The sequence below is a fragment of the Zingiber officinale genome, chromosome 2A (genome assembly GCF_018446385.1).
Source record: "Zingiber officinale cultivar Zhangliang chromosome 2A, Zo_v1.1, whole genome shotgun sequence".
NCBI classification, from domain to species: domain Eukaryota; kingdom Viridiplantae; phylum Streptophyta; class Magnoliopsida; order Zingiberales; family Zingiberaceae; genus Zingiber; species Zingiber officinale.
This window is the reverse complement of record NC_055988.1, coordinates 67,987,294-68,059,382: the sequence shown is the minus strand read 5'-3', so window position 1 is coordinate 68,059,382 and position 72,089 is coordinate 67,987,294. Positions and strand designations below refer to the sequence as shown.

At 37.6% G+C, this 72,089-nt stretch overlaps 1 protein-coding gene across 3 annotated transcripts; it reads left to right on the top strand.

Moving 5' to 3' along the window:
- The first annotated feature begins 33,932 nt into the window (after nt 1-33,932).
- Nucleotides 33,933-38,228, top strand: LOC122041161 (protein phosphatase 1 regulatory inhibitor subunit PPP1R7 homolog). Of its 3 annotated transcripts, none has more exons than XM_042600763.1 (7): nt 33,933-34,307; nt 35,178-35,408; nt 36,368-36,496; nt 36,567-36,709; nt 36,783-36,897; nt 37,637-37,760; nt 37,854-38,228. In XM_042600763.1, the coding sequence occupies exons 1-6, from the start codon at nt 33,987-33,989 to the stop codon at nt 37,715-37,717; spliced, it is 1,020 nt and encodes a 339-aa protein (XP_042456697.1). In that variant the 5' UTR covers nt 33,933-33,986; the 3' UTR covers nt 37,718-37,760; nt 37,854-38,228. The 3 variants fall into 3 exon arrangements, with proteins under 3 accessions (XP_042456697.1, XP_042456696.1, XP_042456698.1); XM_042600762.1 differs by having other exon boundaries at nt 36,350-36,496; XM_042600764.1 differs by lacking the exon at nt 36,368-36,496.
- Nucleotides 38,229-72,089: the final 33,861 nt, after the last annotated feature.

Sequence of the window (72,089 nt, the reverse complement as noted above, 5' to 3'; positions counted from 1 at the left end):
TTTGTTAAGTATATAGGCTGCAGTTAATAATGCATCTCCCCAATAGGAGATTGGCAAATTAGCTTGCGCCATCATAGACCTAACCATTTCAAGAAGAGTCCTATTTCTTCTTTCAGCTACCCCATTTTGCTGTGGAGTTCCAGGGATTGTCAGTTGTCTAATAATCCCTCTATCATTACATATTGTCTTGAACATATCAGACAAATACTCCCCACCACGGTCAGTGCGTAAAGTCTTAACTTTACGTTCCGTTTGATTCTCAACTTCGTTCATATAACGAATGAAGCAATCTAATGCTTCAGATTTGTGAGAAATCAAATACACATGACCGAACCTAGAGAAATCATCAATAAATGTAATGAAATAGGAAGCTCCATGTCTAGCCTTCACATTCATTGGACCACAAATATCCGAATGAATTAACTGCAATGTTGATTCAGATCTAATAGCCTTACCAAATGGTTTCCTAGTTGCTTTTCCAGCAAGACAATGCTCACATATAGACAATTGAATCTTAGCTCGAGTGCCCAATAAACCCTCTTTAGCTAATCGATTCATACGTTCTTGTCCTATGTGTCCTAATCTAGCATGCAAAACCTCATCAGTTATATCTGCATCACTAGTTAAAGCAATGTTTGAAAAACAACCATCAATAGCATAATTGACATCTGGTTCTACATCAAGAACCATAAAACCATTTGTTAAAAAACCATATCCGATTGACACTGAGTCAATCTTAAGTTCAACAGACCGACTGTAAAAATTAATACAATACCCTAAATCAAGAAGACACGTAACGGAAACAAGATTCCGTCGAATTTCAGGAGCATACAGGACATCATGTAGAAATAAAACTCTACCACCACGTAGGTTGAGTTTGCAAGTGCCGACTCCTTTGACTTCAACTCTTGCATTATTTCCCACATAGATCCACTTGTTGCCAGCTGGTACCCGACGGTACTCAACAAATGTAACTCGTTCCCGAGCTACATGGTTGGTTGCTCCCGAATCTATAATCCACAAAGGATAAGAATCAGCTAACAACACTGAACTAGCAACAAAATGCTCTTGAAAAGAAGACACACTTGGATTTACCTTTTTCGGCTCAGTGCACTCCCGAGCAAAGTGGCCCTTTTTGCCACAGTTAAAACAAGTCAACTTGTTTTTAGGTTTCTTTCCAGTCTTCTTGACTATCTTCTTGATTGGGCCCTGTCCCACACCAGCAGCTTCCTTCTTCTTTCCCTTCCCTTTCTTGAACCATTTCTTTTTCTTGGATCCATATGATCCAGCAGAACTTACAGCCACATAGGCTTGTCCAGAAATCCTTGCGGATTCAACTCTCTCCGCCTCCAATTCTACATGGCGTGATACATCAGTGAAAGTCTTGATACTCTCACTGTGAGTTAAGGTCTGCTTCATGGTTTCCCAAGAATCTAGAAGTGAACGTATAACTGCTTGAACCTGTTGTCCATCAGTCAACTCATGACCAGCAGTTTTAAGCTCCCGAATCATGTTCGACATCTCCCTGAGGTGTTGAACCATTGACATATTCGGACGCTTTTTGTAGCTGTCAAATTTAATTGTCAGCTGTCGAAGCTTGCTTAGACTTACTCCATTGTATTTTTCTTTAAGGGCAACCCAGACTTCATGAGCCGTAAGATATGACTCATATTCAAAAGCTAGGTCGTCTACCATTGAACTAATCAATATACCCTTTGCAGTGGAGTCCTTTTTCTTCCATGCCTTATAGGCATCAAGATCTCGTCTGTGTTGTGCAGTGGGACCATCTACAGGTACTTCCATAACCTGATTTACAGCCTCTAGAACTTCTTGTTCCTCAAGTACATATTGTATCTTGAGGTGCCAGATCTTGTAGTTATCCCCATTAAGTTTTTCACCTTTGTTGAGTTCAGCTATTATGTTTTTGGTTGCCATAATCTATCACAAATAAACACATTATTTAGTATTCAGTGTAAATCATATGTATGCAATTTATGATTGACTTAATATTACTTTGAGTTAGTTTACAAAATCAAGTGACAACTGTGTTTTCACTCATCATCCGTATGACCAATCAAATTAATATTAATCAATTCTATTACATACATCCCAACAAATGAACTAATCATTTATAATATCATGAATTCATTAATTAAATGAACTAATCATTTAACATATCATGTATTTTTTTTTAAATTAAATGAACTAATCATTTAATACATCATGAACTAATCATGCATCATGTTAAGCAAACAGCATAAATAAATGAACATATCATTAATATAAAATTATGCTGCAAATTGTTAACATATAACCAACTGACATGAATGAAATGGACTAACTATTGTTCATACAAAACGACAATAAAAATAACAGAACTCTAATCAACTAGATAGGCAACTACCACTCCCACTAGGACAGACACTAGTGCAGTGGCTAATATAATCCCTCTCAGCCTGGACTCATTTGGGGTAATTACAGGCAGGACAGCTTCAAGGCTCTCTATTGGATCCACAATTGGATCCTTTTCTGGTTCCTCCTCGATCATTTCCGGGTCCTCTTCGAACTCTTCCGGATCCTCTTCAGTCATCTGATAAAGCAGTTCCTCACATAATACAGAATATGTGACGCGTCCTTGATGACGCCCCCAAATATAGTCTGCTATCATCCTAGGATTTGTTGGCAATGAACGCATCAAAGCCCAAATCCTATAACTGTCCAGGACTGGAAACTCTTCTCGCTCAAGTTTCCAAAACAGATCATCAAGCCGTCCAATGTGTCCGTCGATTCCATAAGTAGAGTTATACTCTATCTCCTGAATCTGCTCCCTGAGCTGATTTCGTCGCACTTCGCGACGAGTCAATGTGGTAATCGTCTGTGCCATCTAAAAAATTGAAAATAAATAAGTCAGTACAAAACCGACTAACCAGTACAAAACCGGCTTATTTCAATTTATACAGGCATAGTACCAACAACATAATCAATCAAGAAAAACAAATCTTCTCGATTTTCAGGAGTTAAATCGACAATTAGAACTAATCTAATTGGTCAAACCCATCGGATCGGTTGATTAGGGATCCAGATCCTAAGCTTGGTCCATTGTCCTTAATTAGAACTAATCTAATTGGACAGGGATTTTTGTACCTATGTTCTGTTAATTTTCCTCTAAGTCCATTTCAACCAATTTCAGACTTATTGATCAAACTCAGATCCATTTGATCAAACCAATGCCCATTGGTTTAAGTCCGACCAATTAGAACAAATCTAATTGTTTTGATCAAATCTGAATTTTGATCATATTTGGTCTAAGTCCAATTAATTAACCCAAATTGATTTTGGGTTTGGATCAAATTGATTCGATTAAACCAACTAATGATTTAAACCTGAACCGGATCTAAATGGACCAAAATTTATTTTGATCATTTATCATTAATGATGAAATTAATTGAACTTATTTTCAATTAATTACTGTATGCACCCAAATTGAAATTAATGCTACGGTAGGCATGCATCCAAATTAAAAAAAATGCTACAGTAGGCATACATTAGCATGAAACAATAAGCATGCATTAGCATATTTCAACGATGCATCATATGGCAAACAAAAAATTATACTTTAATTAAAAAACATAAGCATATTATGTTTCTTAATTTCATATGCATGCAGTATTTTCGTTCACGGTTTTTTTTTTTTAATTATTATTTGATTTTTCAAAATCAAACTTTATCTCACACGAAGCACTGTGTTTCGTTATTCTGCCGATTTCTTCGCAACTGCCCACGTTGCACAGGCCGCTCAAGCCACGCACGCCGCTCACAGCGACGAACGCTGTACAGAAATTTCAAAGGCAGCCTCGAGTACGCCGTTGGCCAACACACAGAGACAAACTCCATGAGTGTTCATTCGAGACCTTTCAACAGACGTTGATTACGGCTGCTTTTGATGCCGACGACTGTAGCAGATTGCAACATGAACGCAATATGCTTGGCTACGGCAAAACTAGACGGAAGACGGACTCCGTTCACGGCAGCAATTTTAAACAGGAGATCGCACATACATTTAGAACAAATAACTTGGCTCTGATACCAATGTTGAAAATATTTTCTAAATGCATGATAGATGAATTAATTAAATGCGGTAAAAACTTACAGCGATCTCCCACAGATCTGCAATCGGCAATGACGAAACTTGCTATCGGAAGAGCGATCACAGGATCGGAAAGCCCTTCGCAATTCCACAAACCAAATCCCACCGCCTTGGATGTTCTCCTCTTACTCTCGTTGCACACTCGCAATTTCACGCCCCCTGAGCCTTGGACGGACCCCCTTTATATAGGGAAATACACTAGGGGCATAATGGACTTTTCCATTATGTGTAGTGGGGAACATGGGCCACGTTCCCCACTATCCCCATTTCCAACAAAAACAACCTTGGGGTTCCAACAATCTCCCCCTTTTTAGTGTGAGCAACCCAAGTTAAGCTAAGGTGAATAGACATAAAATAAACTTAACTAAATTTTGCAATTAAGTGCAAAAATAAAACAAGTAAAAATTTTGGTTTACCTCCCCCTAAACTTATACTTTTCCTTCTCCCCCTTTGATCACATAAAAAATGGGGTTGAAAAAAAGATCTAAGGGTAAAAATTTAGAAAATTTTGAGATCCTTAAAAAAATTTTACAATATTAAACAGTCTTAGAAAAAAAATTAAGTAAAATTTTAAGAAAATTTTCTAAGTGAAATTATAAGAAAAAATTATAACTTAGATAGCTTTTTTAAAAAAAACTTAAGCAGAAATTTTCAGTTTCAGAATAGCTTTTAGGCAAAAAAAAAATCTCTTCTGGTTTTTTTTTAAGTATAAAGGAGAATTTTTCTAAGAGAAAAATACTCAAAAAAAATTTCTAAGTAAAAAATATTTTTGAAAGCAAATTTAAGTCTTTGCAAAAAAAATTATTTTTGAAAAAAATCCTAACTTAAGATTTTTCTAAGTATAAAAATATTTTGAAAAAAATGTTTGAAAAACTTTAAAAGCACTAACTAATTCTAATTTTAATGCTTTGTCCGAAAGTTAATTAAACATTTATTTCAATATTTTGTCTTCCAGGTCGTGGCGAGGCACTAGGCCTTCTTGGTTATTGGAGCAACAACCACTTCCTTAGACAAAGCCTCATAGAGAAATTCACTGTTTAATTTTCTCACTGAAAGCATTAATTTCATTTAAGATTTAGACTAAACAAGATTTAGGAACCCAATATAAGTTCCAGCCTACTAGATTAATTAAATATTTCTTAGGTACATATTTTCTTGAAATATTCCTAATTTGTCCCTGGTGATATCTATAATACCAATTTACATTTTTAAATTTTCTAAAATTAGATGAGCATGCATGGTTCTTCAAATTATCTACTTGAATTTTCATATCTTTATTTTCTGATTTCAATTTCTTATTTTCTAATTTTGATTTGTCTAATTCTTCTAAGGGACAAGATTTAGCCAAAATTATTTTTAAGTTTTTAATCTTCTTTTCTAATTTGCAACAGTCTTTTGTTAATAGTTTAACAAACTTAAAGAGTTTATCAGGAGGAAGTGATCGTACCTCACTTACCTTGTCGATCTCGTTGTCCGTTTCTCCCCCTGAACTGCTGCTTTCTTCCGACATGGTTCCCCCTTCATCGATGCTCTCGATGCTCATTTCAGAAGAGCTTGACTCGCAATCATCGTCTTGATGACTTGCCATTAGAGCAAGTCCGGAGAATGCCTCGACTTCCGACTCCGACGATGTATCATCCCACGTCGCCTTTAGGGCCTTTCGCTTTTGAATAGGCTTCTTACCCTTCTCCTTGTCCTTGTTCTTCAGCTTGGGGCAGTTGTCCATGATGTGCCCTTCTTCGTCGCAGTGGTAGCAGCGGATCGTCCTTTTCTTTCTACCCTGTGGATGGTTAGTTTTTATAGAATTGCATAACTTCTTAAATCGCCTTACCATCATTACCATTTCCTCGTCGTCGAGAGAAGACTCCGACTTAGGTTCATCTCTCGATGCTTTGAGGGAGACATTGTTCTTGGGCTCCTTCATTCCTGCACATCTTGACTCATGCACTTCAAATGTAGAAAAGAATTCTTCTGACGAAATCTTTTCTAAATCTTTAGAAATGTAAAATGCATCTACTAATGATGCCCATTTGGTATTTTTAGGAAAGGAATTTAAAGCGTACCTTAGCGAATCTCGGTTACTTACCTTTTCTCCGAGATTCAAGAGTTCGGTGATGATCTCCTTGATTCTTGAGTGCAGGTGTGCAACTGTCTCGTCTTCCCCAAGTCGCATGCTGGTGAGCTGATTGCGAAGTAGATCTCTTCTGGCGAGCTTGGCTTCGGACGTCCCTTCGTGCAACTCGAGGAACTTCTCCTAAAGTTCCTTTGCCGAGTCGTAGTTCCAGGTCCTGTTGACTTCTTGAGGTGGAAGAATGATTAGCAGATGGTATTCTGCTTTGCCGTTCGCCAGGAAGTCGACCTGCTCCTTTTTCGTCCAATTGGATTTCTCCTTACCTTCTAGTGTTGTAAAACCAAATTCCATTGTAACCATTAATTCAAAATCGGTGGTAAAGAATACCTGCATCAGCTTTTTCCAAGAGGTGAAATCCCCTTCGAATTTCGGTGGGTGGATGCTTGGTCCAGCCATCTCGTTGCTTCGTTCGGTGGATAGTCCTCCTGAAGCGCCTCGGCTCTGATACCAATTGTTTGACCATTGCGGCCGGCTAAAAGGTGGGTTGAATAACCCTACAAAACAAAAACAAAAACACCCTTCTCGAACTCTTAAACTAACACTTGTAAATTAAAGTAAGCAGAAAGTAAATCAGAGAAACGAGGCACCGGATTTGACTTGGTTACACCAAGGAGGTTGTTAATTCAAGGAATGTCGCACTAGTATCTCCTTCTGGCAGAGAAGCCTCTTACAACAGTGAAAGCGCAAAATAAAGAAGCTAAACTAAAACTGAAGCATACAAGCGTTGGAAATGAATTGCTCTTGTAGGATCGAAAAGAATTTAGATATATCCACAATAGCATGATATTGTCCACTTTGGACCTAAGCCCTCATGGTTTTGCTCTTGGGCTCTCCCCAAAAGGCCTCATGCCAATGGAGATATCTTTTCTCTTATAAACCTCATGTGTTTCCAATATGGGACTATGTTTGCAACCTTGCAACCCCAATAATCCCCCCTCAAACAAAGGACTATAGGCTTCCCACGTCCAATCCTCGACCCACCAGGTCTTCCTGCCCCTCAGTCCACCCGACCTACTAGGACTTCCTTGCCTAGTCGCAACTAGGACTTCCTGCCTGGTGTCTGGTCCTCTTGATCCGAGCATAGGAGCCCCCATTTCCTTTGTTCGAGGTCAATATTGTACCCACATGGCTCAATCAGACCATAGCTCTTGTGCACAGTCGGCGGTTAAACCTTCTGGCAGTCCGGCCTCTGATACCAATTGTAGGATCGAAAAGAATTTAGATATCTCCATAATAGCATAATATTGTCCACTTTGGGCCTAGACCCTCATAGCTTTGCTCTTGGGCTCTCCCCAAAAGGCCTCATGCCAATGGAGATATCTTTTTTTATAAACCCATGATCTTTTCCATGTGTTTTCAATATGGGACTATGTTTGTAACCTTGCAACCCCAACAATCCCCCCCCCTCAAACAAAGGACCATGGGCTTCCCACGTCCAATCCTCGACCCACCAGGTCTTCCTGCCCCTCAGTCCACCCGAGCTACTAGGACTTCCTTGCCTAGTCGCAACTAGGACTTCCTGCCTGGTGTCTGGTCCTCTTGATCCGAACATAGGAGCCCCCATTTCCTTTGTTCCAGGTCAATATTGTACCCACATGGCTCAATCAGACCATAGCTCTTGTGCACAGTCGGAAGTTAAACCTTCTGGCAGTCCGGGCTCTGATACCAATTGTTGGATCGAGACCGCGCTAGAGGGGGGGTGAATAGCGCTCGCGGCTATTTTGTTCGTATCGGAATCGTAAAAACTATCGGATAAGAGTTAATGCAGCGGAATAAAAATCAACACACAAAGACGCAAGAGATTTTTACTTCGTTCGGAGCCTAAGACAACTCCTACTCGAAGGCCCGCGATCCTTGATCGCTTCCGGTGGGCAACAACTATAAGCTCGATTATTACAAACTAAGTATTACAAGAAATGCGATAAAAGAAATCTATACCGACGACGAAAAGAGAAATCTTGGAGCTCTGGGTCGTCGGAGACTTGTAGCAGCACTTCCGGGAGTCTTTCGGAGCAGCACGTTGAAGAGAGAAGACTTGGAAATCGTTGGTTTGAGCTGCTGGTCGAACCCCCTTTATAAACAGTGTCCAAGGCGCCTTAAACGAGAGTTTTATCCCGATCTGCTCGCTGTGATAACCCTTTGACTGCCGCGACCTGAAGGCGCCTTCAAGCCCTTCAAGGCGCCTCCAAGCTGTCTAAGGCGCCTTAAACCCATCCAAGGCGCCTTAAGCCTGCTCCTCGCGCCAGCTCAAGATTTTGAACCCGAGGCGCCTCCAAGCCTCATGGAGGCGCCTCGGACACTGTTCATCCGAGGCAAATCTTCGTTATTTTGTACCTGCAAGACATGTTAGTCCCAAACAACATCTTGCAACATAAGGTTAGCATAAAATAACAGTATGGATAATAAAGAATGTTTAAGACAGTCTCCGGACTGTCCGGGTCTGACTTTGGATTTCCGACCGGAAACCCTAGGTCGACCCGACGCCTACTGTTCCCTCTACGGGGAACGCGTCCTCACTTACTCCACTCAGGAGATTTACCTGTTGCCAGTGCAATCCTCCAGATCGACTGGACTTTTGCTCAGCACTCGATACTTCCGGACTTTCTGCTGGACATCTGCTTCCCGGCTAGTCCAGTCTTTCACCTGGTTCGCGACACCAGGACTTTCCACCTAGGGTTACCACCCCCTAGGACTTTTTGCCTGAAGTCATCGACCTGCCAAGACTTTCCGCATAGGGTTACCACCCCCTATGACCTAGGGTTACCACCCCCTAGGGTTTATCCCTTTGTATAACCGCAGCTAAGACTTTCCTGAAATCCTCAAGTAGACTTGTTAGAATACAAAACATCTTAACTTTGAATTCTTTGCCATTATCAAAACACGAGTTCGATCGTCGGATGCTTCCCGCACCAACAGCTCTGAGTTGTATTAAAGCTTCTAGACCAAGGCTATATTTATAGTCTTGGTCGGGGTGCCCTGAGGGTTCCAGGTGCCCTGGGGGGATAAAATTTTATCCCCCAACGTTTAGATCACGTAAAAGGTGATCCTGTCAAATATTGACTTCCGGGCGCCCAGAGTGGTTCTGGACGCCCGGACGTCCAAACGCCCAGAATGAATTCGGGCGCTCAGACCCCTACGTCAACTCCAGTTAACTTTTGGTCCAGGCCCTCTGCTCCAGTTCAGCTTGCCTCGGTCCGGGTCCTTCTGCTCCGGCTCCGCTCGCTTGGGTGAACTCGACCATCCGAAAAAGGGCTCACCCGAACCCAACTTCCGGTCTTCTCTAGTGAGCTTCTGCTCCGGCTTCTCGTCCCTCAGAATCACCGCGTGTTTCCTTCTCGTCTGCCGGTGTACTCATCCGTCGTCTTCGTCCCTCGGACACACCGCATGTCGTCCTTCTCGCTAGATGCGCTCTTGCTCCTCGAGCAGTCTTCCGCTCCGGCTTTCGTCCCTCGGAACCACCGCATGCTTCCTCATCTCTCGGACGCACCGCGTGCCGTCCTTCTCGCTAGCTGCATCTTCCACTCGACTACCTATGCTCTTATGCTCCTGCACACTTAGACACAAGGTTAGAAACACACAGGATCTAACTTAACTTGTTGATGACACCAAAATAACTTTGGGGTTCCAATAAAACTCTCTTTTAATTCCTTGTGGTCGACCCCTTGGTTGGGCACCAAGCAAGGCTTGGCCGACCACCCTTTGGGCTCCAAGCAAAGCTTAGCCGGCCCCTTGCTTGGCCACCAAGCAAGGATGTGGCAAGCCCATTACTTGGGTAAGAAGTGGGGCTTGGGTGGATGTAAGGCTTTGTACATAGAGGCTACAACAGGGATCTAGAGGAGGAATTGATTTTTGGTCTCCTGATGAGCTTGAGCTTCCTGTGTTCGACCCGAACACCCAACTCAAGTTCATCAATAATAACTCATACCACTAAAGAGTTATTATTGAACTACCACACCAATCGCATATTACATTATGAGCTCCTTCTTATCATGAGTGCATTAATCTCCCTGTGTTTAAGATATCAAATGTTCATTAATTAAATGAGTTACTGACAACTCACTTAATTAACATCTAGCTTCAAGAGTAGTACCACTTAACTTCATTATCATGTCGGAACTAAATTCACCTACAGGATTTACATGACAATCCTTATGAGATCCTCAAGGGGGCATCATCATCCTAATAAATAGGACGCAATTTCCTTCTATAATCAACAACACACCATATAAATAATATTATTTCCCAACTTATCATCCCTATTGATTTAACGAATAAATCTCACCCTTTGATAAATTAAAGAAATAAATACTAAGTATATGTGCTTGTTATTATATCAGGATTAAGAGTACGCACATCCATAATAACAGAGGTTCTATTCTTTTATGCAGTCAGTATAAAAGGAACAACCTCAAATGGTCATGCTCAATACACACATAGTGTACTAGTATAATTTTATAGTCAAGATAAACTAGTACCAAATTACACTACAACTATTCCAATGATTTGTCCCAATCCATTTTGGTTGTGAGTTTCTATTTATAATCTATAAGGAACTGATAACATGATCTTCTGTGTGACACCACTCACCATGTTATCTACAATATAAATTAAATGGGCAACTGCATTTAACTAAATGCAGACATTTGACCAATGTGATTCTCATTTCAAAATAAATATTTATACAAAAAGCTAGGCTTTTAGTATACATTTTAATAAAGGTAAGTAAACACATTGAGCGCAAGTGCCACCTGTTACGAGACATCGTAAAGCGAGGAGAAGTTGTTGTCGTGAAGATTGCATCAGAAGATAACCTGGCAGATCCTTTCACTAAGGCCCTTCCGGCGAGAGCTTTTGATGGGCATATTGAGGGGATGGGGATCAGATGTATGGCAGCATAGTCTTTTAGTATAAGTGAGAGATTGTTAGAATGTATACTAAAAGCCTAGCATTTTGTATAAACATTTATTTTAAAATGAGAATCACATTGGTCAAATGTCTGCATTTAGTTAAATGTAGTTGCCCATTTAATTTATATTGTAGATAACATGGTGTGTGATGTCACACAGAAGATCATGTTATCAATTCCTTATAAATAATAATTAGAAGCTCACAACCAAGATGGATTGGGGTAAACCATTGGAATGATTGGAGTGTAATTTGGTACTAGTTTATCTTGACTATAAAATTACACTAGTACATTATGTGTATATAGAGCAGGACCATTTGAGGTTGTTCCTTTTATACTGACTGCATAAAAGAATAGAACATCTATTATTATGGATGTGTATACTCTTAATCCCGATATAATAACAAACACATGTACTTAGTATTTATTTCTTTAATTTATCAAAGGGTGAGATTTATTCATTAAATCAATATACCCGATAAATTGGGAAATAATATTATTTATATGGTATGTTGCTGATTATAGAAGGAAATTGTGTCATATTTATTAGGATGATGTGCCCCCTTGAGGAACTCATAAGGATTGTCATGTAAACTCTGCGGGTGGACTTAGTTCCGACATGACAATGAAGTTGAGTGGTACTACTCTTGGAGTTAGATGTTAATTAAGTGAGTTGTCAGTAACTCATTTAATTAATGGATATTTGATATCTTAAACATAGGGTGATTAACGCACTCATGATAAGAAGGAGCCCATAATGTAATATAGGATTGGTGCGGTAGTTCAATAATAACTCTTTAGTGGTATTAGTTATTATTGATGAACTTGAGTTGGGTGTTCGGGTCGAACACAGGAAGCTCAAGCTCATCAGGAGGCCAAAACTAATTCCTCCTCTAGGTCCCTGTTGTAGCCTCTATGTATAAAGTCTCGCATCCACCCAAGTCATCCTTATGGTCGGCCACATCCTTGCTTGATGCCCAAGTAAGGGGTCGGGCACCCCTTGCTTGGTGCCCAAGCAAGGGGCCGACGAAGATGGGTTTAAAAGTGGGTTTTTAATTTTTAAATTTTTTTTTGGTAGCTATCTACAATGTTTTAAAAGAGAGATTTTAAATTTAAAAAAAAATTCTTTTTTGAAGCCATCCGCATGGTTTTAAAAGAGAGTTTTAAATTTAAAAACTCTTTTCTTTTGTAGCTATCTACTATGGTTTAAAAGAGAGATTTATTTTGTTAAAACTTTTCTTTTTTGTAACCATGATTTAAAAGAAAGGTTTTAATTTGAAAAATCTTTCCTTTTTTGTAGCCATCTACAATGTTTAAAAAGGGGATTTTTAATTTTAAAACTTTTCTTTTGTAACCATCCGCAATAGAAAATTTAAAAGAGAGATTTTAATTTTTGTTAAAATCTTTCCTTTTTAGCCATTACCAAGGATTATAAAAGAGGATAAATGGTGTCTTAGAGGAAATAATCATCTACACTATTTCTATTCCTCTTCTATTCTCCTTGTGGCCGACCCCCTCATATTCTTATTCTCCCTTTGCTTTCTCACCTAAGGCTGGCGGCATCAAGAGGCTTCAACCATCTTGTGGCCGATGGGTTGCAAGGAAGAAAAAAGAACAAGAGATGGTGTTCCTAGCTTTGATCCCTTGGTGGCTGAAAGTCTTGGAAGAAAGAAGGACTTGGGTGGTTTTTGCGTCTTGGTAGATTGTCGCTCACACGACGTCCAAGAGGAGGAGAGGAATACAGCAGAAGATCAAGAGGTCTTTAAGCTACAAAGAAAGGTATAACTAGTTAATTGTTTCCGCTGTGTACTAGTTTATTTTTCCTTTGTATGGATCCTGAAGTACCAACACAAAAGGCTAGCGATCTTGTGCTTTGATTTAGGTCTCTATAGTTTAACCTAGGGTTTACTGTAAGGAGTTTAAATATTCAATTTCTTTGAAAGGCTTTGACTAGGAAGTGGTGGATGATCTCATACCCAAGAAGGTCGAGTGCCTCGCCAACGACCTGGAAGTCAATCCTTGAAATAAATATTTAATCAACTTCTGTATTATGGTTTAACTTCTGATGAACATATGGGTTGAACTTGGATTAATAATGTTAAGTTTCTTTGCAATCTAAGTTTAACTTCTGAAAAGCACATGGGTTGCTAGGAAAAGTTCTCCGCTTGTACAAATTTTTGTATAGGGAAAATAGAAAGGAATTTCGAGTAGCACCAACAACACCAATTTAGTTTCAATGAAATTCTTTCTAAATATTTGTCGCACTACTAGTTTAGGGGTTAAAGCTTTGGCCGATGAGGGCAAAATGATAATTATGCAATATATTTTCTCTTTCTCCACCCGTGCATGATAATATATATTAGGATTAGAGACAATTACAACTTATATTGAAATGACTTACCATAGAATGGTTTGTGACAATTAATATTCCAAGTAGCTGCTACACCATTGTAATAGTTAACATTCCAAGTAGCTGCTACAATGCTGTAGCAGTTAGTTGTCGAAGTAGCTACTACACCATTGTAACAGTTAACATTTCAAGTAGCTACTACAACATTATAATAGCTAGACATCAAAATAGTTGCTACACCATTGTAGTAGTTAACATCCCAAGTAGTTACTACAATGTTGTAGTAGCTAGCCGTCATAGTAATTGCTACACCATTGTATCAATTAATATTCCAAGTATTTGCTACAACGTGTAGCAGCTAGCCGTCGAAGTGGTTTCTACACCGTTATAGTAGTTAACATTCCAAGTAGCTGCTACAATGTTGTAGTAACTAGTTGTCGAAGTAGCTGCTATACAGTTGTAGCAATTTACATTCCAAGTAGTTGCTACAATGTTATAGCAGCTAACATTCCATGTAGCTGTTGCAACGTTGTAGCAGCTATACGTCCAATAAAGACAACATATGTTTTCCCTATGTTAATTAAAAATCATTTAGAAGTACATATAAACAGTATATATTATGAATAGAGAGAATTACAACTTAAAATGAAATAACTTACCAAATAACTACTACTTTGACGACTAACTGCTATATATTATAGCAGCTACTTCGACATTTAGCTGCTACAAGGTGTAGCAGCAAACCATCAAAGTAGTTGCTACAACGTGTAGCAGCTAACTGTCCAAGTGTCTGCAGGTGTCGGCCTTGTTCATTGTAGTAATCCTTTCTTCTAATATATATTAGGATCACTGTTGGTAATTACAATTTAAAATGAAATGAATTACCATTGGTTATGAATTGATGTTTGGAAAGTTCTCTGTAAATTCTATAAGTAAAAACTAGTAAGAAAGCAGCTAGGACTTGTGCGTTGTAGGATATATCAGAGCTAAAAAATATTGTACAGAGCTGAAAAATAGATAGTGGAGTGGAAAGACTTATGATCGAGAATGGAGAGGGTTCTAAGGAAACTAACATAGGCTATGTGCTTGGTGGCAGTTTCTCGAGCTTCCAACCAGCTCGAGAACAAGCAAGTGACTGTAAGTTGTCCAAATAGCTTGCAGAGCCTTTGCTTTTGCTTGCCTAGCAGAAGTGCGCTACGACAGAAGACAACGACAAAGGAAGAGGTGAGAGGGAGAGAGAGATCGAGGGAAATTTAGATTTGGGAAAATACTTTCGCTTGCCATTTTGAATAGAGGGCAGAAGGGGAGAGAGAATAAAATGTATATCTTTTTACAAGAAATTGAGCTGGCAAGACCACGTCTATAGGTCGCTCACCATCGCACATGAAGTGTTACCTAACACACACACACACACACATATATATATATATATATACTTCAACTCCCAAATGTGTTGGGTATTTCGGGCCGCGAAAACCGCGTTTTCGCATCGCGGAAACCCCGAAAGCCCTAAAGCCAACGGATCCGTGCAAAGAAAAATTTCTAAAACTACGAATACGAGTTTCACACTCTAGATCTACAGTAGATAAGAGTTATACCTTGAAGCGTGCCCTCGCAAATCCCGCTCGTCCAACGGTACGCCGGATCTCGAAGTTGTCAACGTAGACAACTCTCAAGTGATATCCACACGAACAAGAAATGTTCTCTAACACTCAAGGATGGAGAAGAGAGCACCCAAGTGTGCTAGCACTTTCTAGGGCTCTCGGGTAGGATTTAAAAAGGGGAGAAAGGAGAGAAAGAAAAGGGATCTCACATAATCCACTAGGTACCCTCCTTTGTGACCTTCACTTCACCCTTTTTCTTGGAACACAACTCACACACCTTCTCCCTTTCTTGAAAGCTCATGGCAACAGCAAGAGAAAGGAGGAAGAGAGCTAGGAGGAAGGAGAAGCATTCAACACCACTTGAATGACACAAAATGAAACCTCTTACACCATTAGTGTGGCCGGCCACACACATGTAACCTCCCCATTTAATGTGGCCGGCCACATTAAATGGAATGGGAGGTGTAACCTCCATGAGGTGGAGATGATGTGGCTGCCATGTAGGATGAGTCATCCTCCATGAAGTCGCAATTCATCAAGTCAAACTTGATGTTTCAACTTCCCATTTTGGTCAAGTCAAAATTGACCAAATCTCTTCCATATTGAGTTGAATTCATTCTTTGACCCAAGCCAATTTCAATCTAATGAATCTCAATTCATTAATATAAATTGACTTAATGAATCAAATTTAAATTAGACTTATTCAACAATTGAATCTAATTGAGTCTAACACAATAAGTCTAATTTCTGAATCCAATCCTTGGCGCATCATATGAACCTAATCCAATTGGTTCATCCTATGAACCTAATCTCCATCCACTTGTTCTTTGTGTGTGACCCAATAGGTTCTTGTAACATTGGAAATGTTTCTAAACTCCTTTAAAACATAAGCAATGAGCGGCATCTAGCAATACATCATTGCTACCCAAGTTACAAGAAATATTGAGATCCAACATCACCTTGTGACTACTAATTGTGACTTCTCACAATATATGACAAGTGTCCTTCTATCCTAGACATCTAGATTGATCAATATGAGGCATAGACCGTGTCATCCTCTAATCAATCTAAATCTTGAACTCCAAGTAGACACACTAAATCAAATGAGCTCAATATCCTATATTGACTCATTTGGGCATGACCATGCACTTCGTGGTCTCACTCTATCAAGAATACCGATGTCACTCCCGTCATATAGGAGGGATAGATCCCATCTACATCACTCACATCCCTCCGCATAATTTGTTACATACCCAGTAATCGCCTTTATAGTCCACCCAGTTACGGGTGACGTTTGACGAAACTAAAGTACATAACTCCTTATGTAGGGAACCATGGTGACTTCAGGTCTAAGGACTAGTAGTTATACTAATAGCCACATGAGAAAGTATATGACACTCATATAACAATCTATGATACTTTCTCATGGCGGGTCATTCAGTATACATTCTCTAATGCATACCCATGTGTCAACTTGATATCTCTATATCCATGACTTGTGAGATCAAGTCATCGAGTTGACCTACATGCTAGTCTTATTGCATTAACATTGTCCCTGAACGTTAATACTCGACTAGGAATGATTTAGAGTAGTGTTTCCTATATCATCTCACTATCGATTCAACCAATCGATTGATATAGGTAAGAACCTTCAACTCTAGGACGTTATTATACTTAGTTTATTTGGCACCAATACAAGTATAATAACCAAAAACCAAATGCCTTTATTTATATAAAATATGATACAACAAGTCCAAAATGCAATCATCAAATGATTGGCTCTTGGGCTCTAGCTAACAATCTCCCACTAGCACTAGTGCCAATCAGTGTAGGCTCTAAGCCCAAATGACCTAGTGTGACCATCATGCTTCCTCTGTGCCGAAGCCTTGGTCAAGGGATCTGCGATATTAGCCTCTGTAGGTACTCTGCAAATCTTCACATCTCCTCTCTCGATGATCTCTCGAATGAGATAGTATGTGTTTGGTCCACTGGTGTGAGCGAGGTTCCTTCGCCTGCGCTATAGCTCCATTGTTGTCACAATAGAGCTCAATGGGTCAGAATGCTAGGAACCACCCCAAGTTCGATGATGAACTTGCGGATCCAAATCGCTCCTTTCACGCCTCGATGCAAAGAATGTACTGTAGAATCACCATCGTGTCCTACTTGAACTCTTCCAACTCAACACCACCATTAATGCAAAACACGAACCCCGACTACGATCTATAGTCATCCTGGTCGGTCTGGAAGCTAGCATCACTGTAACCCTTTACAGCTAGCTCATCATTGCCTCCATATATCAAGAAATATTCTTTAGTGCTTCTTAAGTACTTAAGAATATTCTTGACCGCTATCCAGTGACTTTCACCTGATGGTATCTGCTCGTCATGCTCAAAGCATACGAGACATCAGGTCGAGTACATAGCATGGCATACATGATAGATCCTATGGCTGAGGCATAAGGGATCTGATCCATGCAGTCTCTCGCCTCTCTAGAAGAGGGACCTTGAGTCTTCGAAAGACTCACACCATGTGACATCGGCAGAAATCCCTTCTTGGAGTTCTGCATGGCAAACCGAAGGAGTACCTTGTCAATGTATGTACTCTGACTTAGGCCAAGCAATCTCTTAGATCTATCTCTATAGATCTATATCCCTAGAATGCGGGATGCCTCACCTAAGTCCTTCATTGAGAAGCAACTCCCTAGCCATGTCTTGACAGACCGAAGCATGGGGATGTCCTTCCCAATGAGCAGTATGTCATCCACATACAATATGAGGAAGACAACTATGTCCCCTTTAACCTTCTTGTAGACACAAGGTTCATCTTCGTTCTTGATGAAACCAAACTGTTTGATTGCATCATCGAATCGAAGATTCCAGCTCCGAGAAGCTTGCTTTAGTCCATAAATGGACCTATGCAGCTTGCATACTCTGCTAGTATGCTGTGGATCTACAAAACCCTCAGGTTGTGTCATGTACACATCCTCGAGTAGGTTTCCATTCAGAAACACGGTTTTGACGTCCATCTGCCAGATCTCGTAATCATGGTAAGCTGCAATAGCAAGCATGATCTGAATGGACTTAAACATCACTACTGGAGAAAAGGTCTCATCATAGTCAATACCATGAATCTGCTTGAAACCTTTAGCTACCAAGCGACCCTTATAGATAAGTCCATCCATGTCATTCTTTCTCTTAAAGACCCACTTACACCCTATGGGTTTTACCCCTTCAGGTGGATCAACCAAAGTCCAAACTTGGTTGGTGTACATGGATTCCATTTCGGATCTCATGGCCTCTAGCCATTTCTCGGAATCTGGTCTCATCACAACTTCCTAATAGGTGGTAGGCTCATCCTCTATGAGCATAACGTCATCATGGTCAGACAAGAGAAATGAGTATCACTCAGGCTGACGACGTATCCTATCAGACCTGCAAAGAGGTATGTCTACTTGAACTGGTTTTTGTTCCTCAACTCCTTGTGGAACAACATCATCCACAACACTTTGTGGTTCCAGTTCAATTTCCATCAAAGCATCAGTGCTATTGTTCGCATCTTGAACTTCTTCAAGATCGAGCGCGCTCCCACTAGTCTTTCTAGAAACAAAGTCCCTTTCTAGAAAGACCCCAGTCTTTGCCACAACTACCTTGTGCTGATTGGGAATGTAGAAGTAATATCCCTTAGTTTCCTTGGGATATCCAATAAAATAGCACTTGTCGAATTTGGGTCCTAACTTGTCTGAGACTTGACGTCTAACGTAAGTCTCACAACCCCAAATCCTCATGAATGACACCTGGGCATCTCTCCCAGTCCATATCCTATATGGTGTCTTTATCACGGCCTTGGATGGAACTCGATTGAGTATAAAAGTTGCCGTGTCTAGAGCATAGCCCCAAAGGTATGTCGGAAGATCTGTGTGATTCATCATAGATCGTACCATATCTAATAGGGTACGATTCCTCCTTTCGGATACACCATTCCACTGTGGTGTTCCAGGAGGAGTGAGTTGGGATAGAATCTCACACTCAGCTAGATAGTCACGGAACTCATGGCTAAGGTATTCTCCACCTCGATCTGATCGAAGTATCTTAATACTCTTGCCAAGCTGGTTCTGTACTTCATTCTTGAATTCTTTAAACTTTTCAAAGGATTCAGACTTATGTGTCATCAAGTACACATAACCATATCTACTGAAGTCATCAGTAAATGTGATGAAGTATCTATAACCGCCTCTAGCATCGACATTGAAAGGGCCACATATATCACTATGTATGAGTCCTAACAAATCAGTTGCTCTCTCGCTGTGCCCACTAAAGGGAGTCTTGGTCATCTTGCCTCGTAGGCATGACTCGCAAATCTCATATGATTAAAAATCAAATGAGTCCAACAAACCATCCTTATGGAGCTGGGATAAGCGCTTGTCATTTATATGACCTAAGCGACAGTGCCAGAGGTAGGTTTGGTTCATGTCATTTGACTTGAACCTCTTGGTATTCACGTTATAGATAGGGCTTTCAAGGTCTAGAATATAGAGTCCGTTTATCATAGGTGCACTACAATAGAACATATCGTTTAAATAGACGGAACACCATTTGTTCTTTATTATAAACGAAAATCCTTTCTTGTCCAAATAAGAAACTGAAATTATGTTCTTAGTCAAGGCAGGCACATAACAACAATCATCTAATTCTAGTACAAGTCCAGAGGGTAGAGATAGATGGTAAGTTCCTACAGCAATAGCAGCAACCCGTGCTTCATTGCCTACTCGTAGGTCTATCTCACCCTTCGTCAATGCCTTGCTATTTCTCAGCGCTTGTACATTAGTACAAATGTGCGAAGCACATCCGGTATCTAATACCCACGATGAAGAAATAGAGAGGTTGACTTCTATAACATGTATACCTGAAGTAGAAATCTTATTTCTCTTCTTCTTAAGATCTTCCAGGTATTCTTTGGAGTTCCTCTTCCAATGCCTTGCTTGTCCTTGATATAGGTGACAAAGATGTTCAACCATATCATAAGCACCCATCGACTCATGTTGCTTCTGAAGCTCAGAGTTCATGGTCACGAGCATAAGACAGGACACATCTAATGTGTCATCTTGATGCTTCTTGTAAGCATCTCGGTCTGCTCGCGTGGCAGTGGCAGGAGGAACCTCCGGAATGGGCTGCTCCAGAATGTACAGTTTATGTTCCTGAGTGAGAACTATTCTCAGATTCCTATACCAGTCTAAGAAATTTGCTCCGTTGAGCTTGTCCTTCTTAAGGACAGAACGCAGAGAGAAGATGTTCGTGTTCGACGTCATGGAAATTCTCCAACAGAAATAAATGCAGAAATAAGTATCATATTTTTAATCATTTAATTAGACCTTTAACTAAATGATGCTCCCACTGAATTCTATAATTCATGTGGGACAAGATCCACATCATACTAACCCTTGAGTTAGTTTTGGCTAATACGCCCAAGACTTAGTATGATCGGTAGGTAACGATTACCAATTACATCTCTATGCAACTCTTGTTTATAGGTTCAATATCCGCATTTATATTAAAACTCGAGTTAGCTTTGGCTAATACGCCCGAGAGTTAATATATATGTGATTTTGACCTATCTTTCCAACCGTTGGAAGAATGCCTATAGTTATACTCGATCCAACCGAGTTAACTAGGAATATTCAATCTAATTGAGTTGTACTCACCCATGCGTTGATAGGCGGGACCAAGATTGTCCCTCCGTACCCTACCAAGATAGTATGTGTTGCTCTACTTTGGCAGATTCAACAACAACATGCGATCGAGTTGTGGTAGGTATCACGGCATGGTAGGCACTACGAGTTGACGTGATTTAGATCTAATCTAAACGATGATGCGTATCATATACTCGATAGATCTAATCTAATCGAAGGGTGCATCATGTGCATGACTTAGATCTAATCTAATCGTAAGGCACTAATTAATTACTTAATTAACTAGCATGCATCACATACACACAAAACAATTAATTAAATAATTAATCAAATAATTTTGTGATTATGTCATGGCCCTACTACGATCTTCTCAAGCCAATGAGAAGATTGGATGGTCAACCTAAGGTCAATTGCTTCTCAAGCTCCTTCCTTTGACCACCTCGTGTTGCTCGCGCCCTCCTCGTAACTCCGTCTCGAGTGGACCTTCCACCGCTTCAAAATTTACATTACATTTTGAAACTCGAGTTACATTCGAGTCTAAATCTAATTTACAACAAGAACAAAAGAGAAAGGCACGATGCGCAGGTCGCGAAAAATAAAAACATACAACACACACATCACATCACGACACGCAGGCCGTATTATGAATTACAACACGAATTATCCAATCAAATTGGGTCTTTGGGCCATGACTATCACAAAAATAATATATAATTCAAAATTATATATTTCTATAATTTTCTGTAATTTTCTATAATTTTTATAATTTTTACGAGTACAATTTCCCGGCGGTTCCGTTTAGCGGTTTTCGGGCGCAATCGCGGAACGAATCCCCATGCGGGGCCAGGGGCAGCGCCCCTACCCGTGATCTAACCATCGCGAGGGTTCCATTGCGATCTAACAGCGCCTTAGCCCGCTGTCCCAAAAAGTTTTGGGGCGAAACTTGGCCGTTTTGGAAAAATCTTCCCGGTAGCGGAAGCCTACAAGTGCCGAAACACTGTGCTTCGCTTCTACGAGAAAATTGTTAGGATGTATACTAAAAGCCTAGCTTTTGGTATAAATATTTATTTAGAAATAAGAATCACATTGTCAAATGTCTACATTTATAATAAATGTAGTTGCTCAATTAATTTATATTGTAGATAACATGGTGTGTGGTGTCACACACAGAAGATCATGTTATCGGTTCCTTATAAATTATAAACAGTAGCTCACGACCAAGATGGAAAGGAACAAACCATTGGAAGGTCGTAGTGTAATTAGGTAGTAGTTTATCTTAACTATATAATTACACTAGTACACTTAGAGTGTATTGAGTAGGACCATTAGAGGCCGTTTCTTTTATACTGACTTTATAAAGGAACAAATACCTAAGTTATTATGGAAGTGTGTGCTCTTAATCCTAATATAATAACAAGCACATATATTTGATATTTATTTCTTTAATTTATCAATGGGTGAGATTTAGTTCGATAAATCAATAAGCCCGATAAGTTGGGAAATGATATCACTTATAGTGTGTGTTGTTGATTATAGAAGGAAACTGTGTCCTAGTGATCTAGGTTGAGAATGTCCCCAAGAGGAGCTCATAAGGATTGTCATGTTAAACCCTGCAGGTGGACTTTGTCCGACATGACGATGAAGTTGAGTGGTACTACTCTTGGAGCTAGATATTAATTAAGTGAGTTGTCAGTAACTTACTTAATTAGTGGACATTTGTTATCTTAAACACAGGGAGACTAACACACTCATAATAAGAAGGAGCCAAAAATGTAATTTGGGATTGGTGCAGTAGGTCAATAATAGTTCTCTAGTGGAATGAATTATTATTGATAAAATTAAGTTGTGTGTTCGGGGCGAACACGGGATGCTTAATTTTATCGGGAGACCAAAACCAATTCCTTCTCTCGGTCCCTATCGTAGCCTCTTATTTATAGAGTACTATACCCACCTATACCCACCTTCTTTACCCACCTAAAAGGGGTCGGCCAAGCTAGCTTGGGAATCAAGCTAGGGCCGGCCTAAGCATGGTTTATGGGTGGCCGGCCCTAGCTTGAACCCAAGCTAGAAGGGGCCAGCCGTAATGAAATAAAAAAGAATTTTAATTTTAATTTTTTCTTATGTGGAAGATATAATTTATTGGAGAGAATTAAAATTAAAATATCTCTTCTACAAAAGATTAAAGAAAGAGATTAGATCACTTTCCTTATTTGTAAATTGGAAAGATATTTTATTTTTCTTCTTTATAAATTATTCACATGTTGAAAAATTAAAAATTTCTTTTTATCAACCATGAAGGGATTTTTGAAGAGAAATTTTATTTTAAAATTTCCGGAAATAAATTAGGAAGTTTTAATTTGTTGATTGAAACTAATTTGCCCCTTTTGATGTGGGCGGCCAAGACATGGAGTTTTAAGAAATTTTGTTTAATTTTTCTTAATTAATTCATGTCAAGGAAAATTAAGGAAATTTTGTTGTAATTAAATTTCCTAATTTACCAAGGCTAAGGAATATAAAAGAGGGGGTTGGGGCCTTCATGATGACAACCTCTATTATTTTTCTCCCTCTCTTATTCCTTGGTGTGGCCGGCCATCCTCTCTTCCCCTCTTCCTCTTTGTGGTGGCCGAAACTCTCCTTGGCTTGGAGCTCTTGAGGTGGCCGGATACTACTTGGAGAAGAAGAAGAAGAAGAAAAAGGAGAGAAAGCTTACATCCCTTGGAGCTTGGTTGGTATTTTTTTTCTTCATCCTTGGTGAAGCTCTTTTGTTTTGGCCGAACCTAGCTAGGAGGAGAAGAAGGTGCATTGGTGGTTTCTCATCTCGAAAGATCGTTGCCCACACAACGTCCGAGGTTAGAAGAGGAATATGGTAGAAGATCAAGAGGTCTTTCTAGAAGGTATAACTAGTAATTTTTCCCTTCTGCATCATACTAGTTATTTTTGAAAATAATACCAAATACAAGAGGCTTACGATTCTAGTATTTCGAATTTATTTTTGATGTAGTGTTCTTATGTTTTCTTCTTTTCCTTGTGATTTGATTGTTCCTTTTGGTTAACCTAAAGTTATTTTAGGAAATTAAATATTAGCTTTCCTTAAAAGGTTTTGTCTAGTCGATGGTGGTTGCTCCCATATCCAAGAAGGTCATGTGCCTCGCCACGTCAGTACTGGAAACCAATTTTGAAAATTAATATTTAATGGAATTAATAACCTAGGTGATTTGGATCGAACGTGTTAAGTTCCGCAGGAGATCCAAGTCAAAACCTAAAAGAACAAATAAATTAAACTTTGGATCAAACGTGTTAAGTTCCGCAGGCGATCCAAGTTTTAATTTAAAAGAACACATGGTAGCTAGGAAAAGGTTCAGACCTTTGTACAAAATTTTTGTACAATAGAACCATTAGGTTTTCCAAGTATCAACCAACAATTGGTATCAGAGCTAGGGGTTTGCCTCTGTGTATTTGGTATTAGTTTAATTATGCACATGTCATACATAATTTAGGCAGGTTAATAGTAGGATGTGCTAACTTTGTAGATGCAGAATCCAACTATTATGGCTTATAGTTATTATGTGTGTGATTGGACCCTTGGACATGTCAAGGGCATTTTATTGTGTGTGCATGATTGTATTATAAAATATAGCAGGAGCTGTATTTAGTTTTATTAGGATTTTATTTTTTTTATCTAGTTACATGTACATTCCTTTTATGGAATAGAGGATCGATGGATGTAAATTTTATTTTATGTTCGATCTAGTTTACATGAACATTCCTCTGAGGAATATAGGATCAAAAAATGTAAAATTCTATTTATGTCTCGGATCGAATCTTGCAAGGCGTGGAACCTTTTGAGGACCAGAGGCACAGCGGAACAAGGAGCAAGATGGATGCGACAACTAGACCCGATGGCGGTGGCCAAAGATGGCAGCATCTATGGTTGGCGACACACGGAGGACAGCAATAGATAAAAGACATAATAGTTAAAAATTAGATTTTCTATTTATTGCTTTTTATGCTGTGTTGTGTGTGCTTGTTAGTATGCATGTTAAGTAAGCTAGCATAGTCAAAATTCCTCACTTTAAATAACTAAGTGGGAGAGGAATTTATTTTTAAATAAATTCCACGATCTCCATTACTGGTTTATAAGTGATGCAATAAGCTTGCGCGTTGGCTCTGAGTGTCTTCCTCCATATCGGATGAGATTGTTTGCGGATCACTAGATTAAACTTCCATTTTGGATGACTATAGGAAGTTAATTAAGAGCGTGTGATCTTCCCCATCGGAAGGGGCATAATCTTATTAATGGACTAAGTGTCAAGTAATGGTATACACTTAGGCACGTCTAATAGTATCCTCCCCATCGGAGTCACTGCTATTATTTGTGTGACCGAAGAAAACCAACTATTAATTTGTCAAAAAGATAAGTTGACAGAATAATAAAATTAAAACCCTCTCTTACAAATGTTGAGTTTTTGTATACGTCCACACTATCATGACATACAAAAATTCACGGCGTATGAGGTAATTTTATTTGTCATAAAGATTTATTGACAAGATAATTAATGGGTAAACCCCTCCTCTTACAAATGTTTAATTTTATATACGTCCGCATTATCGTGGCATGTAAAATTCACGGTGTTTGAAGTGTTGGTGAATTTAAATAATATTGTTTGAGGAATCAATGTTATTTAAAATTCAAAAGTTTTGACCAGATATTTGATCAACGACAGATCAACTATTAATTTTATTCGTCATAAAGTAAAGTTGACGAGATAATAAAATTAATGGATAAAATCTCCTTTTTGATTTTTTATACGACCACACTATCGTGGCATACAAAATTTATAGGGATTTTAAAGAATTGATCTTGACCAAATATTTTTGTGATTCTTAGGATTTAAAATGTTTGTCAATCCCCTAGTTGTTATATTATAGAAAAGACTTAGTAGTCCCAATTGTAATGATTGGAAATAGGACTTGGACATTAAGGTAGACTGTTTTCTTAGAACTAAGAACAATTTAGGTGTATTTAATTCATTAGTTGAAACATGTCTAGTGGTGTTATCTACTAGAACCTGGAGTGTAGATACAAATGTCATTAATCATGTCTGCAATTCATTGCAGGGTTCCAGGAAACCCGACAACTAAATGAAAATAAAAAACACCGTCCACATGGGCACTACTGCAAAAGTAGCAGCTGTTGCAGTGGGAGAGGTTTATTCTCTAATAGGAATAAAATTTGGATTATTAGAAATTATCTTTACATACTAAGTTTAGAAAGAACCTGATTTCAGTTTCTAAACTATTATAGAATAGATATCGTGTCTATTTTGATAACAAAGTTGTTATCAAGAAAAATAGGGAAGTTATCTATTCTGGTATGTTGGTTGACAATTTATAATTCAATAACTCCCACGATGCAACAAATGGAAATTAGTAACACATCTTCTAACTTTAAGAGAAAGCAACCTTCGGAAATGAACCAATTATATCTTTGACATCTAAGGCTAGGTTATATTAACTTAAGTAGGATTCATTGGTAGCTGATGAACTTTTGGGTTCATTAGTAGTGGAAATCTTTCCAATCTGCGAGTCTTACTTGGAAGGAAAATAACCAAGACGCTTTTAAGTCTAAGGGGTATGTAGCCAAAGATATATAGGAATTGGTTCATTCTGATTTGTGTCATCCTATGACTATCCAAACAAGAGGTATTTTCAAATATTTCGTCTATTTTATGGACAACTATTTGAGATACGGATACATTTACTTGATGTACCGCAAGTCTAAGTGCTTTGATTAGTTCAAAGAGTACGACGCTGATGTGGAGAAATGTCAAAGTAAAAGTATCACGGCACTACGGTGAGATCGTAATGGCAAGTACCTTTTTGGGAGAATTTAGGAATCACTTATCAGAAGTAGGGATTCAATCCCAACTAACTACACCTGGTATACCCCAACAGAATGGTGTAGAAAAAGGAAGGTATAAGACTCTTATGGAAATAAGTAGATTGATGATGAGTTATTTAGAAAATTACCAAATTCATTTTAAGGATATACTCTGGAAACGGAAGTGAACATAGTACCTTCCAAAGTCAGAACTCTCTACTCATATAGAATTGCTGAATAGGCGTAAGCCTATTTTGAAGCATATTCGGATTCGGGTAGTCCAGCACATATGCTGAAGAGAGACAATGATAAGTTGGACAGGAATTTACTTGTTTGTGGGTTATCCTAGAGAAATGAAAGTAGGTTTATAGTCTTAAAAATCAGAAGGTCATTGTTAGCATCAATGACTGATTTTTAGAAAAGGACTATGTAATAAACCACGTGCCCATAAGTAAATTTGTTCTTAAGGAAATAATAAAGGACATGTCTAATCTAGTACCAACTGTACAAGATGAAATATCACAAGGAAACTGCAACATGTATCACAAATGATACACAATTGCAGAAAGTGCCTCGTCATAGTGGGAGGGTTGTTAGGCAACCTAAAAAGGATTCATGTTTTGGGAGAGTTTTTGGACTCGATCCCTGGAGGACATGAACCTGATCTCCGGACATATGACGAAGCACTCCAAGATAAAGATGCAACATCTTAGCAAAGAGTAATGAATAATAGAATTAGAATATATGTATTCTAATAAAATCTGGAAGCTTGTAGAACCACCAAATGATGTAAAAGCCTTTGGGTGTAAAAAGGTCTATAATAGGAAAAGAGGGATAGACATGAAGGTAGAAACTTTCAAAGCAAGCCTTGATGAAAAAGGAAACTTTTTCACTGGTAGTCATGCTTAAGTCTATCCGGATTCTTTTATCTATTTGGCAAGTGGATGTCAAGACAGCATTCCTTAATGGAAGTCTTAAAGAAAGCATCCATATAAAATAACCAGAAGGGTTCATTGCAAAGAGCTAACAGCATCTTGCGTGCAAGCTCAATCAGTCTATGGACTGAGGCAAAGCTTCAAGGTCTTGGAACATCCGGTTTATCAAAGTAATCCAGACCTATGGATTTATTTAGTAACCGGATAACTCTTGTATATACAAAAGGTGTGATGGAAACGTGGTGGTATTTCTTGTACTATACGTAGATAACATTTTTGGTAGTTGGGAACAATATCAAAATGTTGTCAGAAGTAAGGGTATGGTTGTCCAAACAATTCGATATAAAGGACTTGGGAGAATGTATATATTCTTGAGATCAAAGTAATAAGGGATCGCAAAAAAAAGAATATTTTACTTATCCCAAACTTCATACATCAGAAAAATTCTTGCTCGTTTTAAGCATGCAAAACTCCAAGAAAGGTTTCTTACCTTTTTAGCATGGAATAACTTTATCTAAAAATATGTCTCCGTAGACATCAAAGGAGATAAAGGAAATAAAGGCAGTTCTTTATGCTTCAGCTGTCAGAAGCCTAATGTATGCTATGCACGAGATCAGAAATCTGTTTTGCCAAGGGCATAGTTAGCAGATATCAAAGTAACCCTAGACAAGGACAGTGAACTGCAGTAAAACATATATTGAAGTACCTTAGAGGCACTAGAGATTATATGTTAGCTTACAAGGCAGTTAATTTGGTCCCTGTGGGTTGCACGAATTTTGACTTCCAATCGGATAGGGACAATAATAAGTCAGCCTCGGGGTTTTGTGTTTACTTTAGGAGGTAAAGTCATAACTATGGAAGAGTGATAAGCATAGGTATTTTTCTGGACTCCACCATAGAAGCTTAGTATATGGCAAGCCTCTGAGGTAGTCATAAAAGCTGAATGACTCAATAACCTCAAGATAGACTTAGATATGATTTCTGGTTTGTCCAAAGATTATTACAATTTATTGATGCAGTAGCAAACTCGAAGAAACCATGAGTCTATAAGGCAAGTAAACACAATAGAGCGCAAGTACCACCCAATACGAGAAATCGTATAAACGAGGAGAAGTTGTTGCTGCCTAGATTACATCAGATGATGACCTATAGATCTTTTCACTAAGGTCCTTAAGGCGAGAGCTTTTGAAGGGCATGTTGAAGGGTTGGGAATCAGATGTATGGCAGCAGATATGGCAGCTTAGTCTTTTAGTATAAGTGGGAGATTGTTAGGATGTATACTAAAAGCCTAGCTTTTGGTATAAACATTTATTTAGAAATAAGAATCACATTGTCAAATGTCTACATTTATGATAAATGTAGTTGCTCAATTAATTTATATTGTAGATAACATGGTGTGTGGTGTCACACACAGAAGATCATGTTATCGGTTCTTTATAAATTATAAACAGTAGCTCACGACCAAGATGGAAAGGAACAAATCATTGGAAGGTCGTAGTGTAATTAGGTAGTAGTTTATCTTAACTATATAATTACACTAGTACACTTAGAGTGTATTGAGTAGGACCATTAGAGGTCGTTTCTTTTATACTGACTTTATAAAGGAACAAATACCTCAGTTATTATGGAAGTGTGTGCTCTTAATCCTAATATAATAACAAGCACATATATTTGATATTTATTTCTTTAATTTATCAATGGGTGAGATTTAGTTCGATAAATCAATAAGCCCGATAAGTTGGGAAATGATATCACTTATAATGTGTGTTGTTGATTATAGAAGGAAACTGTGTCCTAGTGATATAGGTTGAGAATGTCCCCAAGAGGAGCTCATAAGGATTGTCATGTTAAACCCTGCAGGTGGACTTTGTCCGACATGACGATGAAGTTGAGTGGTACTACTCTTGGAACTAGATATTAATTAAGTGAGTTGTCAGTAACTTACTTAATTAGTGGACATTTGTTATCTTAAACACAGGGAGACTAACACACTCATAATAAGAAGGAGCCCAAAATGTAACTTGGGATTGGTGCGGTAGTTCAATAATAGTTCTCTAGTGGAATGAATTATTATTGATAAAATTAAGTTGTGTGTTCAGGGCGAACATGGGATGCTTAATTTTATCGGGAGACCAAAACCAATTCCTTCTCTCGGTCCCTATCGTAGCCTCTTATTTATAGAGTACTATACCCACCTAAAGGGGGCCGGCCAAGCTAGCTTGGGAATCAAGCTAGGGCCGGCCTAAGCATGGTTTATGGGTGGCCGGCCCTAGCTTGAACCCAAGCTAGAAGGGGCCAGCCCTAATGAAATAAAAAAGAATTTTAATTTTAATTTTTTCTTATGTGGAAGATATAATTTATTGGAGAGAATTAAAATTAAAATATCTCTTCTACAAAAGATTAAAGAAAGAGATTAGATCACTTTCCTTATTTGTAGATTGGAAAGATATTTTATTTTTCTTCTTTATAAATTATTCACATGTTGAAAAATTAAAATTATAGAAATTTCTTTTTATCAACCATGAAGAGATTTTTGAAGAGAAATTTTATTTTAAAATTTCCGGAAACAAATTAGGAAGTTTTAATTTGTTGATTGAAACTCACCTAATTTGCCCCTTTTGATGTGGCCGGCCAAGACATGGAGTTTTAAGAAATTTTGTTTAATTTTTCTTAATTAATTCATGTCAAGGAAAATTAAGGAAATTTTATTGTAATTAAATTTCCTAATTTACCAAGGCTAAGGAATATAAAAGAGGGGGTTGGGGAGCCTTCATGAAGACAACCTCTATTATTTTTCTCCCTCTCTTATTCCTTGGTGTGGTCGGCCATCCTCTCTTTCCCTCTTCCTCTTTGTGGTGGCCGAAACTCTCCTTGGCTTGGAGCTCTTGTGGTGGCCGGATACTATTTGGAGAAGAAGAAGAAGAAGGAGAGAAAGCTTGCATCCCTTGGAGCTTGGTTGGTGGTTTTTTCTTCATCCTTGGTGAAGCTCTTTTGTTTTGGCCGAACCTAGCTAGGAGGAGAAGAAGGTGCATTGGTGGTTTCTCATCTCGAAAGATCGTTGCCCACACAACGTCCGAGGTTAGAAGAGGAATACGGTAGAAGATCAAGAGGTCTTTCTAGAAGGTATAACTAGTAATTTTTCCCTTCCGCATCATACTAGTTATTTTTGGAAATAATACCAAATACAAGAGGCTTACGATTCTAGTATTTCGAATTTATTTTCGATGTAGTGTTCTTATGTTTTCTTCTTTTCCTTGTGATTTGATTGTTACTTTTGGTTAACCTAAAGTTATTTTAGGAAATTAAATATTAGCTTTCCTTAAAAGGTTTTGTCTAGTCGGTGGTGGTTGTTCCCATATCCAAGAAGGCCATGTACCTCGCCACGTCAGTACTGGAAACCAATTTTGGAAATTAATATTTAATGGAATTAATAACCTAGGTGATTTGGATCGAACGTGTTAAGTTCCGCAGGAGATCCAAGTCAAAACCTAAAAGAACAAATAAATTAAACTTTGGATCAAACGTGTTAAGTTCCGCAGGCGATCCAAGTTTTAATTTAAAAGAACACATGGTAGCTCGGAAAAGTTTCAGACCTTTGTACAAAATTTTTGTACGGTGGAACCATTAGGTTTTCCGAGTAGCAACCAACAAAAATTACCCATAAAAAAACTATAAAAAACCTAAATTTACAGAATATTACAGAACTGAAAAGTTTTCATAAAACACAAAATAAACTCGTATTCGTCTTTGCACGTGGCTCTGATACCATCGCGTTTTCGCGTCGCGGAAACCCCGAAAGCCCCAAAGCCAACGGATCCGTGTAAAGAAAAATTTCTAAAACTACGAATACGAGTTTCACACTCCAGATCTACAGTAGATAAGAGTTATACCTTGAAGCGTGCCCTCGCAAATCCCGCTCGTCCAACAGTACGCCGGTTCTCGAAGTTGTCAACGTAGACAACTCTCTAGTGATATCCACACGAACAAGAAATGTTCTCTAACACTCAAGGATGGAGAAGAGAGCACCCAAGTGTGCTAGCACTTTCTAGGGCTCTCGGGTAGGATTTAAAAAGGGGAGAAAGGAGAGAAAGAAAAGGGATCTCACATAATCCATTAGGTACCCTCCTTTGTGACCTTCACTTCACCCTTTTTCTTGGAACACAACTCACACACCTTCTCCCTTTCTTGAAAGCTCACGGCAACAGCAAGAGAAAGGAGGAAGAGAGCTAGGAGGAAGGAGAAGCATTCAACACCACTTGAATGACACAAAATGAAACCTCCTACACCATTAGTGTGGCTGGCCACACACATGTAACCTCCCCATTTAATGTGGCCGGCCACATTAAATGGAATGGGAGGTGTAACCTCCATGAGGTGGCACACCTCATGAGGTGGAGATGATGTGGTTGCCATGTAGGATGAGTCATCCTCCATGAAGTGGCAATTCATCAAGTCAAACTTGATGTTTCAACTTCCCATTTTGGTCAAGTCAAAATTGACCAAATCTCTTCCATGTTGAGTTGAATTCATTCTTTGATCCAAGCCAATTTCAATCTAATGAATCTCAATTCATTAATATAAATTGACTTAATGAATCAAATTTAAATTAGACTTATTCAACAATTGAATCTAATTGAGTCTAACTCAATAAGTCTAATTTTCGAATCCAATCCTTGGCGCATCATATGAACCTAATCCAATTGGTTCATCCTATGAACCTAATCTCCATCCACTTGTTATTTGTGTGTGACCCAATAGGTTCTTGTAACGTTGGCAATGTTTCTAAACTCCTTTAAAAACATAAGCAATGAGCGGCATCTAGAAATACATCATTGCTACCCAAGTTACAAGAAATGTTGAGATCCAACATCACCTTGTGACTATTAATTGTGACTTCTCACAATATATGACAAGTGTCCTTCTATCCTAGACATCTAGATTGATCAATATGAGGCATAGACCGTGTCATCCTCTAATCAATCTAAATCTTGAACTCCAAGTAGACACACTAAATCAAATGAGCTCAATATCCTATATTGACTCATTTGGGCATGGCCATGCACTTCGTGGTCTCACTCTATCAAGAATACCGATGTCACTCCTGTCATATAGGAGGGATAGATTCCATCTACATCACTCACATCCCTCCGCATAATTTGTTACATACCCAGTAATCGCCTTTATAGTCCACCCAGTTACGGGTGACGTTTGACGAAACTAAAGTACATAACTCCTTATGTAGGGAACCATGGTGATTTCAGGTCTAAGGACTAGTAGTCATACTAATAGCCACATGAGAAAGTATATGACACTCATATAACGATCTATGATACTTTTTCATGGCGGGTCATTCAGTATACATTCTCTAATGCATACCCATGTGTCAACTTGATATCTCTATATCCATGACTTGTGAGATCAAGTCATCGAGTTGACCTACATACTAGTCAAATTGCATTAACATTGTCCCTGAACGTTAATACTCGACTAGGAATGATTTAGAGTAGTGTTCCCTATATCATCTCACTATCGATTCAACCAATCGATTGATATAGGTGAACCTTCTACTCTAGGACGTTATTATACTTAGTTTATTTGGCACCAATACAAGTAAGTATAATAACCAAAAACCAAATGTCTTTATTTATATAAAATATGATATAACAAGTCCAAAATACAATCATCAAATGATTGGCTCTAGGGATCTAGCTAACATAATGCACACCAATTTGCCTAATTGCCTTATTTTTTTGGTTAAAAAACTTCAAAATGAGATATAATTTCTTTTACATGTAACATATTTAAATTAGAATCTAGTATATTTTCTATCAAATTGAACATGATTTTTTTTCCACCTAAATTATCAATTGATATACTCGATTCTAGTTAAATGATACTAAATTTAGGAGAAATTATATCTTATTTTAGACTTTTTATACCTATAAAAAATAATGAGAAATTCTATTGTATAAAAATAATGGTATCATTCTTTTTAAATTTAGTATCATTTAACTAGAATAGAGTATTTAATCGATTTATCAGATGAAAAAAAATGATGCTCAATTTAATAAAAAAAAATTACTAGATTCTAATTTAAATGTACTGAATGTAGGAGACATTACACTTAATTTAAAATTTTTTATATTTTAAAAAATAAAAATAATTAGATAAATTAGTATGAAATTTATATATATATAAACCAAAATCATACTCAAAATGGTACTCAGCCACTTGTCTGATTCGATTTAACTCCTTTAAGAAGCTTCCAGATTATATATTTTCTGTGGCAAAAAATTGTAATCTCTCTTCTTTTGAAATTCTAGGGCTTTATTCTTTGGTTCATGCTATGGAGGAGCAACGGTTTGGGGAACGCAACGGAGCCCTCGAGTTTGGAGGTGGTGGAGGTCAGGCGGCAGAGGGGGAAGAGGAGGAGTTGGAGTCGCAGTTGCGCTGTCTCGATCTCACTAGTTTTCAGCTCCGCGATCTGAGCGAGATCGAGATTACGGAGGACCTCGTCGAGTTGGACCTAAATGCCAATAGGCTCTCCAAGTTGGACCAGAGGATCGCCCTCCTCTCCCAGCTGCGGAAGCTCTCACTTCGGCAGAATCTCTTCGACGATGACGGCATCGAACCCATCTCCCGCTGGAATGCCTTAGCTGGCTTGATTGTAAGTTCCCTTCACCTTCTCATTCTTAACAATATGTATTGATATAAAAATGCATGTTCTTTGTACCTAGGCGGTTGCTGTATTAGCCTCTCTTCTCAGATTCTCACGAGTGTTTACCTCTACCTGGCATGGAATTGAAAGCAATCCGATTTAAAATTATAAATTCGATTTCAATCACAAATACAAATATACAATCCATAAATCACAGTCCAACATTCTCTAATTGATTGATTCTTGGTTTTTATGCAATGTAAATTGAAGAAAAAAAGGGATTTTCATTCATATGTTCAGAATTCATCCCAAATTAAAATCTTGCCCTCCAAGAAAGAGTTTATTTTATTTTTTATATTTGAGTTGTAAGAGACACCAAAAGCAAATTTATTCTCTATCCTGGTTTCTCGTATTAAATTCCTTTGAAAAGGAACCTGAAAGCTATAATAATGCCTTGATTTGAGGGTTCAGTAAAGAAGCTTGTGAAGTTCCGATGGTTTCAATTGCAGAACACCTCAGCATTATTTTCGTATATATATTTGCATTTGTACAATGAATATATCAGTCAATAAAAAAAGGAGCTTCATCTAGGGGAGATAGATTTTTTCTGAACCTGGTTGGACATGAAACATATAGGACTTTGTGGGAACAAAATGGTTGAACATATTCTGATTAATACGTGAACTATATTCATTACTATGTATTTGTTAGAATGTCAAATTACTATGCTCAAGTATTTAGGATTCATTATATTTCTTAGATTTTTTATATTCATTCTCAAAATTATCTCTTCATCTTGTGAATTGAGAATAGCCTATTTTACTATGCTCTTTTATGAAACTCGAGAAAATTATTTCTGGTATCTGCTTTTTTGTGTAGGAAATAGTATTCCGGGACAACAGGCTGAGAAATATACCTGATGTTAGCATTTTCAAGAGCCTTCTCGTATTTGATGTCTCTTTCAATCAGATAGCTTCCTTAAATGGCCTGTCAAAGATCTCAAATACATTGAAGGAGCTTTATCTTTCAAATAATGAAATTAAGAAGATGGAGGAACTTGAACACTTCCATTTATTGCAGATCCTTGAACTTGGTTCAAATAGATTAAGAGTGAGTATCATACCTTAGTTATTCAAACACAAAATTTCCCAATTGGGAATCCAGCAGTTAGAAACTGTGTAGAATCCTTCATGCATTTCTTAGGAATAGCTAATGTGATCATTGTTAATCATTGAGACCAAGATTTAAAATTTCGACCCATGTCGACGTTTCGGTCCCAGACAGGAACGATTCAGTTTCAGTACCATATCATATCGTGCCGATATAGCTTGGTATTTTTTAAATATAAAATATATTAATTAAAAAAATAAAATATTTAACATAAATATTTTTTAAAAATAAACAATATTAAAATTAATCTTTAAAAAAAAAATGAAAAGATATGAAAATAGATAAATAAAAATTTTATTATAATTTTTAAATTAAAATAAATGAAATATAAAATTAATTAGATAATTTTATTAGGGTTTAATAAAGTCTCTCTAGATTATCTTCATCATAGCTAGGAGTTGATTAAAATAATTCATCTAAGTTTAATTAAAAAAAAATCTGAAATCCGACATCACTCGCGACCTCACGCGACTTCAGCGCTGCCGCGAGGTTGCGCGACCCCTCAGCCATGGCTGTAGGGATCGTGTGACTCTTTCGGTGTGACCATGGTGGCCGTGTGGCCCCTCTACAGCGGCTGTAGGGTCACGCGACACCTCCGCGGCGGCAGCGAAAGGGTTATGTGACCCCTCCGCTGTTGTTACGGGTTCAATCAACCCCTCCGCTGTTGTTGCAGGTTCGAGCGACCCCTCGCTGTGGCCACGGGGTTGCGCAACACATCGCAACAATCGTGGGTCTTGCCACAGGGTCGTGCCGGTGCCGGTCACCAGGCGGAACAAGATGTTTCGTCCATTTCGACCGTCTTGGTACGACACTTGAAACCATGATTGAGACACTAGTAGTACTTCTGAGTCTTAGTTCATGTTTTTCCTGCCTTTATGAAGGTAATGGAGAACTTGCAGACATTGACAAATTTACAAGAGCTATGGCTTGGACGAAATCGTATTAGGACTGTCGACTTGTGTGGGCTAAATTGTATCAGAAAAATAAGTTTACAGAGCAACCGTTTGACATCCATGATAGGGTTGCAGGTAAAGTATTGGTCACTATTTCTCATTCCACTATCTTTGGAGATGGTTAATCAATTCTAAATATTTTCAGGAATGCATCATGCTTGAAGAACTATATTTGAGTCATAATGGTATACAGAAGATGGAAGGACTATCCACCTTAGAAAACCTTCATATACTGGACATTTCATCGAATAAACTTACTGCAATTGGTGATATTGAAAAGTTGACAAGGTATAAGTGGATTTATAATCCCTTTGGTTCAGGATCTTGACTTTGCCTAATTCATTCTCCATCTACCTTGCAGGTTGGAAGACCTCTGGCTTAATGATAACCAAATAGCTTCTCTAGAAGACATAGACCTTGCTGTCTCAGGTTCAAGGGAAAAGCTTACAACCATTTACCTTGAGCGCAATCCATGTGTATGATTCTTCATTTTGCTATTTCACTAGTATTACTTTAGATGTTCATTGACCTTTTCATTTCTACAATTATAACTATACATTCATCTCTTAAATGATCAAATCTCTTAAATTTTGTGCCTTTTTGGGTTTCATGCTTTTTTTCAGCTTTAATGTGCAGTGCTTGCTTTAGATTGTTGCATAATCAAATGTGATTAAATGCATTGATTTCACCACTGGCTTCATGAGAGCAGGCTTGGTTCAATCACATAATTGTAGGCTGAGTTTACTTGAAGGAAAGAGAGTAGGGAGAGGGGGAGGGAAGGAAATAACTCCATGTGCAATTTTTTGGGTCTTTTTATCTCCCTCTTTTTCTGTCCATACTATCAACTTCCGTGATTTATTTAGTTAAAATTTCAAGATGATTTTGACTTGTGGAACTATGAGTTTGGTGTCAGCATTAAACATGCAACCTCCAGGATGTTTAACCAGTACTATTGATGAAACTCTGTTATACTGCTTTTGTTCTAGATCTTTCTTAAGTCTTGGTTCTTCCAAATATTGTAGATTTGTTCATTGTTTGAACTTGCATGAACAATTATAGTGTGTGCTTGCTATTAGTATTTTTTAAGGTAAATTTTGTTGCTCAAACAGACTAGCCTACCCACCATGGAACCTTTGAATTGATCAACTTACTAATTCTTGAACTAACCAATCTAGTTGAATTGATTAACAAATATATTTTCTATGATACTTTCAGGCAAGCTTGCCAAATTATTCTAGTACCTTGAGGCAGATTTTTCCAAACCTTCAGCAGATTGATTCAGATATTTTCATGTGAGAGATTGAGTTTCGCTCGTTGCTGATTGCTGATTAGTTACCATGTGAGGATCTTCTTTGTAGTTTACGCTTCTGATATGGATTAATTATATATTTTGCAAACTTGTCCTAATTGGAGATGCATTATGTTGTCACAGTCACCAGTTGAGCTTTCAACTCTCCGTACAGGTTGAATTGCGACTGTTACACTGCTTTTGGCACACCTCTACCTGTGAGTTTCTTCTCTACATCTATGCGCAGCAAAATTAGGATTGATTTACTTTATTAGGAGAAAGCACCTGCTGCTTTACAGCAACAAGAAATGAGACAAAATTGTAGTTTCATTTTGCCTTTCATTTAAGTGTTCGGTTTACAAAATCTAAGTCAGGAAGGACCAGGGAATTCCTGTCTCATTATACTCCTTGAGATGTGAAATGCCATTAAATTAGGAATTCCCTTTTCATTGTAATCCTTGAGAGCGAAATGCCATTTATTTCTTTAAAATAAATAATACAGGGATACGTCTTATATTACCAGTTGTTTATGATTGAATTATCAATCCTGTAGTTTTCTTCTGCAAATAATACTTAAGTAATTTTAATTATTTTTTTAATCTATGTGTCTGATTTGATTACTGTTTAAACATATTATTTTGTATTCCTATTACTTGGTCAACTTACTATAACAATCAAATGAAGAGGACATGAGTGTACAAAAGGATCATGTTAGAGGGGGAGATCAAAGAAGCTCAAGGTTCATTGTTAATGAGTTATGGAAGCGCCCATTAGTGCGATTGAACAATGATTATGGTGAAGTAGAAGAAATGTCTGTGAATCATTGGATCAGGACAAGGAAGAGATCAAAAGCCATACCTCTCCCTTGTGTGAGGTGGCTTTACACTAAATGTTTGAGAGACATGTGTTAGTTTTGCATTTCATGACTAGGGTTGGTAATTCTTGTTTTGTGGTAATCGCGTGGTAAATAGATTGTCATTTAGGATATAAAAAATATATGCAATAACATAAGGCTACTGATATATTTATACAAGGTGTAAGACTTACTAGATTCTTTTAAAAAAATAAGTTATATGACATAAAAGTTTCTTAGTGTATTTTATAATGCATGTTATTTTTTTTTATAGACAAGTTAATTTGTGTCAATTTATTTATATATTCAGGTCGTGATGTATTATGGATTTTGTTAATTGTGTTGTGTATTAGGTCGGGTTAGGTTGGGTTGAATTGTGTTATTGATTCATGTCTAATAATGACAATTCTATTCATGGTGGCAAAAGACGAATACGCTCGCCCCCAGCGCCCCCGTCAATCCGTCTCAGGGCTAACACGGAAGAGGTAAATCACGGGCGGCTACTAGTCTTTGGAATAGTGACTAGTACATAAATGAGGCATTTATCTCGGCTTTGCCGAGATTCGAACCCCAGACCTTATGGTGACAACACCTCGTGTGCTAGCCACTAGACCCATCCGAGGGGACAATGACAATTCTATTCATGGCTTATGTTACCAATGTTATCTTGTTACATGTGCATGTATGCCTTTTCAATTAGTCGAGATACTGCTCATAGCTCGCACTTAGTAATTGGTTGAACGAATCTCCTATTCATGTGGTGTTGCCTTGTTACTAGTTGGTATTAGAGGTTTATTTATGATCTTTTTATTTCTCTCTTATATTATAATTCTCTCTTAATTGTGCTCTTGCATTAATGATTACTTTTTTAGGCCTTCTTCGTTGAGTCTAGATCCTCTGATCCGTAATCCCGGCTCCTTTCTGTAATTTGCATGTCGGATCCAAGTCAGAATCTGGCTAAAATTGACTGCGATTTCCCTTAGGTTCATCTTCCCACCTAGGTTATAGTTTTGGGTCAAGACAAGCAGCCTCCGTTGGCGGTGGACGGACTGTATGGTGCCGAGTAGGGGGCGGCCCACCCATCGCCAACGGCCTTCGGTTGCTTGGCTCAATCCAAAATTATAACCTAGGTGGGAAGGTGAACCTAGGCGAGATCATAGTCAATTTTGACCGAATTCTGACCGCGATCTAGTGTGCAAGTTGTGGAAGAGACCAGGATTACGGACCAGAGGATATGTTTTCTAACAACCACATGTAATGTTAGTGTTTTAACTTGCTATAAAGGCAATGACCTTTTACCTAATACGTTTTAATCTTGCTTTTGTTGCTTCATCACATGTTCTTTAATCTTTTGGTTTTTTGCTCTTTTCTTCAAGGTTAGCTCTGACCTCTTCATTCTTTAGTCTGCACTTTATTCGTTATTATCATTTTTTCCAAGGTACTTTATTCGTTATTATCATTTTTTTCCAAGGTACTTAGAGTGTGTTTACTATGTTGGAATAATTATTCTATTTTTCCTGAATTTTACTTGGGCGAGCTAAGATAGGAGGATCAAGTAGATGGGGTTGACTCGGCCAGCCAAAATAGAGGAAGAAGTTAAGGTGGGTCGAGCCAACTGAGCAAGTGGAGCGTACCAGATTGTCCAAGTTGATAGATGAGTTTGCCAACCAAAACAAAAGAGATAAGCAAATTGAATAAGAAGTCTGGTAAATCAAACATGTCCAACAAGCTGGACAAGTTAAGAAGGATAATTCAAACAAACCCATCTAACCAACAAGCCAAGCCGATTGAACTATTTGATGGGCTAAGCTAATGTTTTTTTCATTTTAAATAGTTCGAGCAAATTGGATAGTAGACAAGATCTTGATATCAAACACACTAGATAGTTAGAACTAGTCAAGTGATTCGTGTGTGTTGTACGAGTCAAGCTCTCGGGAGACTAAATATTACTTCTAGGGGACATCATTGACGTAGAGACTATTCTATATATACCACTTTCAATATTTTCTAAGCATCAAATATAAGTATGAGAATGAACCATCATGTAGTTGAGTTGGTATTTAGGTAGTAGATTTGTATCACCAGAGTAAGGTTTGAACGATTTATTTTTTTAGGAAATAAGTTCCTCTCACATAAGAGATTGTTCAGAACTCTAATTTACTTCTCTTTCCTGTCATGGAGGGGTATCTAAGGTGAGTGTTATTATCTTTTCATCACATGAGAATGAACCATCAATTCATTTTATGAACTAAACAAGGAAGTATATATTGTTCTATCTTTCGTAGTCTACTCGGTTCTCTAGGTGTAAAAATTTCATTCCTTATCAATTTTCTTTATTTTTTTTTAATATTTTAGTTGTACCAGATATTCAACTTACGTCGATTAATTCTAAGGGTTATCAATTTGGCCCTATAAAAATTTCACACCAGTTATTAAGGTAAATTGAAAAACATTCACAGTGGATGATCCATCGATCCAGTATTTCTAGGTTAATAGTTTATTAAGAGAAATTTATCAATTAATTATCAAAATGAGACTTAATCTTTAAATATTTGAAAAATTAAAAAGACATTTTGCCGTTACACAGTTACCTCCCCCTCAGGACATACCAATGTTCTTCCATAGACCATGCCTACATTCCTTCTTTAACAGTTTTATCTGCTCGTTGATTTAGTCGGAATATCATAGCCCAGTGGAGAGTTACTTGATCCTTTGATAAACAGTGAGCATTCGGCCCGTCACATTTTCCATCTGCACCATTCACAATGAGCTTCCATTGCTAGCCCCTTGTTATGGTGACCTGAGTGTTCATCCTTTTAGGGCATTTTCATTAGTAAAACTTCTAAATGACGTTTTTTTATAGCCTTCAATGTATCATATCAAAAATAAAAAATTTACTATTCTCTCTATAATGAAAAATTTTCTCTATAACTTTTCTATGGACCCTATATTATAAATCATTTAACTTTCTATATTACAAATCAAAAATCAAAATATAACATTACTTTATCATTAATTACAAGTTTCATCTTCAAGAGAAAAAAAATAGATTTGAGTTTTTAATATTACCTTGAACTATAAATTTTAAACCTTGTTGTAGATATCTATAATAGTTCAAGTGTTTTTATTGAGATTTTTTGATTTTACAAAAGAGAGCTTGCATTGGAGATGCAGCCTCATCTCCGACTTGTAAACTTAATTCACACATCCCCAATAAACTAGTCTTGGAATCGTCTTTTGCAGGGCATGAATCTGATGCCTTCAGTTCAGTGCGTGAAAGAAAGTGATGCCAGAAGATAAGCATCAATCCAACCATTCCTTTCATCTTTTTGGCAGTACAACACTAAATCCTTCACTCAGCAGTTAGCTACATCATGGGTGTCGGAGTTTCTGGTGGCCGGAGTAGCAACCCCAGTGCCATATCCTGAGGCTTAATCCACATGCTCTTCCATGGCGTCCACGCTTGCTTGCAAGTAGACCACGAGGCCTTCCTCAGTCCAGCCCTGGATTGGGTTGGATTCGAACCGCCACTCGAGCTAGTACCTTGCGCCACCTTCACCATCCGGTAGTGGCATCACCCTCGTTGTTTCTTTGTACCACTCCACTCTCATGTTGGTCAATGTCGACATTGATGTCAAGCAGCTCCTTGTTGGCCGTAGTGGTGGGGGTGGTGGTGCAATAGTGGACGCAATTGGGTTGGCCATCGGTGTTGACAATGATACGTCATGTGTGGAAGGAGGGGAGGCGCCAGTGGAGGGCAGAGAAGGTGGAGAGGAGGGATCAGGTGGTGTCGATCGTGATGTGGGGGAGTTTGGTGTAGTGGTATAACAAAATTTTTATAGCCCTCGGGTTGATCCCGGACTGAAAAAAAGAAAGAAAAAGCTCCCAGACTACTTCGTTTCTCTCACACGTCTTCCCTGATTATGTTCCCCTCTCTCTCATTCTTCTTTTCTCCCGCCCAAATCTGAGTTGCAACTCCTCTTCTAACATTGTCGTGCTCTGACTAAGGTCCTAGTAGGCTAACACATGGTTCCGCCCTAGGTTTGGTGGTGGTTTTGGTTCGCCACGCTTTCACTAATAGGAACTGATCCATGGATTTTGGAGCTTTGGTCAATGCACATGCACATTTTATATATTACTAAAAAAATTTGTGCAAAATTTAGAAGGACGCGAAATTATAGTAAAAACGAACAATCCTTTTTATTTATTATGATAATGATGTCTCATTTTAGTATATTTTTATTTTTGAAATTACTAGTATTTTTGACATGGACACTTCAACTAATAAACTATATTTTAGAAGTTATAGTTCTACAAACATATGCACTTCAACGTTAATCAAATAATAAATTATATTATAACAATTATAATTCATAACTGTCAATATGGATAGTTTATTTCTGATTAACATTTGCCAATATTTTATTATACAAATAGTTCGACCTTGATCAACACTATTGTAGCAAAAAAGTAATTTTGCTCATATCATATGTCCTTGCACAGCTCATTCTTACGTGAAAAAAAATAAATAACGGGATCAGTTTATAACCAACCCTTAAGTCAAACACTAATAATAAATAATTATGTGGTGTAGGAACTACAATTCAAAGCTTATGTAATATGAACGCTTTATAACATAGACGGTTTATTTTTAATCTATACTAAACAGTATTATATTATTAGCTATAAGATTATAACTATTATAATGTCAAAGGATCGTAGTTGATAAATAATTATTGTAGCAGTTGTAATTACGTAGCAACCATGATCTGGTAGTGGTTATTATTGCCACTATAAAAACTTAAGAAAAGTTTTGAAAAATAAAATATCCAGAAGTGAAATTGACACCCACACACTCTCTTAATAATAAATGAAAATAGGATACCTTGACCATTTCGTTAAAAAAAACACGTCCGTTTTTAGTTTTTGCATGGACTACAATTTGCAGTGGAATATTAACAACGTCTTAGATTGCATGGCATGTGATGCAGGCTAGGTTCGCTTAGTCTGGCAGTTTTTAGTTCTTGGGTCATAACTATTTCTTGGAAAGTCTAAATCATGCAAGGTTGGAGGTATTGGAAAGATAATTCAATTGTAAAGTTGGACTGGAAAGTGAAAAGTCACATTGGAAGATCAACCACTCTTTTAGTTTTTTGCATTATGTAATTTATAAGTACTTGGTGTTTTGAGTTGGAGGGGATCAACTTTGATTCTTGATTATTGTTATCTGAGTTTGAGAATAAGAATTCTCTACTTCTGCTTCGTTCATAATTTCGAAAGTCAAATTGCACATTGTTCGTTCCTTTTTTCTAGTATTTCATCCCTCATCATTTGGTATCAGAACCAGAGTTACGCTCTTGATTTCTTTCTTTTCTCCTATGGCAGCAAGAAGGGGAAGAGGTGGACGTGGTAGAGGCAACATGGAAAATTTGGAAAAAGATCGAGATGCTGAAATTCAGGCACTTCGGAGACGAGTTGAGGAGCTGACCTTGCGTCTTGAGCATCAGGAAGCCAGGAGTGAACGCGGTTCAAGCCATGGTTATGCCAGTGATGACTCAGAGCATGTGAATCCTTTTGCCGATAGAAACTTTAGGAATTTCATTGAGAATATTAACCAAACAACAGATGTTAAGGTTGACATACTAGAGTTTCATGGTCGCTTCTAATCGGAGGGATTTCTTGATTGGCTCAGTGCTGTAGAAAAATTCTTTGAGTACAAAGACATTCTAGATGGACAAAAAGTTAAGCTCGTTGCAACCCGACTCCGAGGATACGCGTATGCTTGGTGGGATAAAACACAAGAGATGAGATTACGGAAAGGAAAGTCGAAAATCATTTCTTGGGAAAAGATGAAGGCAAGATTGCGTCAAAATTTTCTTCCGGCGAATTTTGCTCAAACTATTTTTATGCAATTCAATACTTTGCAGCCAGGCAACAAAAGCGTGACTGATTATACGAAAGAATTTTACATATTGATTACAAGAATTGACAATCAAGAGTTGGAGGACCAGCTTGTTGCTCGATACGTCAATGGATTGAAGGCAACCATTAAAGATGAAGTAGAAATGTAGCAGCTTTGGAAACTTAATGATGCTTATCAGTTGGCATTAAAGGTTGAATCGAAATTGTTACGGCGTGGAGCAAAGAAATTTGTTGATGTTCAAAGCTTTTATCCTTCAAAGGAATCAACCAGTAAGGGCCTTTCAAAGAAAAGTGGAAACAAAGATGGGGCTTATTCGTCTTCGAAAAATAAACTCTTGTTTCAAGTGTGGCCAACTAAGCCATTATATGAATGAATGTCTGAAGAGAAAGAGTGATGCTCGTGCTGGAGTTGTGGAAAAAGAAGATGAAGAACCACCATTTGAAGAAGACAACCCGAGATATGATGACGATGAGCATGATCGGGAAGAAATTGAACCTGAAGAGGGAGAGTGTTTGGTGATCCAAAAGGTTCTTGCAGCCCCTAAACAAGATGAAAATCGGCCTTGGCTAAGGCACAATATCTTTCGAACAAGATGCAAGTCTCATGGGAAGGTATGCTCATTAGTCATTGATGGTGGCAGCTTCGAGAACTTTATTTCACAAGAAATGGTGGGCAAGCTCAAGCTGACAACAATGCCACATCCACATCCATATTCTGTCTCATGGATCAAGAAGGACAATGAGGTACGCATTGACAAGAAATGTCTTATTTCTTTTTCTATGGGAAAGAATTATCGTGATGAAGTTTGGTGTGACGTAACACCTATGGATGTCGGACACATACTTTTGGGTCGACCTTGGCAATATGATAGAAGTGCTATTCATGACGGTGGAAAAAATACTTACACATTTGTGGTGGGTAAAACTGAAATTGTCCTTTTGCCATGTAAAGATATTTGCAACCCTAAATCCTTTACGAAGGAGGAGGGGAATGTCTTACTCACTTTACCGTAGCTTGAGAAAAAGGTTCAACAAGGCTGTATGTTCTATGTTTTGGTGGCGAAAATAGTGGAGCAGCCTATGGAAGCACCAAATTGTGTCAAAGCTCTATTGGAAAAATTCCAGGATGTCACACCAGAAGAATTACCACATGGTCTTCCCCCTTTGCAGGAAATTCAATACCAAATTGATTTAATTCCAGAAGCTGTCCTACCAAACAAATCTTATTATCGGATGAGTCCAAATGAACATGAAGAGCTTAAACGGCAGGTGCTGGATTTATTAAACAAAGGCTACATCAGGAAAAGCTTAAGTCCATGTGCTGTCCCTACACTTTTGACCCCAAAGAAGGATGGTTCGTGGCGCATGTGTGTTGATAGCCGAGCGCTCAATCGAATTACCATCAAGTACAGGTTTCCTATACCAAGGATTGATGATATGTTTGATATGTTAGCAGGTGCTCAAGTATTCTCTAAATTTGATCTTTGAAGCGGCTACCATCAGATTAGAATCAAGCCAGGAGATGAATGGAAGATGACTTTTAAAATTAGAGAAGGCTTGTACGAGTGGCTTGTTATGCCATTTGGCCTATCTAATGCTCCGAGCACTTTTATGCGGGTAATGAATCAAGCTCTTCACCAATTCATTGGCAAGTTTGTCGTCATTTATTTTGATGATATTCTTGTGTATAGCCAAAATACATTTAATCACATTGAGCATTTGAGAGCTGTTTTATTGACTTTGAGAAGGGAGAAACTTTATGTAAATCTTATAAAGTGCTCTTTCATGACCAGTCGTTTAGTTTTTCTTGGTTTTGTTCTGACATCTTCAGGAATTACGTTGGATGAAGAAAAGGTCAAAGCTGTCGAGAATTGGCCTACTCCTAAAAGTTTACATGGTGTGCAGTGTTTCCATGGATTGGCTTCATTTTGTTGGCGCGGTTAGCACTAATGGTCTAACTCAGGTTTTGATAAATGACAAATCGGGTTAAGTTAGGTTTGTTGTGATCTAACACTCTAACCGAGTGTGCAGACGAAGTCCAGGCAGGTCGACGGGCTGACCGGATGTCTGGCACGAACTCCAAGCGGGTCAACGGATTGACCGGACGCTTGGCGAGAAGTCCAAGCGGGTCGACGGGCTGACTGGATGCTTGGCGAGAAGTCCAGCTAGGTCGACGGGCTGACCGGATAGCTGGCGAGAAGTCCAGACGGGTCGAAGGGTTGATCGGACGTCTGGCAGGTAAGGAAAGGTAAGTCACTAGAAGGGAGTGAGTGTGAGGATGCGTTCCCGGGAAGGGAACATTAGGCGTCGATCCGACTTAGATCCATTTCGGATCTCTAAGTCGAGATCGTGACTAGATTCCGGTCTCGGAAAGATGGAATCTAAGTCATACTTTTTACGTCAAACTTATAAACTATGCTAACACTCTGTTTTGCAGGATATACATTATTTATTTGCCTCAGACTAACCTTGTCTTGCAGGAAAGCTGGTTTCTGGAGAAAGGTGGTCCGGGCGCTCGGAGGGGATCCGGGCGCTCGGAGGGGATCCGGGCGCCCGGAAGGGATCCGGGGTGCCCCGAGCCTCATATAAAAGGAGGGTCAGGGGGGAGCTTCAAACACAACTAAAAAAGAGAGATCTTCTACTGCTTGCTCTGCTGCTCTGCACTCCTGCGACGCTAACAAATCTCCGACAACGCGCTCTTTCTTCTTTGGTTAATTTTCTTATCGGTATCGCTTTAATTGTCATTAGCATTTCAACACTTAGTTTGTAATAATTTTTCGAACTGCTAGTGATTGCCCACCGAAAGCACCCTTGTGTGCGGGCCTTGGAGTAGGAGTCGACACACGCTCCGAACCAAGTAAAACTGGTTCGTGTTAGCGTTGTTTTTCTATTTCCGCTGTGCATAGCTCTTTTCGAACGAATTTTCTAATCGATATTCACCCCCCCCCCCCTATCGAAATTTCATGATCCAACAAGTGGTATCAGAGCAGGTACCGCTCTGATTTGGTGCAACCACCAATCAGACAAAGGGAGGAAATTTTCTCTTGTTTCTTTTCTTTCTTTCGCTTTCAGTCTTACGTTTAATTCCAAACTGATACTATTATCTTTTTGGAAAGTTTTCTCGTTGCAATTAAATCTAAATTGGTGCAACATCAATTTAGTTCATTTATTATCTTTTAATTCTTCCCGCACTGCTAATACAAGACCAAGTCTTGGGAATTTGCCTGTCTATTTGTTTGATTGTGTGCAGGGATTAAAATGTCTCAGCTTAAAGGCTTCAGCACAGTACGACCTCTCCTTTTCAACGGGGACGATTTCCCATACTGGAAGAAGCGAATGGAAGTATATCTCAAGACGGACTTCGACTAGTGGATGAGCATCACCAGACCCTACAAAATTCCAGTAGACAGTTCCAGGAATCTACTGGATCCAGAAGATTGGACATCAGACCTAAAAAAGAAGGCATCAACAAAGAACAAGGCAATCAACACCCTACAATGCGGATTGACTAGAGAAGAACTAAACCGGGTCGGATCACATAAGAATGCCAAAGAGCTGTGGAACAAACTGATCGAGCTGCACGAAGAAACCAGCGATGCTAAGGTAACAAAAAGGGATTTACTCTTAAATCAAATATTCAATATAAAAATGCAGGAAGGGGAAACTGCAAGTCAGTTACATGCGAGGATCAAGGACATCCTCAACAGGCTCCACGCGATAGGCCACCAAATGGAGAACCGGGACGTAATAAGGTATGCACTGAATGCGTTTCCACATAATAGTTTGTGGGCATCTATTGTGGATGCCTACAAAATTTCAAAAAATTTATCTAAACTTAAATTAGACGAATTGTTTTGTGAATTAGAACTACACGAACAAACTAACGTTGGGGCCGAGAAGGGTGTAGCTTTGTTTGCACATTCCTCCAAGGAGAAGATAAAGAACAAGTCTGAACCTGAAGACGATTCTGATAAGAACTCTGAAGATGAAGAGCACCTGGTGAACTTGGTAAGGAAAATGTTCACCAGGAGGAAAAGGAGCTTCACCAAAAAGGATCTTCAGAAGATCAACTCTCCAACCGACTCGAGGAGTGTGACATGCTTTGGATGCAACAAAAAGGGCCACTATAAGAACGAGTGTCCAAAGTTGAAAAACGAGAAACTAAGGACGACCAAAATGAAGGCCCTTAAAGCAACGTGGGACGACACTTCCTCGGATGAATCAGAAGCCGAAGAATAGAAGAACAAGAGTTATCTTGCGCTGATGGCCTGCGAAGAAGAATCGGAGGAAGAATCGGAAGACGGGTCCGAACCCGAATCGAGCCACGAGTCCGTACTCGTTTCCGAAGGTCCTGAAGAGGTATACCAAAATTTAAATAAGAAAATTTTCAAAATTATTTCCTGCTTAAATAGTAAATTAGTTAAAATAGAAAAAGAAAATGAGTTGCTCTTTAAAGAAAATCAAAATCTCAAGGAACAAATAAAAAATTCAAATCTAACTCAAGATCTAACACTTGAGGAGGAGAATTTATCACTAAAAAATGGAATTAATAATTTAAAAGAAATGTTAGAAAAATTCACAACAAGATCCAAAAACTTAGATTTAATATTAAATAATCAAAAAACAATTTATAATAAAATCGGACTTGGCTATAAGTCAAGCTCAAATAAAACATTCAAGTCATTAATAACCCAACACAAACCAACAAAACAAGCTTGGGTTCCGAAAGCGTGTTTAATCACGCAAGTAGGACTTAATCAATACTACATCCCTAAAGATAAAATATATTATATAAAGTCAAATAAACCAAATAAAAAACCAGAAATCAAACTTGAACCAAAAGGTTTAAAATCTAAACATATTAAAAATCAACAAAATGCAAACTATCATCAAGTGAAATTTAATTATAAAAAAAATAGACATAAACCGAGAACAAAGATAAATTAAATGGTAATTAATTCAGGGGGAGGCTCTAGAATAGCTGGCACTTCCAAAACTAACTTACCCGGCAAGGTAATCCTAACCAACCTACCCGACAGGGTAATTAAGATTAGTTAAAAAGGGTTCAAGTTTAACTTGAAAAATGGTACTGGTGAAATATTGGATGATAGTACGTTAGGGAAGCTTAATCTATGCATGTCTAGGAAGATATGGCTTCGACCTGGTGCATTTGGCTAAGTGGAACTGACCGAAGCTACCCTTTATGAATCCTAACCAGTTAGACCAAGGTTTTGTACTAAGTTCAGTGGATAGGACTATTTGAAAAACCTCGAAGGCATAGTTACTTTAATGATGTCCGAGTGACTCACCATAGCCCAGAAGTTTATCCAGAGAACGCCTATTTATTGAACCCAAAGTCAAACCTGAATCTAACACAAGTTAAAAACAAACTCTAAAATTGACTCTAATTCATCTCACAAAATCATAGGATCCCCTGATTGAAAACATAGATCGGGTGAGATGACTAAGAACATCAAATTAAAATTAAAAGTAAATTAAATTAAAATTAAAATTTTATTTTAAAACTTAATTTTTTAAAAAAAATTTATTTTAAAAATTAAAACTTAATTTAATTTAACTTAAAAATTTATTTTAAAAATTAAAACATAATTTTTTTAACTTAAAAATTTATTTTAAATTAAAACTTAATTTTTTTAACTTAAAAATTTACTTTAAAAATTAAAACTTATTTTTTTTTAAAACTTACTTTAAAAATTAAAACTTAATTTTTTTAAAAATTTATTTTAAAAATTAAAACTTAATTTAGTTTAACTTAAAAATTTATTTTAAAAATTAAAACTTAATTTTTTTTAACTTAAAAATTTATTTTAAATTAAAACTTAATTTTTTTAACTTAAAAATTTACTTTAAAAATTAAAACTTAATTTTTTTAAAAACTTACTTTAAAAATTAAAACTTAATTTTTTAAAAAAAATTATTTTAAAAATTAAAACTTAATTTAGTTTAACTTAAAAATTTATTTTAAAAATTAAAACTCATTTTTTTTAACTTAAAAATTTATTTTAAAATTTAATTTTTTTAACTTAAAAATTTACTTTAACTTAAAAATTTATTTTAAATTAAAACTTAATTTTTTTAACTTAAAAATTTACTTAAAAATTAAAACTTAATTTTTTAAAAAACTTACTTTAAAAATTAAAGCTTTTTTTAAAAAAATTATTTTAAAAATTAAAACTTAATTTATTTTAACTTAAAAATTTATTTTAAAAATTGAAACTTAAAAAAAAAAACTTAAAAATTTATCTTAAAAAATAAAAACTTAAATTATTTTTAACTCAATTTTTTTTTTTTTTAAAACTTAACGTAGTTCCTTTTAAATCCACCAGTTATACTAACCCCAATTCCTACCTATTATAGGAAACTAAGTGGATTTTGGATAGTGGTTGCTCCAAATATATGACTGGAGATCACACAAAATTCACCCATCTCACCTACAAAAGCCTAGGAACAGTTGCCTTTGGGAACAAAGGCAAACTCAAGGTAATTGGTATAGGTAACATCGAACTAAAAATTAACTTTATAATTACAAATGTTCTACTTATTGAAAATTTCAAGTATAATCTTTTGAGTATTAGTTAACTGTGTGATACTAGGTATAAGGTTAGGTTTTTATCTACAAAATGCTTAATCAAACACCTAGACAATCTTAACATAAGCCTAAAAGGGTTTAGGAAAGACAACATCTATGCGATTAACTTAACCACTTCTTCAATTAAGTGTTGTTTAACACAAAAAGAAGAAACCTGGTTATGGCATAGAAGAATGTCACATACAAACTTCAGAAATATAAATAGACTAAATGGACTAGTTAAAGGACTACCAAAATTACCTAACCTTGACTCAACCATATGTAATGTTTGTCAACAAGGTAAGCAAACAAAATCTACCCACAAACCAACTAATGAATCACAAACCAATTCAATCTTAGAATTGTTACATTTAGACTTATTTGACTCCCATGGAGTCAAATCAATAAATGGAAGTCTATATTGTCTAGTTATAATAGATGACTATTCTAGGTTCACTTGGGTAAAATTTTTAAAAAATAAGGATGAAACTTTTGAAATTTTTACAAACTTTTGTATAACTTAACTAACCAAGTGAAAGCTGCTATCTTTTGATAGTCAGTAAGTACCTAATTGGTTTGACATCTATTTTAGATGACAGGTTAGGGGGAGGATTAAAATAACACTTAACACCAACATTATTTTCTCCACCTTAAACATAATATTTTTTAAAAATATTTTGTGTCAGTATTCAAATTGGTCTTTGGTTTCAAATTTTAAGATTTTTTTAATTAATAAGTCTTGAAAAGAAAGGTTTTTCAAACTTAGTTTTTGAAATCTTATTTTTCAAAATTTTTTCTAAACTAGCTTATATTAAATTCTTCAATTAGATTTTATAAACTCTGATTTTTTTCAAACTTAGTTTCAATCAGTTTTGAAAAGTAAATATCTTTTAAAACTCAGTTTTGAAATTTTTTTATTTTGAAAAATATTGTTTGGAAAATCAAACGTTGAAAACTTAGCCTGTTTGAAAAATACTTCAAAATTGAAACATATTCACCTTGATTCTAAAATTTGAAACTTATACTTATATTAGAAAATTACCTTTTCAAATTTCTGATTTGAAAAACTTAGCTATTTTCCAAAAGACTGCTTTACATGCTTTAGCTACCTTAAAAACTTAGTCTTAAAAATTAATTCAACATTTTAAACAAATCTTTGAAAGTTCAAACTCCCCCGAGTTAACTTGACATCGTTTCCTACATATTTTTTTCCTGTATTTTTTAATGTTTAAAATATATCCTTGTTTGATGAATGCCAAAGGGGGAGAGGGATAGGTAGTTAAGTTAGAAAAACAAAATTAAAACTAACTTAAACCTCATGCTAGAACAAAATGCTTAATTTGTTTGTCGCATATTTTTACTAACTTAACTAGGTTGTTATTCCATCAAAAAGGGGGAGATTGTTGGTGCGGTTACCACTAATGGTCTAACTTAGGTTTTGATGAATGACAAATCGGGTTAAGTTAGGTTTGTTGTGATCTAACACTCTAATTGAGTGTGCAGACGAAGTCCAGACAGGTCGACGGGCTGACCGGATGTCTGGCACAAAGTCCAAGGGGGTCGACGGACTGACCGGACACTTGGCGAGAAGTCCAAGCAGGTCGACGGGCTGACCGGACGCTTGGCGAAAAGTCCAGCTAGGTCGACGGGCTGACCGGATAGCTGGCGAGAAGTCCAGACAGGTCGAAGGGCTGACCGGACGTCTGGCAGGTAAGTAAAGGTAAGTCACTGAAAGGGAGTAACTGTGAGGACGCATTCCCGGGAAGGGAACATTAGACGTCGATCCGGCTTAGATCCATTTCAGATCTCTAAGTCGAGATCGTGACTAGATTACGGTCTCGGAAAGACAGAATCTAAGTCATACTTTTTATGTCAAACTTATAAACTATGCTAATACTGTTTTGCAGGATATACATTATTTATTTGTCTCGGATTAACCTTGTCTTGCAGGAAAGCTGGTTTCTGGAGAAAGGTGGTCCGGGCGCCCGGAGGTCCGAGCGCCCGAGAGGCAATTTTTATCCAGATCGCGCGTCGCCACGTGGAGCTTGTTGGTTGGACCTGCCACGTCTCACCAGGGCGTCCGGAAGGGATCCGGGGCGCCCCGAGCCTCATATAAAAGGAGGGTCAAGGGGGAGCTTCAAACACAACTGAAAAAGAGAGATCTTCTACTGCTTGCTCTGCTGCTCTGCACTCCTGCGACGCTAACAAAGCTCTGACAACGCGCTCTTTCTTCTTTGGTTAATTTTCTTGTCGGTATCGCTTTAATTGTCATTAGCCTTTCAGCACTTAGTTTGTAATAATTTTTCGAACTACTAGTGATTGCCCACTGAAAGCACCCTTGTGTGTGGGCCTTGGAGTAGGAGTCGACACAGGCTCCGAACCAAGTAAAACTGGTTCGTGTTAGCGTTGTTTTTCTATTTCCGCTGTGCATAACTCTTTTCGAACGAATTTTCTAATCGATATTCCCCCCCCCCCCCCCCTCTATCGAAATTTCACGATCCAACACATTTTACCACCAATTCATACGAAACTTTAGCACCATTGTAGCTCCTTTGACAGATTGTTTGAAGAAAGGAGAATTTATTTGGACTTCAGAAGTGGAGAAGAGTTTTCGATCCATCAAGGAGAGGGTTTTTAGTGCACCTGTTCTTGCATTACCAGACTTTGAAAAAAATATTTGAGGTAGATTGTGATGCATCTCATGTGGGTATCGGGGGAATGCTTAGTCAAGAAGGTCATCCCATCACCTTCTTTAGTGAAAAATTGAATGAGACAAGGAAGAAGTACTCCACTTATGATTTGGAGCTCTACGCAATTGTACAGGCCCTTCGCCATTGGCGACCTTACCTTATCCAGAAGGAATTCATCCTTAATTCAGATCATGAAGCCCTCAAACACATAAACTCTCAAGCAAAATTGAATTGGAGACATGCTGGTTTGGTATCATTTCTACAGGAGTATACTTTTATGTTGAGGCATAAAAGTGGGAGACTCAATAAAGTGGCGGATGCGCTTAGCCAACGAGTTGTGTTGTTGAATTCTATGACGGTCCAGCTTGAAGGAATTGATACCATTAAGGACCTGTATTCGGAGGATCCAGATTTTAAGGGGATTTATCAAGAGTGTAAGGGAGGTAAGTGTGAAGACTATTGTTTACTTGAGGATTTCCTTTTTAAGGGAACCTGTCTGTGTATTCCTAGATGCTCTTTTAAAGAATACATCATCAAAGAACTTCATTGTGGTCGACTTGGTGGACATTTTGGACGAGATAAAACTCTATTGTTGATCAAAGAAACTTATTTTTGGCCTACTCTTTATCGAGATGTTGCAACATTTGTCAAGAGGTGCCGAGTTTGCTAAAGTTGCAAGGGTCAAAGTCAAAATTCTGGTGCTTACACTCCATTGCCTATTCCTGATGTTCCTTGGGAAGTTATTAGAATGGATTTTGTTGTTGGGTTGCCTAAAACACAAAGAGGTTTTGATTCGATTTTTGTCGTGGTTGATCGCTTCTCAAAGATGTCTCATTTCATCCCTTGCAAAAAGATCATGGATGCTTCATATATTGCTGATCTTTATTTTAAGGAGGTGGTTAAACTTCATGGATTGCCAAAAACTATTACGTCAGATCGTGATACAAAATTCCTGAGCCATTTCTGGAGGAACTTGTGGAAAAAATGGGCACCAGTTTGTACTACAGCAGTGCCTATCATCCAGAGACTGATGGACAGACTGAGGTTGTGAATCGTACATTGGAAAATTTACTTTGAAGTCTTGCTTCCAAGAGACCAAAGCAATGGGATGCTATCCTATCTAGAGCTGAGTTTGCTTATAATTCTGTGGCCAATTGTTTTATTGGAAAGAGTCCATTTCAGATTGTTTATGGAAGAAATCCAACTCACTATCTTGACCTTACTGAAGTTCCAACATCTAGCAAAACGGTTGAAGACTTCGCGTCAACTACAGAACGAATTCAGGAAGAAGTGAAGAAGAAGCTGCTAGAAAGTTATCAGCCCTATAAAAGAGCTGCTGATGTTCATCGACAAATTCAGGTTTTCAAAGGAGATTTTGTTTGGGTTTATTTGAAGAAGGAAAGATTCCCTGCTGGTGCATACAACAAGCTCAGAGAGAAGAAGATAGGTCTTTGTCAAGTGTTAAAAAAAATAAATGATAATGCATACAAAATTGAGCTACCTGCACATATACACACTCATCCTACATTCAATGTTCGTGACTTGACTCCCTATCATGGAGAAAATGATCTGAACTCAGAGACGAGTTCTTTCCCGCATGAAGAGGATGATGCAGGCTAGGTTCGCTTAGTCTGGCAGTCTTCAGTTCTTGAGTCATAACTATCTCTTGGAAAGCCCAAATCATGCAAGGCTGGAGGTATTGGAAAGCTAATTCAATTGTCTTTCCAACCATATATTACTCATTCTCAGATGTAAAGTATTTTCAGAATTACGAAGCGTCAAAGTTGGACTGGAAAGTGAAAAGTCACATTGGAAGACCAACCACTCTTTTAGTTTTCTGCATTATGTATTTATAAGTACTTGGTGTTTTGAGTTGGAAGGGATCAACTTTGATTCTTGATTATTGTTATTGAGTTTGAGAATAAGAATTCTCTATTTATGCTTCGTTCCCAATTTTGAAAGTCGAATTGTTCGTTCCTTTTTTCTAGTATTCCATCCCTCATCAGCATGATAGTAATTGGATAAAGGGTCGGAATATTAATAATAATGATATCATAAATAGTTGGAAAAATATAAGTTGAATTATGAGATATTCGGTGACATATTCGGAGATGATAGCTCAGGAGAATCCCACTGAATTCAAATTGAAGATGTTAAAATGTCATTTTTGTTTGCATTGAGTATATGTGATGATACACTTTGTATAGGATCAAACTATCTACTATCATGGTCGATGGATGATCTAGTCTCTTAAACGATGACAAAATATCTATTATAAGAATCATTAGATGATTCATGTTGTAGAAATTGATCGATGTTTTGATTTGAAAAAGACTAATGACAAAGGAAGTGGGTGGAGAAGAAGCTGAATGAGCTTTACCTTGACAATACAGTCGAGTAATAGCCATACTGATCTCAAGGAGGTCGACTGTGACTCAGGGACAAACTGGTCTAAGGTGGCCTAGCCGTAAGTTGCTGCTAGGCCAGAACTCGTGGTTACAATTCACGGCCAAGATTCGTTCTCAAGCTACATTTCCTGTTGATGGTTGTTGGTTTTCATAATTTAGGTCTAGAGTTTTAAGGGTAAAATGACCAAACAAATTACGGACAGATTTAAAATCTATCATCAAATCATTTTCAGATTAAGTAAATGGAAAAAATAATCTCCAATCTCCACCAATCTCATGTAATTTATCATTCCTGGTGCATATCATAAACAGGGCATTAATCCTTTCAATATTGATAAAAGCGATTGCTTCAATTATTTCACAGTTAAATGGAATATGTTGATAGAAAAATGGATGGGGAAATCTCAATGTAAACCTTAAATCTTTTATTCAATTCTTAAGAAATTATAAATTAGATAGGCAAAATTATGAAAGCGTACCAGAATCCATAATATGCAGTCGATTCTGGACAAGATATTCAATTTACAAATTTTCCTTAGTATCTAGATAGTTTTGTCGAGGAGGAAACAAAATAAAAGCATTGTCTGTAAACTGGGACCATAACCCTTATTTATAGAAATATAAGTTTGTCTCTTTCTAATTTAGCTCCTCAACAAATTAGAAATTGCACATAGTATCCACATTAATTTATTCATAATAATTAAACCCTTAAGTCATATTCCTTAATCATAAATTTGATCACATTAAATTATGACTTCTTTAATTGATGATATTAGACATTTATAATTATAATTATGGTCCCAAAATTCTAACAATCTCTCACTGGACCATATATGTAAACTTATAAATGTTAACCTTAATGAGCTCATAACTTTTGTCATCATAGCTGTAGGGTTTCCTTAACAATCTTGTCCATTAATCATATAGACATAGGATCAATGTAGTCTTCGTTGTATTTATCATAACTAAACCATCAATGGTCACATACATCAATATAATCAAAGGACTTAGATCAATTATGGATATGTGGCATGAAAATTATATGTAAGGTGATATATTCATGTCAATTTTCAGCTGGTCTTCCTTATAACCAAAGTGAGATCAAAACTTTAACTTAAGTTATACAAAATATAATGAAGTAAACATTGAACTTTATATCTGATCAGATAATCTCCAAATACATAAGTTTCATCGACATAACCAAACATATATAGAAAACATATATAGTACAAACTCCCACTAGATCTAGAGTTCACCAAATTGAATAACACCCATATGAGTGATATACTCATATAAGATATTGGGTGATAAACCCTTCGTAAAAGGATCTGCTATCATGGAGTTTGTGCCTATGTGTTCTATTAAAATTTATCCACTTTGTACTCTTTCTTTAACAACAAGGAATTTGATATCGATGTGCTTCGATTTTGTCGAGCACCTATTGTTGTTAGAATATAATACAGCTGATCAATTGTCACAAAAGAACTTCAGTGGTCTTTCAACCATTCCCAAAATACGCAGCTCAGTGACAAAATTTTTCAGCCATATTCCATGATTAGATGCCTTGTAACACGCTATAAACTCTGCTGTCATGGTGGAAGAAGTTGTTAGTGCCTCTTTGGCACTTCTCCAAGAAATAGCTCCACTAGCCAACAGAAAAATATAACTTGAAGTGGATCTCATGCTATCTTGGCATCCCGCAAAATCAGAGTCAGAATATCCCATGATCTCAAAGGTATCTGGCCTCTTATATGTGAGCATGTAATCAATTGTTCTCTTTAAATATCTCATTGCCCGCTTTGTTGTTTTCCAATGGCCCATTCCTGGGTTGCTTAAATATCTATTCAATACTCCAACAATGTACGCAATATCCGGACGTGTACAAACTTGAGCATAAATAAGACTTCCTACAGTCGAAGCATAGGGAATCTTTTGTATTTCTTGAGTCTCGATGCTTCCTTTAGGGCATTGTTTAAGACTAAATTTGTCTCCTTTAGCAACCGGGGTGTTACCTGGTTTGCAATCTTGCATGTCAAATCTTTTAAGTGATGGATCGAAAGCGCTAGAGGGGGGGGGGGGGTGAATAGCGCTCGTGGCTATTTCATTTTTCGAAATATCGGGATCGTAAACTTAAGTAACGCAGCGGAAAAAGTAAAGCAAGCACAGAACGACACAGGGAGTTTACTTCGTTCGGAGCCTTTGACGACTCCTACTCGAAGGCCCGCGATCCTTGATCGCTTTCCGTGGGCAACAACTATAAGCTCGTAAAATATTACAACTAGAATACAGTAGAGATTGCAATTATGTAAAGCGAAAACTAATACCGACAACGAAAGATCGAAGAGTCTGAGCTTCGGGTCATCGGCGTCGAGTCGTAGCACTTCAAGGTCGTCTCGATGGCAACACTTCACAGAAGAAAGCTTAGAATCTGTTGTTGTTTTAGCTGCTCCCTCGACCCTCTTTTTATATGACATTCCGGGCGCCTGGATACATTCCGGGCGCCTGGAGTGTGACGTGGCCAACCAACTAGGATGCTCCACGTGGCGAAGTCGCGACAGGGATAAAACTTGGTCCCGGGCGCCCGGATCCATCCCGGGCGCCCGGACCACCTTTTTCCAGCAGGTTCTTCTCCTGCAAAACAAGGTTAGTCCGAGCAAATACCAGGACTGTCCGAGTCTGACTTCGGATTTCCAACTGGAAACGCTAGGTTGACCCGACGCCTACTGTTCCCTCTACGGGGAACGCGTCCTCACCTACTCCCCTCAGGAGAGATTACCTGATGCCAGTCCGGTCCTCCAGACCGACTGGACTTTTCGCCTAGGGTTACCACCCCCTAAGACCTAGGGTTACCGCCCCCTAGGGTTTTTCTCCACCTAGGGTTGCCACCCCCTAGGACCTAAGGTTGCCGCCCCTTAGGGTTTTCTTTCACCTAGGGTTACCACCCCCTAGGACCTAAGGTTGCCGCCCCTTAGGGTTTTCTTTCACCTAGGGTTACCACCCCCTAGGACCTAAGGTTGCCGCCCCTTAGGGTTTTCCCTCACCTAGGGTTACCACCCTCTAGGACCTAAGGTTACCACCCCTTAGGACTTTCCCTTTGCCTAACCGCAGCTAGGACTTTCCTGAAACACTTATTCAACATGTTAGATCACCACAAACCTTAACTTTGAATCCTTTGCCATTATCAAAACTCAGGTTTGATCATCAGATGCTTCCCGCACTAACAATCTCCCCCTTTTTGATTATGGCAATCGAGATTCAAAGTTAAGTAATAATATGCAGTAAGGTGTAAGTACAAGGAAAAAAATGACATTATAAACTCCCCCTTAATATAACCTCCCCTTTGGATTTTTATTCTCTTTGAATTTCTCTACTCTCCCCCTTTGCCATATATCAAAAATAAGCTAGTTTTGAAAAACTTAACTTTTCAAGACAAAACTTAGCAGAATTTGATTTTAATAGCAACATTTTTGAAAGAAAATTTTGCTAAGGAAAATAGTTTAAGTGCAAAAAGAACTTTAAATCATTGATTTTGCTAGAGGAGATTTTTCTTTGTGATATATTCAGCTCTTTTTAACTTAGTGAATTTTCTAACAGAATTCAAAAAAAAAATTTAAATAGAAGAGACTTGAAAGTTTTAAATTTGAAAAAGTGTTTGAAAAGCTGCTTAAGATAAATGAATTTCAAAGATACCTAAGGCAAAGGAGAAGCGTTAACCTTAGTGTTTAATAGTTTACAAATTTTGTTTTAGTAAGGTATCAGAGCCCTAAGGTCCAAGCATGAGTTAAGATTTGTTTTGATCAGGTATCAGATCCCTTAAGTACAAGCATGCTTAAACTTATTATTTCCTTCACTAACTGTCTAACCTTTAGCTACTTGCTGATTGCCTAGACAGCAACAGTGTTCACTTGGTTAGTCAAGTCAAGTCAATTGATCTAGTTAGATTTGACTAGGGCTGGAAGACTTGATTTGATTACTGTTAATAAAGTCTTTAACGCCCAAACTCATATTGATGCACAGAGATAAGCATTCTTGAGTCCAGGCTGTACCCTATGCATCTCACACCGTTCTATGTTTTACAAACACAATCAAGGTAAACCTAGGTGTTTGTGAGATGCTCTGGCTGAGTCCTGGGGGAACATGATTTCTAGGGGAAAAGCCTAGGCTAAGTCCAAATTTAGAAAGTCTAGTAAAGTAGGGATTTTGAAAAATCAAAATTTGGCCTAGAATTTTAGAAATGTAATTTTAAACCAAAAAGCATTAAGAGGACTGATTTGAAGATACCTATTCTACCCAACACATTCCTATTTGTCTTCTGAGTGTACTAAACTCAAGTTCAGGTAAAGGTTTTGTAAAGATGTCAACTAGGTTTGATTTGGACTCAACGTAGTTGAGTACAATATCACCCTTAGCTACATGATCCCTTACAAAGTGGTGCTTCACTTCTATATGTTTAGTCCTTGAGTGATGAATTGGGTTTTTTGTTAGATTTATTAAACTGATGTTATCAATTGAGATTTTTATTTTTTGATATTCAAGTTGATAGTCTTTAAGGGTATGCATCATCCATAGTAATTGAGATGTGCATTCACCTAGTGCTATATATTCAGCTTCAGTGGTAGATAAGGCAACACAGTGTTGCTTTCTACTTGACCAACTTACTAGGCAGTGCCCTAAAAATTGACAACTGCCACTTGTGCTTTTTCTATCTAGCTTGCATCTGGCATAGTCAGAGTCAGAGTAGCCGGTTAGATCAAGGGTGCAAGATCTAGGGTACCAAAGTCCTACGTTTAGGGTTCCCTTAACATACCTAAGGATTCTTTTTACTAGGGTTAAGTGAGACTCTTTTGCACAAGATTGGTATCTTGCACACATACCTACTGCAAAGATGATGTCTGGTCGACTTGCAGTTAGGTACAGTAGACTTCCTATCGCACTTCGATAGTATTTCAAGTCTACTGGTTTACCTTCTAAGTTTGAGTCAATTTTAACATTAGTAGCCATTGGTGTATTAATGATTTTTGAGTTTTCCATTCCAAATTTACTAATTAATTCCTTAGCATATTTGGTTTGATAAATATAAATTCCATCTTTGGTTTGCTTAATTTGTAACCCTAAAAAGAAATTAAGTTCACCTACTAGACTCATTTCAAATTCATTTTCCATTAGTTTGCTAAATTCTTTTAGAAAGTTTGAGTTGGTTGATCCAAAAATAATATCGTCGACGTAAATTTGGGCTATAAAGATGTCGTTTTCAAAGGTTTTTACAAAAAGGGTTGGGTCTATTTGACCTTGGTTGAACCCTTTTGATATTAGATAGTTGGACAGTCGTTCATACCAAGCCCTAGGTGCTTGTTTTAGTCCGTACAGGGCCTTTTTTAATCTAAAGACATAATTTGGATATTCTATGTCCTCAAATCCTGGGGGTTGACCTACGTATACTTCTTCTTTAATAAATCTGTTTAAGAATGCGGATTTTACATCCATTTGGAATAGCTTGAATCCTTTGTGTGCTGCATAGGCCAACAACATCCTAATGGATTCAAGTCTTGCTACAAGAGCATAGGTCTCATCATAGTCTAGCCCTTCTATTTGATTGAATCCTTTGGCTACTAACCTGGCTTTATTTCTGACTATTTCACCTTGATCACGTAATGTGTTTCTAAAAACCCATTTAGTGTCAATTATGGTTTTGTTAATGGGTTTAGGCACTAATTCCCATACCTGATTTCTTTCAAATTGGGCCAATTCTTCTTGCATTGCTATATTCCAATCTGGGTCTAGTAGGGCTTCTTCTATAGTTTTGGGTTCAATTTTTGAAATCAGGGCTATTTGACTCTGATTTCTATAGGATGACCTAGTTCTGACTCCTACAGTTGGATCACCCAAGATTTGGTTAGATGGGTGATTTGTACTTGTTCTGGTTGGTCGTGTGTCATTTGAATTAGTGATTTGTTCTTCAGATTCAATAGGTTCAAGTTGAATTTCGTCATCTTCTTTGTTTATTGGATTAGCATTTTCTGTATTTTCAGTTTCATTTATAGTGTCTTCATCAAATTTTATATTTGTTGTTTTTTCTACTTTTAGGGTATTTTTGTTATATACTCTATATGCTCTACTAGTGGTTGAGTACCCTAAAAATATTCCCGGGGTTGTTTTTGATGTAAATTTTCCTAAGTAGTCTTTAGTGTTGAAAATTAAAACTTTACACCCAAATACCTTTAAATAGTTTAAGTTAGGAATTTTATTATAATAAATTTCATAGGGTGTTTTATTTTGAAATTTGTTAATTAAAATCCTATTTTGAATGTAGCATGCTGTACTAACTGCTTTAGCCCAGAATTGATTAGATAGTTTATATTCATATAACATGGTTCTAGCAGCTTCTTGTAGGGTTCTGTTTTTACGTTCTACTAAACCATTTTGTTAGGGGGTTCTAGGGCAGGAGTATTCATGTTTGTACCCATTTATCTCACAAAATTTAGTGAAGTTGTGATTCTCAAATTCTCCTCCATGGTCACTCCTTATTCTTTTGATTTTGGTATCTTTTTCATTTTCTGTTAATTTGCAAAAATTGCTAAATATTTCAAAGGTTTCATCTTTTGTTTTTAGAAACTTTACCCAGGTGAACCTGGAGTAGTCATCGATTATGACTAAGCAATACTGGTTCTTGCTTAGTGACTTGGCTCCATGTGAATCAAATAGATCTTGGTGAAGGAGCTCAAGTAGATAGGTAGTTCTAACTGAATTGGTTGACTTGTGGGTGGACTTGGTTTGTTTTCCTTATTGACATGCATTACAGATTGAATTTTCAATAACTTTTAATTTGGGCAACCCTCTAACTAGTCCATTTTGACTCATTTTTGAAATGAGTTTTGTGTGGGTGTGACCGAGTCTTCTGTGCCACAGCTCAGTTTCCTCTTGTTGTGTTAGAAAACACTTTATTGAGGATGTTGGTAGATAAACGGTGTAGACATTATCTTTCCTAGTACCCTTAAGTACGATTTTTTGATTATCAACATGTTTGACTATACATTTGGACTTGGTAAAATTGACTGAGTAACCAGTATCGCATAATTGACTTATACTTAATAAATTGAAATTAAAATCTTCAACTAATAATACTTTTTGAATAATGAAATCAGAGTTAAGTTCGATATTACCTTTTCCGATTACTTTCAGTTTTCCATCATTGCCGAATGCAACTGATCCTAGGTTCTTTAGTTTTAGCTTAGTGAACTTCAACATATCTCCAGTCATATGTCTGGAGCATCCACTGTCCAACATCCATTGATCTAATTTCTACACATAAAGTAGTTGATGGATCAAAAGACAGTTTGAATGAAGTAAGTCCCTAATTTTGCATCTTACCCAATCTGAGTTAATTCTATTGGTGTTTGTATGGTGATTTGATGTTTAATTGAGAGATATTTAAGTTTGATTTTGATTTTGAAAATATTTAAGTTAAATTAATTTTGAAAATATTTAAATTTTAGTCATCTCACCCGATCTATGTTTTCAATCAGGGGATCCTATCATTTTGTGAGATGAATTAGTTCAATTTTTAGGGTTTAGTTTAACTTTATGTTAGATTTGGGTTTAGCTTTGGGTTCAACAAGTAAGCGTTCTTTGGATAAACTTCTGGGTTATGGTGAGTCACAAGGAGCTCATTAAAGTGACAATGCCTTTGAGTTTTTCCAAATAGTCCTACCCATTGAACTTAATACTGAACCTTGGTCTAACTAGTTAGGATCCATTTAAGGGTAGCTTCGGTTAGTTCCACTTGGCCAAATGCACCAGGTCGAAGTCATATCTTCCTAGACATGCGATGCCCAAGTTTCCCCAACATACTATCATCCAAAAACTTCACCAGTACTGTGTTTCAAGTTAAATCTAACCCTTTTAATCTATCCTTACTTACCTTGTCGGATAATCTACTCTTGTTTACCCATTTCGGGTCGATTAAGTTCGGTTACCCAGTCGGGTAAATAGATTTCGGAGTTGCCAGCTATTTTGGACCCTCCTTCTATTTTGATTTTTGAATTTTTGAATTAATTTCAAATTTTTGAATTTTGAATTTTGAATTTTGAATTTTAATAATTGATTTCGAATTTGAATTTTGAATTTTAATAATTAATAATTAATTTTGAATTTGAATTTTGAATTTTAATAATTAATAATTAATTTTGAATTTGAATTTTGAATTTTAATAATTAATAATTAATTTCGAATTTTGTATAATTAATTTTGAATTTTGAATTTTGAATTTTAATAATTAATTTCGAATTTGAATTTTGAATTTTAATAATTAATAATTAATTTCGAATTTTGTATAATTAATTTTGAATTTTGAATTTTGAATTTTGAATTTTAATAATTAATTTCGAATTTTGAATTTTGAGTTTTAATAATTAATTTCGAATTTTGAATTTTGAGTTTTAAATTTTAATTTCGAATTTTGAATTTTGAGTTTTAAATTTTAATAATTAATTTTGAATTTTTATCGTTTTAGCTCCCCCTGGATCATAGCTTCGATAAGGTCTATTGAGGTAATGTATTTGATCCTTAGGGACCCAATACTGTCCAAGTCCAACTTGATTGATCAGGTTGGACTTGGCAACCCATGCTTGGACCATTTTTCTATTTGTTCTTTGTATGAGAGATAGGTATGACCTATATTTGTTTTTCGTTTTGTATCCTAGTCCAGTTCGATTGTAGATTGCCCTTTGTGTTCCAAGAATCAAGTTAAGATTCTTGGATCCCAAGGAAAATCGTTCTAAGGTTGTCTTCAAATCCTTGACTTGACTTTTCAGGTTGGAATTCTCTTCCTCAAGTTTTTGAACTTGAGTTGAGGTTCCAGTCTGAACTGGATCAGTCAAGGATTCGTTATTAGTCGTCTCTTTAAGGAGTGTTACCTCCTTTAGAAGCGACTTGATTCGAATTTTGGACTTAGCTACTTTATGCATTAAATAATTAATTATGCAATATAACCTATTTTAACTTACAGAGGGGTTTGACCCTTCGGAAACGGATGCGGATCTGTGGCTTCTCTCGGACTCGGCTTCCGATTCGTCCTCGCTTCTGGATTCGTTGGTGTAGTCCCGGGCTGTCAATGCGAGAAAGTTAGTCTGCTCTAGTTCTTCGTCGTCGGATTCCTCGGAAGAAGACTCGTCCCATGTTGCCTTCAATGCCTTCTTTCTCTTTGGTTTCTTTGGATCCTTCTGGTTCGGGCAGTTTGCCTTGATGTGCCCCTTCTGATTGCACCCGTAGCAGGTCACTTCGAATTTAACCTTCGAGCTTGGTTGAGCTTCTTTAGACTGGATGGCCTTTCTGACATCCTTTTTGTTGAAGCCTTTCTTTTTGCAGAGCTTCTTTACCAAGTTGACTATTTCGGTTGTAAGTTCATCGTCGTCTTCCGAATCTGGTTCTTCTTCTGAATCAGGTTCGGTTCTGCGCTTGATTTTTGATTCGCGCGTTCTCCCTGTTCCTGCAACCAAAGCCAACCCTTTCTCGGTCGGGCGTGCATTAGTCTGTTCGTGAAGTTCAAATTCTGTAAAAAGTTCATCTAACTTAATGGTAAATAAGTCCTTGGAGACCTTGTAGGCATCTACCATGGATGCCCACAAGGTGTTCCTTGGAAAAGCATTTAAAGAATACCTTATGATGTCCCGGTTGTCTACCTTCTGTCCAATTGCATGAAGACCATTGAGCAGATCTTGAATCCGAGCATGGAGTTGGGCAGCTGATTCACCTTCCTGCAATTTGATGTTAAATAATTTATTGAAAATTAAGTCTCTTTTACTTACTTTGGTGTCGGATGTCCCTTCATGAAGTTCAATGAGCTTCTCCCACAACTCTTTGGCACTGTTGAAGGGGCCGACGCGGTTGAGTTCTTCTTTTGATAGGCCGCACTGGAGGGTGCAGGTTGCCTTGGCATTAGCTTCCACCTTCTTAATCAGAGATGCGTCCCAATCCTCGTATGGTAGTGGTTTTCCGGCGCTATCAGTTGGTAGTTGGAGTCCGGTTTTGACAATCATCCAGACTTCAAAGTGAGTCTGGAGATATGCCTCCATCCGACCCTTCCAGTACCCGAAGTTGTCTCCGGTGAATAGCGGAGGGCGGGCTGTACTGTAGCCTTCTTGAAGGGCCATTTCAGATCAACCTAAAAAGAAAACAACTGACAAAACGTTCCAGGACTTGGTCCTGGCTTAGTAGTGCGGAAGGAAGAAAATGGATCACGAACTCGGGTGGTGCTGCACCAACTCCGAGCAGAAAACCGATTCGAGAAAAAGAATTAGAATATAGCTATGAAGCTAAATTCTAATCGACTCTGAAAAATCTGAAAATACCACGAAAAATATTTTGATTGGTGGTTGCACCGATTCAAAATGACCCCACTCTGATACCAATTGATGGATCGAAAGCGCTAGAGGGGGGTGAATAGCGCTCGTGGCTATTTCGTTTTTCGAAATATCGGAATCGTAAACTTAAGTAACGCAGCGGAAAAAGTAAAGCAAGCACAGAACGACACAGGGAGTTTACTTTGTTCGGAGCCTTTAACGACTCCTACTCGAAGGCCCGCGATCCTTGATCGCTTTCCGTGGGCAACAACTATAAGCTCGTAAAATATTACAACTGGAATACAATAGAGATTGCAATTATGTAAAGCGAAAACTAATACCGACAACGAAAGATCGAAGAGTCTGAGCTTCGGGTCGTCGGCGTCGAGTCGTAGCACTTCAAGGTCGTCTCGATGGCAGCACTTCACAGAAGAAAGCTTAGAATCTATTGTTGTTTTAACTGCTCCCTCGACCCTCTTTTTATATGATATTCCGGGCGCCTGGATCACTTCCGGGCGCCTGGAGTGTGACGTGGCCAACCAACCAGGATGCTCCACGTGGCGAAGTCGCGGCAGGGATAAAACTTGGTCCCGGGCGCCCGGACCTGTTTGGGCGCCTGGACCCCCGAGCGCCCGGATCCATCCCGGGCGCCTGGACCACCTTTTTCCAGTAGGTTCCTCTCCTGCAAAACAAGGTTAGTCCGAGCAAATACCCTGCAAGACAGTGTTAGAATCTGATAAATCATAGTAAAGAAGAACTGACAGTCTTCGGACTGTCCGAGTCTAACTTCGGATTTTCTACCGGAAACCCTAGGTCGACCCGACGCCTACTGTTCCCTCTACGGGGAACGCGTCCTCACCTACTCTCCTCAGGAGAGATTACCTGATGCCAGTCCTGTCCTCCAGACCGACTGGACTTTCCGCTTAGGGTTACCACCCCCTAGGACCTAAGGTTACCACCCCCTAGGACCTAAGGTTACCGCCCCTAGGGTTTTTCTCCACCTAGGGTTGCCACCCCCTAGGACCTAAGGTTGCCGCCCCATAGGGTTTTCCTTCACCTAGGGTTATCACCCCCTAGGAACTAAGGTTGCCGCCCCTTAGGGTTTTCCCTCACCTAGGGTTACCACCCCTTTGGATTTTCCCTTTGCCTAACCACAGCTAGAACTTTCCTGAAACACTTATTCAACATGTTATATCACCACAAACCTTAACTTTGAATCCTTTGCCATTATCAAAACTCAGGTTTGATCGTCGGATGCTTCCCGCACCAACATTAAGCACCTTATCGATATAGTTCTTTTGTGACAATCCAAGAATACCTCAAAAAGATTCGGTGTATTTGGATTCCTAATACAAAAGATGCGTTACCAAGATCTTTCATTTCAAAATATCTAGACAGAAAGCTCTTGGTATCGTTTAGCATACCTATATCATTTACGGCAAGCAAAATGCCATCAACATATAGAACCAGGAAGATATGTTTACTCCCACTAAACTTATGATACACACAATCATTTACCACATTCACCTCAAAATCAAATGAGATTATTATTTGATGAAATTTTTGGTACCATTGAGGAGATGCTAAAACTCATAGATGGACTTCTTAAGTTTGCAAACTATACTCTTTGGATCTCCCGATACAAAGTATTCTGGTTGCACCATATAGATTGCTTCTTCAATATCTCCATTGAGAAAAGCTGTTTTGACATCCATCTGATGGAGTTCCATATCGAAGTGTGCGACAAGTGTCATGATTGTCCTTAAGGAGTCCTTCGTTGAAACTGGAGAAAAGGTTTCCTTAAAGTCAATCCCATATTTTTTAGTATAGCCTTTAGCTACAAGATGTGCTTTATACCTTTCTACATTATCGTTTGAATCCCGTTTGATTTTAAAAATCCACTTACAATGAATGGGGTTCACACCTTCTGGTAATAGGACAAGTTTTCAAACTTTTTTGTCTTGTATTAACTTATACTCCTCATTCATTGTCTCAATCCACTTTTGAGAATTTAAATCTTGCATGCTTGACGAAAGTTGATCAGATCATCCTCCGCCATACCATCATTTTCTTCATGTTCTTGAAGTAGTACTATGTAATCATCCGAAATAACACTCCTTTCTCTAGTGGACCTTCGTAAAGACACTTGTTCTATATACATTAGTTTTTGAGATTGTTGAGTTTGTTCTTCTAGGAGTTGAATAACAATGTCTTGTTGTTCTTGTATTGCATCTTGATCACTGACAGGAATAAAATCCTGATTATTATCAGAAGCAATCATAGGAATATAAACCATTTCCTCTTGAAGAGTAGTGGGAATATATTCCTCCTAAAAAACAAGATCTGTTACTTTATTCTTCCCTCTAAACTCAATATCCTCAAAAAGCGTTGCGGTTCCCGTCTCAAAGATGGTTTTTACTTTGAAATCATAAAACTTATAGTCCTGTGATCGCTTAGAATATCTAATAAAGTATCTACTCACGGTTCTGGAGTTCAGTTTCTTTTCATGTGGCCTATACGATCAAACCTCAGCTGGATATTGTTGGAATTTTTGGACCGTAAAAATCGCTTTTTCGCGTTGCGGAAACCCCGATTCCCATGCCACCAGATCCGTGCGAAGTAAAATAAAACAAAATTTTACAAGTACGAGTTTCTTACATCTAGATCTACACTAGAACTACATGGATGAGAGATTTACCCTTGATGCGAAGCCCTTTGCAATCCCGCTCGTCCAAAGGTTCGCCGGATCTCGAGATCGTCAAGTGTACGATCCTCTATGCGTATCCACACGAACAAACTAGGTGGAGAAGACCAAACAAATGTGTGCTAGCATCTTAGGTGTTCGGCCAAGGAGGAGGAGAGGGAGAGGAGAATGAGAGAGGAAGAAGATGGAATGAATTGGCTTTAATTCAAAAACAACTCATTCACTCCACAATAAGTGGTCGGCCACATTAAGGAGTGTAACCTCCTTTCTTATTTAATGTAGCCATTAAAGAGGAGATTTGTAGCCTCCATGAGGTGGCACACACATGTGCTAAACATGATGATGTGTAACACCATTATTGGCCACTTAATGTCAACTCACAAATGAGGTGGCAAATGATCAAGTCAAACTTGACCTTTCATCTTCCTTCTCAAGTCAAGTCAAACTTGACCAAATCTCTCTCATGGTTGATCTAATCTAACCATTTGATTCAAACCAACTTAATATAATGAATCTAATTCATTTAATTAAATTGATTCAATGAGTCATTATCTAAATTAGACTCATTGAACACATGAATCAACTTGAGTCCAACTCAATTAGTTCAATTAGGATTACTCTTAATCCAATTTGATTCATCACATGAATCTAATCCTCTTGGTTCATCATATGAACCTAATCTCCATCTAATTATCCTTTGTGTGTGACCCTATAGCTTCTTGTAACGTTGGCAATGCTCCTAAACTCATTTAGAAGCATAAGTAATGAGCGGTATCTAGCAATACATCATTACTACCCAAGTTACAAGAATGTTGAGATCCAACATCATCTTGTGACTATTAATTGTGACTCTTCACAATATATGACAGTGTCCTTCTATCCTAGACATTTAGATTGATCAATGTGAGGCATAGACCGTGTCATTCTCTAATCATTCTAAATTTTGAATCTCAAGTAGACTCACTCAATTAAATGAGCTCAATATCTCATATTGATTCATTTGGGTATGACCATGCACTTAGTGGTCTCACTCTATCAAGGATATCGATGTCACTCCCGTCATATAGGAGAGATAGATCTCATCTACATCACTCACATCCCTCCGCATAATTTGTTACATACCCAGTAGTCCACCGAGTTACGGGTGACGTTTGATGAAACCAAAGTACATAACTCCTTATGTAGGGAACCATGGTGACTTCAGGTCCAAGGACTAATAGTTATACTAATAGCCACATGAGAAAGTATATGACACTTATATAATGATCCATGATACTTTCTCATGACGGGTCATTCAGTATACATTCTCCATTGCATACCCATGTGTCAACTTGATATCTCTATATCTATGACTTGTGAGATCAAGTCATCGAGTTGACCTACATGCTAGTCTTATTGCATTAACATTGTCCCTGAATGTTAATACTCGACTAGGAATGATTAAGAATAGTGTTCCCTATATCATCTCACTATCGATTCAACCAATCGATTGATATAGGTAAGAACCTTCTACTCAAGGACGCTATTATACTTAATTATTTGGCACTAATACAATTAAGTATAATAACAAAAAATAAATGCCTTTATTTATATATAGAAGAATATGATACAATGAGTCCATACAACAATCATCAAATGATTGGCTCTAGGGCTCTAACTAACAGATATCCCCAAATATGAGAATGTTTGAGACTTGACTTTCACCTTGTCCATAACTCAAAAGGTGTTTTAGTAGTTACTTTAGTGGGTACTCGATTTAGAATGTAAGCTGCTATCTTTAAGTTTCTCCCCAGAGTGACATTGGTAAGGTTGAATGGCTAATCATACTCCTTACCATCTCCTTAAGAGTTTGATTATGTTGTTCAACTACACCATTCATACTTGGTGAGCCTGGCATGGTGTACTGTGGGACGATTCCACACTCCTCTAGGTATTGAGCAAAAGGTCCTAGACGTTGCTCACCTGAACCGTCATATCTACCGTAGTATTCACCACCATGATCAGATCTGACTTTCTTAATTCTTTTGTTAAGTTGATTTTCGACTTCAACCTTAAATGATTTGAAAACATTCAATGTTTAAGTCTTCTCATAAATAAGAAATAGGTATGCATATCGAGAATAATCATTAATGAATGATACAAAATATTGTTGACCATTCCAAGAAGGTGTTGGAAATGGTCCACAAATATCTGTATGTATCAATTCTAATACTTCTGTAGCTCTATATGCACCATCTTCTTTCTTTAGGTTTGTTTGCCCTTAATGCATTCAACACAAACATTTAGATTTGAAAAATCAATGGAGTATAATATTCCATCTGATATAAGTCGTTCAACTCTATTTCTAGAGATGTGTCATAAACGTTTGTGTCATAAGACACCTGAGTTTTCATTATTAAATTTACGCTTAGTACCACGTGATTCCACATTCATGGTTTCAATAAAAGAAGTATTTATATCAAGCATATATAGATTGTCATAAATTATAAGTAAACTAGTTCCAACAATAGTAGAATTAATAGATAAACTGAACTGACCATTTTCAAATGAACAATAATAACCTAATTTGTCTAAATGAGAAATATAAATCAAATTCCGTCTAAATGACGGTACAACAAAAGTATCTATTAAGTTTAAATAATAACTAATGTTTAATAACAATCTAAAATGCCCTATTGCTTCCATCTTAGCCGACTTTCCATCACCCATATAAATGCATCTTTCAAAATCATTTAACTTTCAGCAGCTCAGACAACCTTTCATTGAAACACCAATGTTAGTAGTGCCACTAGAGTCTAACCACTAAGTGTTTCTAGGTACTAAAGCTAAATTTACTTCAGAATGGACCAAATTTAAACATGTACCCTTTTTTGCACG

What these genes read in the sequence shown, in the direction of transcription:
- LOC122041161 (XM_042600762.1), top strand. Translation starts at nt 33,987, where the DNA reads ATGGAGGAGCAACGGTTTGGGGAACGCAACGGAGCCCTCGAGTTTGGA. An exon ending in ATGCCTTAGCTGGCTTGATT is followed by an intron (nt 34,308 to 35,177) that starts GTAAGTTCCCTT and finishes TTTTTTGTGTAG; the next exon opens with GAAATAGTATTCCGGGACAA. An exon ending in TTGGTTCAAATAGATTAAGA is followed by an intron (nt 35,409 to 36,349) that starts GTGAGTATCATA and finishes GCCTTTATGAAG; the next exon opens with GTAATGGAGAACTTGCAGAC.